General features: G+C 27.9%; 6 protein-coding genes and 1 long non-coding RNA gene across 15 annotated transcripts in view; 5 read left to right on the plus strand and 2 right to left on the minus strand.

The window, feature by feature from the left end:
- Positions 1–4979, plus strand: part of LOC122716796 (myb protein) — a 26352-nt gene extending 21373 nt beyond the window's left edge. For all 3 annotated transcript variants that reach the window (XM_043940193.1, XM_043940194.1, XM_043940195.1), the window contains 5 exons: positions 72–481; positions 599–915; positions 1009–1098; positions 3254–3379; positions 3878–4979. In XM_043940193.1, the coding sequence (XP_043796128.1) occupies positions 72–481; positions 599–915; positions 1009–1098; positions 3254–3379; positions 3878–4012 (1078 nt within the window). In that variant the 3' untranslated portion in view covers positions 4013–4979. The remainder of the gene's footprint in view (positions 1–71; positions 482–598; positions 916–1008; positions 1099–3253; positions 3380–3877) is intronic.
- A 1999-nt stretch (positions 4980–6978) lies between these two features.
- LOC122716759 (RING finger and CHY zinc finger domain-containing protein 1) lies at positions 6979–11981 on the minus strand. 5 transcript variants are annotated; one of them, XM_043940125.1, is made up of 5 exons: positions 11391–11981; positions 8328–8645; positions 7833–8111; positions 7646–7736; positions 6979–7552 (listed from the first exon to the last, which is right to left on the minus strand). In XM_043940125.1, the coding sequence occupies exons 1-5, from the start codon at positions 11514–11516 to the stop codon at positions 7533–7535; spliced, it is 834 nt and encodes a 277-aa protein (XP_043796060.1). In that variant the 5' UTR covers positions 11517–11981; the 3' UTR covers positions 6979–7532. The 5 variants fall into 5 exon arrangements, with proteins under 5 accessions (XP_043796060.1, XP_043796059.1, XP_043796062.1 ...); XM_043940124.1 differs by having other exon boundaries at positions 6979–7555; XM_043940127.1 differs by having other exon boundaries at positions 7632–7736.
- Positions 11982–12835: 854 nt separating this feature from the next.
- On the plus strand, positions 12836–16357 carry LOC122716785 (PX domain-containing protein kinase-like protein). 3 transcript variants are annotated; one of them, XM_043940166.1, is made up of 8 exons: positions 12836–13193; positions 13617–13805; positions 13899–13995; positions 14175–14599; positions 14668–14844; positions 14925–15335; positions 15419–15575; positions 15933–16357. In XM_043940166.1, exons 1-8 carry the CDS (start codon positions 13092–13094, stop codon positions 16124–16126), a joined length of 1752 nt encoding a protein of 583 aa, XP_043796101.1. In that variant the 5' UTR covers positions 12836–13091; the 3' UTR covers positions 16127–16357. The 3 variants fall into 3 exon arrangements, with proteins under 3 accessions (XP_043796101.1, XP_043796102.1, XP_043796103.1); XM_043940167.1 differs by having other exon boundaries at positions 15942–16357; XM_043940168.1 differs by lacking the exon at positions 15933–16357 and adding an exon at positions 15651–15867.
- Positions 16358–17516: 1159 nt separating this feature from the next.
- On the minus strand, positions 17517–23086 carry LOC122716927 (tafazzin). Its single transcript, XM_043940446.1, has 5 exons — positions 22857–23086; positions 20132–20260; positions 19135–19378; positions 18742–18996; positions 17517–18660 (listed from the first exon to the last, which is right to left on the minus strand). Exons 1-5 carry the CDS (start codon positions 22969–22971, stop codon positions 18621–18623), a joined length of 783 nt encoding a protein of 260 aa, XP_043796381.1. The 5' UTR covers positions 22972–23086; the 3' UTR covers positions 17517–18620.
- Positions 23087–24980: 1894 nt separating this feature from the next.
- On the plus strand, positions 24981–53164 carry LOC122716925. Its single transcript, XM_043940442.1, has 4 exons — positions 24981–25275; positions 28888–29010; positions 51999–52251; positions 53023–53164. The coding sequence occupies exons 2-4, from the start codon at positions 28935–28937 to the stop codon at positions 53162–53164; spliced, it is 471 nt and encodes a 156-aa protein (XP_043796377.1). The 5' UTR covers positions 24981–25275; positions 28888–28934.
- A 7824-nt stretch (positions 53165–60988) lies between these two features.
- Positions 60989–66193, plus strand: LOC122716824. The gene is made up of 3 exons (XR_006347100.1): positions 60989–61069; positions 64296–64772; positions 65462–66193. It is a non-coding gene; the product is annotated as an uncharacterized LOC122716824 (long non-coding RNA).
- Positions 66194–68365: 2172 nt separating this feature from the next.
- Positions 68366–72089, plus strand: part of LOC122716822 (protein espinas-like) — a 50136-nt gene continuing 46412 nt past the window's right edge. Inside the window, exon 1 of the mRNA XM_043940259.1 lies at positions 68366–68700. The gene's annotated coding sequence lies outside the window, so the exon portion shown is untranslated. The remainder of the gene's footprint in view (positions 68701–72089) is intronic.

Raw genomic sequence — 72089 nt, forward strand, 5'->3', positions numbered from 1 at the left:
ATAAAAAAAAATATAAAATTTTCCAAAGATAATTGAAAAAAATTATTTATTTATTAACGTGTCTATTATAGGTATTTCGACTTGCAAATACAGGGTGAAGCGACTAGTTCAAAAAATTCAGAAATCAGATTAATGCCTATGCCAGATTTGGAAGAGATTCCTGGTGCTGTAACGGAGAAAGAAAGGAGTAGTCCACCCCCAATTCTACGTCGACGTAAAAATACCCAAGTTCTTCAACAGAGGACAGAAACTCCTGATAATGTGAGCCAGTCTGATTATTTAATAATAAATCAACAGGAACAACAGACTGGTGAGACCACCCCATCCACACCCATTAAACAATTGCCATTCAGCCCGTCACAGTTTTTGAACAGTTTGAGTCCCGAGACATCTTCCTGGCCACGAGCGAGCACTCCTAAAGGCAGCAGCCCTGGTCCACTCACCACACCACAACCCACTGGTCTTCGACGAAGTCAAAATGGTATGTTTTATTTATTTTTTGATTTGCAAAATTTTCATTTATAATAATATTTTTATATATTTATTATTATATATTATTACATTATTATTATTATTATTATTATTATTATTATTATAGATGGCAATACGCCGAGGACACCAACACCGTTCAAAAATGCATTAGCAGAATTAGAACGGCGCAGCGGCGCGACTACTCAGTTACCTGCTACCCCCAGTCGTTTAGATGCTCTAACCGAGATCATCAAACAGGAAACCGATCGTGAAAGTTTAGTAGGAACTAGCACTATTCTTCAAGATTCTGGTTACAGTACAATTAGACGACGGGGTAAAGAGAATAGTGCTCCTGGCGGAAAGAGAGCGCGCAAAGCTCTCTCTCAAGCTTGGGCAAATGCTTCTCAAGATAATTCCGAAATGAGTTTCGTTGTAGAAACACCCGTAAGTTGAATATGAATATTTAAAGATATTTTACATTATAAGATTACAAATTATATCATTTAATTTATTTATTTATTTCGTTTTATATTACAGAGTAAAAGTTTGGACACATCGGTATTATTTTCACCAGCATCCATGGCATTAGAAGACAGTTTCCTAACAGCAGGGACTAGTCCCATAAAGGTAGAGAATGTCCATACTCAAACATATATTCAAACTCAACCAGCCCTATCCTGGTATTATTCCCGTACCAATCGCCTCTAGACACGCTAGCCGGCCTTTTCTTAACTTTCTTATTTTAACACTATCTTTTTCTTTTAAATTCTAAAATCTGTTAAGTATATTTTAATCAATATTGTCTGCCTTTCGATTAACGTTAAATATGCCTTGTTCTTTTTCTTTCTTTTTTTTCAATTCCTTTTTCTTTATAATTTATGACTAAATATTAAACGACGCGCGAGAAATTAACCTTGTTTTTATATCTATTAGACTGGTTATTACCGATTCTTTTTATCGATCCGGTATCATTCAATCCAAAGATTATTAGTGACTTTTTTTTCTTTTTTTAGATCCTAAGTATATAATTATAAAATAACACGACTAACATTAATAATGGTGTAGAATCAGTTTAATCTATTTATATAGTTAATTTATTTTTTTTTTTTGTCAACGCGTATGCTTTTCGTGTTAAATTATTTATATCTAATAATTTTTTGCTTGGAGCGAAACTTATGATCATGAATTAAGAAACAAAACGTTTCATATTATTTGTCATTAATTAAATCACTAAAATAAAAAAATATAAAAAATATAAAAGTGATCACAAAAGAGCCAACGTTATGAGGTACTTAAGTTATATTTTTGCGCGTATTATAATATTTATTTCTGGTCGATATTTATTGTCTGTCTTTATATTGAAAATATCCGTACTTTTTGTTATTAAACGTATATATAATTTGATGTGTACAGATGATTATATTTCGTTTTTGTTTGTTTCATTTTTCTTTTTCTACAATTAATTTACAAAAAATTAAATTATGTTTTATTATCATTTTATTTTTTTTTGTTAATATTTAATTATATAAATTATTCGTGTAAATTATTCGTGTACATTTATTTGATATTTTGGAAGCGAAGTGAACTGAAAACATATTTATTCCGGTGAAAAACCAAATTATTATTTATTATTATAAGATTTATTTATTATTATAAGATTTATTTATGATACACGTTTAAAAAAAATAATAGTAATATTGAAATTTTTTAATAATAATTATTAAGAATTCCTGATTTTAAAACATTTGTAAATTATTATAAGAATCCTGTGCACAACAGGTTAAACATGTGTACTTATGTAAATCTGTAATAAAATATTAGTATTTAAGTATCATCGTACGATTATTTAATATTTAATTACAAAATATCATTGATTATATTAAATGTTTGCAGTTTCAATTTCGCCTCCTTAGTCATTTATATGTTTCAATAATAATAAAAATAATAATAATCTAAACGAAAAAAATGGATCACCGGTGATCCATATAGCATGAAACATAATAATACTTATATACCCTAATAATTCCTTTGCCTAATTAAATATCCTTAAATCATAAATATCCCGTTTATAATTATATATAATATATGTATATGGATATATACATATAAAAATAGCGTTTATTTATTATTATATATTAATATATAATATATATTACATATTACATATATATTTTTTTAGTTTCTTCGATAATAATGTTGAGTTGCCGCATGTTTAAAACTAACTCAAACGTAAAACGTCTTTATACAGGCCTGGCCTAGCGTACCAAAGTATCTTCCTTGTCTATCCTGTCCCGAAAATCCAAAGAACTTTTGAACAGTGGTTCCATTGGTCGCGAATGTTCCTCTTCGAAATCGATTCGCAATCATGCAAAGGAAAAAAGAAAGAAAAAAGAAAATACAAAAGGCCTAGTCATTTTATAATGAAACGTGATAGTTTTTTTTTTGCATGTATATGAAACGTGCCCTAGAAAGAAAATATGAACGCATAAAACGGATAAGCTCACAATATAGTTTCGTAATTTTTTGAATAATACTAAAATAAATTCCCATAATCTCTTTATTTCTCTCTAACTATATCCTTTCTATCTCCGTTTCTTCTCTCTTTACAACTCCTCTTTCTCTTTTTCTTAAATCTTTCAATTATGTCTCTGAAAACTGAAATTTTGATCTTATGTTTTTTTCTGATAAAAAGAAAAAAGAAATAATTTTCAAATATTATCAGTATTTTCTATATGCGTTCTTTTTACTCGCCGGCTGTAGCTAGTGTGTCTATCCTTTCCAGACTTCCCACGACTTTGTGTCCGTACAACGGAAGCCTAATGCCAAGAGAGCGATCACATTCGATGCATTCGACAGTCCCTGTTGTATCCTCAGCCCCTTGCCGCTCAGGCCAGTCAAACGTGCTAAGGTGAGTTGTTTTTTTAATTCTAGAATCGGTTCACTGTATCTCCTTAATGGGGTTAGCTGCATTAGAGATTTGATATTTTCGTGTCAAATTTCTTTTCACATCGCTCCAATGCTTAATTTTCGTATACTGGAAAACCATCTGTTGCTATAGATCAAATTTCATTGCAGTATTTGATCTCTTGAAATATTAAGTAGTTTGTGTAAGGATAATAAAATTATTAAATGTATAATTCAAAACTATTAAATATATTTTATAGTTTATTAAATTATTTTATATTTTATAGTTTAAAGTTGTTCAATTAATTTAATCTTATGTATATAAAATCCAAAAGAATTTAGCTTTTAATTTTTTAAATATGAGATAGTTTTAAATATTTCATCTCGTCATATTCAAAATATTGCTAATGTAATCATTTTGTATATGTTATTACTTTATGATATTAATATCATAATTATGCCATTCACGTTGATTTTTATCCTTGATTTGTTCTAATTGCAGGTACATTTAGAAGCACAATGGGCAACAGTGGCATGTGGACGTACACGCGATCAAATCGAAATGACGCGAGCTGCTCGACGATTCCTTAGCAGTCATGGATACTTGCCATTACGTCCTCGTTCTTTGAATTTTTGAGAGTCCTTTTGTAAACATGGGGACTCAGTCGCACTTCGTGGTACAAAAAATGCGACATTAAACTAGTCGTAATTAAAATAATACGGCACTTCCGTTTAAGGAATATAGCCTTTTTCTATCAAATTTATCACACTATATAAAAAAAGAAAAACACAGGAAAGCAAAGAAAAAATAAATCTATTAGGCAATTTTACAGGTTGAATACAAATGGATGCATTAGAATAATCTTTTATGAATCATATAATTGATATAAAATTGAGATATTCTAATGCATAGCATATGTATACAAATAAATGAATTTTCTTTTTATGAAAAAATCCACAGTGCATCTGAAATTATATTTTAAAAAGAGAAGAAATGTCACGCTTTATAAATACTTATATTTATGATTCGTTCTCAGTAGGATATATGTGGACCACAAATAAATCACAAAAACAAAAATAAAGCAAGATATTTCTACCTTTTTTTGATAGGAAGTTGTTATTATATTGGCATATAGATAGTGATGAATATAGAAAAAAGAAATAAAATCTCATTTCTTTGCGTAAACATACTTATTCCTGATAGTACAAATTATAAGTTTATATGCAATTTTTTAAAGAGACATCAGGAATCAATAGTGTTTACATAAAGAAATTTTTGTGTGAATTAATATTGAAAACAATTTATTTTCTATTAAAATATGAAAAAATTTTTGCCATATAAAGTAGCAACTTCTTATCATATTCGTACGAAACGATAAAAGAATAAAATAATAGCTGGTTTATTTGATACAATAGTATATATATTATATAATATAAAACAAAAGCATTATTGCGGCCGTTATGTACAAAGAGCCTTTGTAACTGGTATTTAATTTACAATTGAATAATAAAGACGTGATAATAATCACCAAAAAATAAACAATTGGTAATATTTTTTTAAACCAGCACAATGTTATTTTCAAATTAAAAGAGATCATGATTTGATTTAATATATCATAATTTCTCACATTATGCTTTTAAATCAAATTATGTGTTAATAATTTTTAATAATTTTTTAAATCAAGTTATGTATATAACAATAACAATAATTCAATTTTCGGCGTATATTAACTTCTTTTATAAAACTTGGAATGCCATGAAATGAATAATACAAGTGCTTATACAATAAACAGCCATACACATATTATTCAACAAATAATTGAAAAAGATTCAATAATCAAAAAAATCTCACAATCAGGTGAGGTATATCAAGAGTGCCTACCAACTCGACTTTTATTTGAGCTTGAAACATCGTATCATATTTTAATATTTTAAACATGTCCTTTAGAATGTTATGCACAAATACGCTTTATCTCATATTAGCAATCGAAATATATAGTATCTAAACGTGAATGATGATAAGATTACTCAGTAGTATATGCGTACAAACTGAATACAATATGACAATGTTTATGAGCGATGTAGTAAGCGTCAAACATAATTCTAAAGCTCTTTCTGTACACGCGTTTTCTTAATATGTTTCAATGGTATATAGAATTTGGGACTCTCATTAAAACTGAGATCAAGTTAAAAAAATTTATTATAATATTAAAAATTAATATTAAATTTTAGGAATTATTAATTATATATAAAGTGTTAACATATTCATGGGACACTTTTGATCTAGAGGCTAAAACAAACACAAAAATTCATATATAAAAATATCAGTTGAAGCTTATTTATTATTGTATAAATAATTGAAGTTGCAATCGAAATTTTTAGATAAAGCAATACAGTTATGATAGAGTCTCACTTCATCTAATGTAAATTTCAATTACATATATATAATTTATAACTTAATGAATATGCTTCAACTGAAATTTTTTTATATCAACTTTTCAATTTGATTTTTAAAATCTCTAAAAATATATATTCCACAAATATATTAATACCCTGTATAATATATATTCTTTAGAATTTAACTTTTATTACTAATTATATTATATTTATTTTGTTTTAAAGCTAAAAAAAATTAATAAAGTATATTTTTCTTAATTATTTAAGTAAATTTAATTTAAAAAAAAATACTGCTTCCAATTTATTCATCTGTATTGAATATTTTTTAAAAATTTTTTCAAAAATATAATTGAAATAAAGTAAAATACCGTCATTTCGTTTTATATAATTAGACATTAAAATGTCTAACAACATGAATCACTAATTCATGTAAAACGAGTTAAACGAGTTAAACATGTTTATCGTATTTTACGCATTTTCTTGGAGGAAAAATTAAAAATATTAATTTTTTTATTATGCTAAAATACAATATTTCCTCTATTACGTATGAATTATGCTAAATATTTATTAATTATGATTGATATAACATGAAATTTAATATCAAATTATATAAAATCAAATTTTTTTTTTATCCATAAAAATATATATTTAAACGCGTGCACTAAAAGATGCCTAATTATACGCACAAATTTATAATTATGGTCATTTTAATTTACAATAACATGATGGTAATGCCCGATAAAATTCGATAGATGAATGTCGAAGCTTGAAATCTCACGATTTATTTTGAAGGTTTACGATATAAATTTATTTCGTATATTTTCAAAAAATTATTGTTATTAGATATCAGCTTACGTCACCCAACTATCTGAGATTCCTCCGCGCATTTTTTTTTCTATATATAGAACATTTGTATTAAGAAGTGATTCAAGTGATCTTTGACTAGATGGCGATCTTTTCGAAAATTGCGCGTACAATAATTAATTAAGAAATAAAATGCATCTTATTAGTAATAATCTCATTGATTTCTATCTCTACATGTAACTGTGTAATATAACATCGGGGAACTATATGTATCATAAAGGAACTCTTAGCTGTTGATTATAATAGTAGCTAAAAGAGGGAAATTTTTTGACTAGCACTACCGGTATATGTTGATCAAATAGCATTTACGAAAAGATTGCATCAAAAGAAAGTCACGCATCATGAAATGTTCAAAATTCTATTTTAAATTTTATTTAATAACAGCGCGAGAAGAATTTTAAGAAATGGGTGATACCATGCATATTGTGTCACCAATCGATAACAAAATGAGAATCGCCAATAATATATTATATACTGTTTCATTTAGAATTACTATCATTATGTGTAATAATTAATATATTTTCGTAAAATGAATCTACTATTCTTAATAATTTGAATTAAAATGAATTCACGATTTAAATCGTGATTATTGAATAATTTTCGATGTCTCATGGTTAAAAATATAAGCGCTGATCATTTTCAGTCACTATATTCAGCCTCCTAATAAAATAACATCTATAAAAAGTCTGAAAACAATCAACAAAGATGTATAAATTCACTAAAAACAAATAAAGAGGTATAATGCCAAAGAGGCCATTTTCTAATGTCTTTTTTTTTCTCAATCGCTTAAAAGCAACACTTTCTCACGGGAATTGCATAATTTTCCCGTTGTAATACTCAGAATTTTATGTTCTGCATAATTTTTCTTCATTATTCATAATGTTGATACTAATTATTTAGTCCAATGTATCTGGATCTGCTAAAAATTTTTTAAAATACATAGAAACTAATTGTAAAAATTAAAAATATTACTATTGTAAAAATTAAATAATTACTAATTAATATCAACCTGGAGAAGGAGATCCTTTAACTCTGCAAGTGTTATAACTTCCACAATTCAAACATTTCAAACCTACAATATGGAATTTTACTGTTGATTCCTAAAAAATTGTTTCATTGATTACATTTAATTTTTCATTATTTTTTGATTACATAAATATATAATTTAAATATTTAAAATAAGATGTTTCTTTTACCTCATGACAGTCTTTGCACAGAATATCAACCTTATAATCCCTATATTCTTCTGGCATTGGTGTTGATGATACTTCCATATCCAAAAATCTCCATAAATCAGTCATATCTAGAAGGGATACTTGGCAAGTTGGACACGCATAATGTCCTGAATGTAACAATTCCTCAAAGCATGTGCGATGAAGCAAATGACCACAATTTGGAATGTGACAAGGTATACGACTTGTGTGAATATCCTCAAGACAAACTGGACAATTTGCATGAGAAACATTTTCTACACACTGAAAATATGAAACAAAGTATTGATTTATATGAATTATTTTCTATGATTATAATTCAAAACTGAAATTTTTTTTTATCTACCATTTCATTCTTTATCACGCATATATATTTATTACAATAAATTAATAAACAATTGTTTTAGCTAAATGTAGCTAATATCAAAGAGAATAGAAATACTTTCATTGGCATTTAATTAAAATTTATACATTACATACCGTGTGTCCGTTTTGTAATTGAACTGGTAAACACATGTTGCACTTGGCACAGTGGAAAAATCGGTCGCGACCGCCGACTCTACATATTCCGCAGCCATCGCAATGATACTGATTTTTGTCCTCATCATCAAATAAATTACACTCGAGACATGTATATTTACCGAATCGACAATCACAATTTTGGCAAGTGGCTTGTACTGGCTGACGAGTATCACATAAAACGCATATCAGTTCTGTGACTTCTTTTCTATTTACTGTATGAGTCTCTTCTTTGTCGTGACAGAATCGACATGTATATACCTTGTTGCAACATGGTGTCTAAAAAATAATAAATATTATTGGTTACTTTTAAAAAATGTTACATATATTTTTAAATTCAAATTTTCAATTAAAATGCTAGAAAAATGTCATCGATGTTTCTTGGACACTTTAGAAAACGAAGGTCTTAGATAATAATCCAATTAGCCCCCATATGAATCCATCCTTGATCCCTAACCCTTTCGATGCAGCAGACGCTTATAAGCGTTCGGCAAAACTGTTCGACAACGTACGGTGATCAGCGTGCAAAGAACATGATAACATACCATTATGAAACTCGTTCCGCATGTGATGCTAGTACGTTCAGCGACATCGAAAGAATTAATCACATGAATCAAGTTAAAAAAACACTTATAGTTGTCAATAACAATATATAAATTTTTCCATTATTAAGAAAATCTATAATGATTCATATAAAATTTTTCCATGCTATAATGATTTATTGATTGTCGAAAGGATGGAATATTTTAATATTAACATTTTAATAACCGATTCAACATAATATGTAATTGACTTTTATCATGATTATTGAATTTCTATTAGATGGCGCACATTCACATCTTCCACGTGTTATCGTAACACATGTTATAATTATTTCAATATGAATTTATAGGTATTAATTTTTCATTTGAATTATTATTTTATATAAAAAATTATGAAAAATATTAATTTTTATGAATTGAAATTTCATTAAAATAACTATTATTTATATTGAATTAAATAAAAGTTCCACAAAATCTCATAACAAAATTATGTTAACTTATCGATATGATGTCATAAATTTTAATTATTTTTAAATATTATTATATATATTATAAATATAATATAAAAATAAGATTTTAAACAATTTTTTTCTATACATATAACTATCAGTTTTAGTTTTTACATATATATGGCAACATGTGCGTTAAATGCGATCACTTACGATCGATATTCAAAATGTACTATGAATCAAAAGATAGATATTTCTTCAGAATGTTCAAACATTCAAGTATTAGTAACTATTTTTTGTAAAGTTGTTTGTTTAATCTCGAAAATCAACTAACTAAGCTAAAATCAACCGATAGTTCTATACGATTATATATATAAAAAAAAATTGTTCTAAAATCTTTAATATATTTAAAAATTATTAAAATCCACAAAGCACATATATCAATAATTCATCATAATTTTAATACAAGAAGTACTTAAGTTATAAATTATTTATTAAATTAAAATTTTATATATAAGAGAATTATTTAATACAATTTTTGAATATCAAAAATTTTTGAATTTTTGAAGAAAAATTATTATTTCAAAATATAATTAAAATATATTACTGATTTACTATGTATATATGGTTTGCTTTTTTAGTAAGATATAATAAATGCATGTTTTCTCGATCATAAGATATAGATTATTCACGGTGCTCTCTGAATAATATTTGAATAACAAAAATTTAAGTGTCTTATCTTTATGCGTTCAGGTAAACAAGACAAATCGTGTAAGCAGACAAGTAAATCACAAATCTGATATATTTTATTGCAAAATACGAAATATTTATTGGAAATGAAAAAAAAAGATAAAATCATAATTATACTTTTTTTCAGACAACTTAGAAAAACTAGTCACTGGTAACAGCACATGATATTTGACTTATCGCGGCAATTGGTAAGCAACACTGTGAGAGGGCGTTTCATTATACAACATATGCTGAACTTCATCGATTTGTTTGCTACGTACATACATATGAAATGCATGTCGCGTTTACAATGAATAAGAAAAGCTCGTGTATAAGCGATTTGTGTTAGTTGTTAATTGTAAGATCGCTATGCGCGTCGTTTATTTTAGAAACATTTATCCAAAATTATAAATATTATTGATTATTCAAGTTCAAGAATAATTTTTAAGGTATTGAAATTTTTTATTTTCAACTTTTTATTATAGTGCGTTATAGATATTCAAATAGACTACTCTATAAATGCTTTTCAAATTTTATCTGTTGTTTTAGGCGGCGCTCAAAACGTTTCTTATGAAATGTAAATTCGGTTTATTAGTTGAATGAAGATTCATTGAAATAACCGACTATAAATCTATAATTGTCAACTATTAATTTACCATGCAGATTTTTAAAATATTTTTATTTTTTTAAAATAATCGAATAATCAAATTTTATTCAGTGATTTTAAATAGGATTACAATTATGATATAACGCAAATATATAAACAATAAATCTTTATTGACATTTTATAATATTCGCACACAAAAATCATATTATAAAAAGTTTTACAAAAAGTCTCATTTCAATCTCATAAAATTTTTCGTTTCTACATTGATTAATTTAAAATATATACATATATCTGTAGGATGTTGTTATGTGAATTAATTGAATTAACTGTCAATCGGTGACGTACTTACAACCACTTAACGGCCCAATTAATAATATACATGAAAAAGATCTATAACCGTTCGTTATATTGTTACTAGAAAATTAATCAGAAATCTTAATAAATATATATGTTTACGATGATATAAAACAAAAGGAATTTAAAAATTAATAAAATCAAGATCATCATTCATTATAATAAATTCAAAAAATGATTGATATGAACATAGAGACACGGAAGTATTACAACGGTATCTAAGAAAAATATGTTTTTTTATAATTGAAACGCACGAATTGATCATTGAACATCTGCGTGATCAAAATTGAAAACAGGGGGATTATAAATATATTTGCAAAGAAAAACCGATTGAGGTACTTACAACAAATTTGGATTTTCGTTTATAATGCTCGCAGCCGTAATCATCATCAGCAGTGGCTTCTAAGGGTTCCTCCTTTGACGTCGACGCACGATCAGCCACAGTGCGCGCTTCGTCGTTATTCTCCATATCTTTCGATGATCCTAAATTCCTGCCTCTTTCTCCTCCGTCGCCTCCTTCTTCTCATCGACTCGCACGTCCTTTCCAGATTTTCTTGTGCCGTATCCGATTAACACTATCTCGGCCACAGTTTGTTTGTTTAATTAACACGCTAGCGGCGATTCAAAAACGATAGAAAAAGAACACCGACGTAGAACGTTCGGATCACGCGCCGACAAGCAAGCAAGGGCTGTTTATTCTGTATAAATAAGGCAGCCCTCAACCTGAACCAACGGGAAATATTTCGAGTCTCATATGTCTGGTCATAAGAAAATTGAATCGTGCCATCATTAGCAGTTAATGTATTACAGCATGTCTCTACGTCGCGAATATTTCGAAGAAATTTCACAATCCGTCCCCTAAATTGCAAGATTTTCGTTGCACGTTTGATTGTAAGAGATGATAACTTTTGTTTGTCTGTTACAGAACTATGTTTGGCTGAATAACTATCATTTCTTGGAAATTTTGAAGAAAAACGAATCGACACTCGCCACTTCTGACACTTCTCCACTTCGTTGAACTATCACCACGGTGTAATGATTACAACGGCAGACGATGTTCGGAAAAAAGGATGCAAAATTATGGCCGGAAGTTGTGACGACTCGATGAAGTACTACGTCGCGTTTATACATATCCGACCCGCGAAGATTTAAATACAGTTATAATGCAAACAATTCAATAATATTATTTTGTAGAATCTAAATTGTCAACATGAAATAATAAGTAATAAATAAATGAAAATTCGCTTTTTCTATCAATTTATTATATTCTTAATTGTTATAAAAACAAAAACAAAAGTTATGATATATATAAATATAAATAAAAGAAACATTTAAAATATCCTAATCCAACTAATTTTGTATAATGTATGCTACTCGAATGCAATTTTATTCTGTTATCTATAATTTAGTCAAACTCAGTTTTTATATTTTGTTATTAGATCATGACCACATTTATGATATGGATAAATTTAATTGCATAAATATAATAATCTGGCATCTTTTTAATCGATAAAATGATAAATTCATCAATAATATGAAATCTATGATAAAAATTTATGAAAAATTTAATTGTTTAATAAATTGTTTAATTATTTGATTATTTCATAATATAATTAAATTTATATTAATTATTTTTAAATTTATAATTAATTATTTATAAATAATTTGGAATGAAATTTTTATAATTTACTCAAAATAAACAATGAATATAAAATATAGAAATTTTATGTTTATTGTGTGGTCATCTGATTGTGTGGCATCACTGCGAAAGTGTATATAATAAAATGGTGAAAGATGGGTGTTAAGCTCTAAGAGAAATGTAATTCATTAAATAAGATTTGTGTTGATCATTAAAAAACATTAATCAATATCGGTGCGTCTTTTTGAATCTGTTATTGAATCATTTAAAATAATTGTGTATAATACATTGACCAATGTTACAATGATGCAAAAGTGCATCATGTATGGCGACTTACGAAAAATATGCGCTAGCCATACGCAGTTCGCCCCGCACGGGCTCTGCATTCTGTCGGACTAATGATCAATGGCTTTATTTGAGAAGCGATATACAAATAAAGTGCTGTTAGATGATACAGAAAAGCTGACGAGCGTCATTGAAAATGCAAGAACAATCGACGGACATACGGTACGGTGCACGCTTAATACGTATATTTTGACATTTGGTCGATAAAAGATGATCTTCATATATGTCGGATTTTCGCTCCAATCTCGTATCGTTAAATCAACGACGAGCGTTATTGTTGATGACGTAGACATTCTGGATGCTTCTCTTGCATGTTTTAAAGATAAACAATTTTATAATATATTTTTTTACACATAAAATTTATATAGTCAAAATTAATTTTGTACATATAATATATTAAAAAAAAAATATATATGCTTGAAAAATATAAAAAAAATATAATATTATTATATAAATTATTATATATATTATTATATAAAATTTATAATATATAATTTAATTTATTTTTTAATTGTACATTTATTTAAAAATTGCTATTTATTAATGCAAAAATGATATGAATATATATTTTTATATTATATTTAGGAATATGTGATTAGAACACAAAGAGGTCCACTTTCTGAGAAATTTTGGAGAGTTAGCAGACGCTATAATGACTTTGTTCAGCTTAATGCAGCTTTATCAATATCTGGTATTGATCTGGCATTTCCTCCAAAGAAAATCATTGGTAATATGGAACCAGACTTTATAGCTCAACGTCAAATAGCCCTACAGGTTAATTATATAAATTATATAAAAAACTAATTACATAAAAAAAATCATAATTATTAAGTATTAATTTAATATAATTATTTTATTTATTTTTAGAATTATTTAAACAATATACTAATGAATCCTATATTGGCTTCATCACTTCCTATGAAAAAATTCTTAGATCCAGATAATTATACAGCACCATTACATGGTATGATTTAATTATAATAATGAATATAATAATATAATTAAGTAAAAGTAATATGATATGTGTATATAAATAAATAATATGTAAATAATATTATGTTTAAATACTAAAAAAATCTTATTTTAAATTATCAATTTATATTTAAAATTTAATTCATTTTCATAAATAACTTTTATTTTCAGAAATAGCTTTGCAACAGGTGTCATTAGCTTTACGTAGCGATGCAAATTTTGAAGTTTGTAAAGCCATTCCTGATATGGGATGGCGGTTAAGAAAACATTATTATACTGTAAAAAACCGTCAAAATTCAAAACAAGAATTATTACTTGCATGGGTAGAATTTGGTCCAGATAAACATCTGCAAGATAAAGACATGCAAGGTGTTTTTAAAAGTTTAGGAACATTAAAGCATAATTATATAGAACCAATTGTTTATCAACATGTAACTGAAAATGGAGCATTAATGATAAGAAATTTTTATCCGATGGGTACATTACGTGACATTTTGTGCGTAACTAAACCTAAACAACCATTTATAAAAAAGTATGGAAATCCAAAACAAACCAAATCATTAACAGTGCCTGAAATTGCTATGTATGGTTACCAGGTAAAAATATAATATTTCATATTAAGATAACAATAATAGATTTTGTAGCTAAATAATTCTTATTTTAGATTTTGGAAGCTTTAGGATTTCTTCATGAAAAAGGTTTACCATATGGACATTTACATACAGGAAATATTCTTTTAACACAAAAATGTGCCAAGTTGTTGGATATAGAAAATGGTCTTTTAGGTTTACCAGCATTCTATCGTCCTTATGTTGTACAAAGGCGTAAACTTCATGCCACAGTATATTTCATATTACATTAGAAAAATATCGTATAAATTTCTCAATATAAATATATATTTATTTTTTTTTTTCTTTACAGACTCAAGTAGATATTTATTCTTTTGGACATATATTATATGAAATGGCATTTGGAAGACCATTGTTAGAAGCAACGTGTTCGGAATTACCGTATTGCGATCTAACTTTAAAAAGTCTATTAGAGGTGATACTTTCACCAGAAGCCTTGAAACAGGATTTACCAACAATATCACATTTATTAGAACACCCATTCTTTGAATCAGCAAAACATATTACATTTGCTGTTGGATCCATAGAAAAACCACATTTCAAATTAAGTAGTCATTTGAAAGAAGCTCTACAAGAAGCAGTAAACAAAGCAGAACAAAGACTAAAAGAAGAACAAAAAGTAGCGAGACATCAAAAAAGACTTGTCAAAGTTCAAGAAATGATGAGTTCAGAGGAAGAAATGAAAAAACGAAAACAGAAACTAGTAAAAAATACTATATTTAAATATTGTATTAAAATATTAATATATTTCTTAAAATGAAAACACAAATGTTTCTATTATTCTAGAAGAAGGAACAAAAATTAGCCCAAGAACAACGTTCTGCGAACCAATTAAGTGCAAATGGAATAAAACATGTAAATGGTAAAAGTCCGGAACGTTCGGATAGTCCTACTAGTACTTCTACAGCAACCAGTGTTGGAACTTTAACGCCTCCATCACTGCGTAAGTATCAAATTACTTTTTTCATTAATTTTTATTAAAAATTAACATTAATCAATATTCATGACTTTATATTAGCTGGGCACAAAAGTTGATGGCGCATACTACGCTTATTTCTTTCACGTAGGTCATATGATCACTCAAACACTAATTATTCACGTTCATACATTTTTTCATATAATTATCGCTTGGATACATTTCGAACACATGTAATAATAGATTTAATGAATAGTATATTTATAGTATATAGTATATCTTTATAAAAATAATCTAATTAATAAAAAATTAAATATAATAAAATAATATGTATCCAAACGACATTATAAAAATTATATAAAGTTACAATCTATTTAACTAAAGGTTCTATAGATGTGCGACAAGGTGATGGAGTTCCTGCAAAAAGTACTATACCAGCACCTCCGTCACAGATGCCTGCAACTATTGATGTGGCAAATAATGTCTCAAAATTGACCAACGAACGAGCTGCTCTACTTGGAAGTATTTGTAATTTCAATAAAACTAGTCTTCGTAAAGTTGCCAATGAATATCATTGAGATAAAAGGAAATAATAGACACAAGAATGAAAGAAATAAGAGAAATGAATGATCATATTAATTTATCAAAAGAGGATAATGTATGATCACAATCTATACCAAAAGGATATTATTTTTTTCATTGGATCGTGAGATTTTATTTCGATCGCGATACTTGTGAAATCTATATAAATAAATAAATAAATAAATAAATATATATATATATATATATATATATTTAAATTCTATACAATCTATACAAATATATATATATATATTCTATAGAATCAATTAACATGTATATTATGTAGAAATAGATAGATAAATCGTATAATTACAAGTAAATATAAAATAATTCTATTTATCTATATTAGAAGCATGAATCAAGTTGTTAGAATGAAACAATATTTAAATATTATTTGTTGTTATTTTTTAATTCCTTAAACACCGTCCAATGATGGATTCGAAATTTTATAAAAATATCAAATTATCTTTTTAAAAAGAAAGTTTTTTTAATAATGATGTAATATTATACAATTAATGTCATATATATAATATATAATAATAAAATTAATTTTATTTTTAATCATATTTAAATTTATTGAAAAATTATTAACATTATATTTATCAAATACTATTTTATATTTTAATTATAAATGAAGTTCAATTTAATTATAAATTCAAGTCTCGCGATCGAATTTTTCTCTTTCATATTTAATTCATATTATTATATTTTATATTTAATTTGTATAAAAATATAAGTGATAGAATGAAAGTGATAATACTTACGTTTATAGCATAAACTTTGTCTCGTTAATATTATGTATATCACTCTATCTATTTAAAGTTTATGGTATGAATAATGTATTAATGTACAGATTCCACTTATCTTATAAAAATATTGTGTGTTGCTTTTATTGTATCGCTCTAGAATCAAAATTGTCTTTTTCTATGAAGAGAAAAAACGTGCCAAGACATACCTAATCTTTGAAAAATAGTAATGTCGCAAATGTGTACGACGTAATATATTTCTATGTCATAAAAAGAATATATATGTACAAGATCTATCTGTGAATATTATAACGAAATGATGTAATATAATTGATATTTTCCGTATAAAATATTAATTTAAATATAATTTGTTGAATTATCCATATAAATATTATTCTTCATAGAATAATATAATTTGTAATAAGTAATAATAGTAATAATATTTATTTTTTTGATAATTTTAAAAATATATTAAAACAATTTTTATATTTATTAAAGAAAAATAATATAAATTATAATTTTGAAATAAAGTTTGAATATTCAAACATATCGATATTTTATTGAATATTAATAAAAGTTGATTTAGAGGAATATTTCTCATTATCTGTTAGATAATAATTATAATAATCTACATATTTTTTTAAATAATATAGTATAGCGTGAAAAATAATTTATTAAAATGAAATAATGGCGTAAAACAGTCACATTACACTTTAAATAATACTCGCATATAGTACAACAGATTGCAAAAAATAGATTTCTTTTTGTGAAAATATTTTACTACTTATAAAAAAATTTAATAAATACAAAATATGTATATCTTTATAGTATTTTTATCATTCAATGTTTTTAATATAGTTACTGTAAATTCTTACAATATATCAAAAATATACGTGTGTGCATATATTTAAATGTACAATTGATCACAAACATGGTAATTTCGTCTTATGTTCGATGATTAAGCGTTTTAAAATCCAACAAATTTAAGTTGGGTTTCAATCAAATCTGATTTAGTTATATTATTTCGTCAAATTCATTTTTTTTTCTTTTCTTTGATTAAATTACAATTATATTCGAATCATTTATATAAAAGGTTTTAATATATGCAGAATAAATTCAATGAATTATACAAAGATTGTGTCACGCTTGTATCATCACAAATTACGAACCTCGAAAATATTAAAAAAATCAACGCATAAAAATAAACGATGATATGCATAGTACAGTGGCACAGTTTCAGTGTTATGTTTCATAGAAGCTTTCGTAATTTGCGATTATATTAAAATTTGTTCTATAAACAATAACTGTAAGTTTTTACATAAGTTACGATGATTCCTTTTATGTGTATGCAGGAACGTATATACATTATTATGTATGTGATAATGTAACTGTGAAACGTATATATGGCATTTTTAAGTCAACACGACTCGTATTTAAATTAAAATTCTCTCAAGAATATCATGAATATAATATCCTCTTAAAAAAAATGAAAAAAAATAAAAAAAGAAACAAAACTAAATCACTACTGCCTGATACGTGCATTACATTACACAACTGTATATATATATATTAGTTACATGTCGTACAAATGAATATCTTTGATTAATATCTATTGTCACATTGAAATTAAAATTTTATTTTTTGTATATATATATATTTTTTTGTTTTTTTTTGTTTTTTTTGTTTTTTTTTTGGTATATTAAAGCTAATCGGGATGATGATTAGAATGTCTCCCGTTTGATTATCATGAATTTTTGTGAAGTTCTTCCGTTATCGTTTTCAATCTGAAAATATATTGATTATTATAAAAATATATAGATTATTATGAATTATATCATGAATACTGAGATTTCAAATAACAATACTTTAAAAGTTCTGTTTGAATACGATCTGTAATCGCTTTCCTTGCTTCCTCTTCAGACACTTTTGACACACGCAATTCTTCTATTAATTCGCTAAAATCTATTGGATCACCATAATTCATAGTGACCTTTTTGCGTATTTTCAATCTATATGGTGGTTCATTCGGTAAAACGTCATCCATGCCAAGATGATAGATTGGAACTACTAGCGGCGGAATAGGTGATTCATATATTAATCTTCCAATACCCCATTTTAATCTGAACATGATAAAACAGATCGAATCAAATTTTTATCGAAAAAAATAAATAAACAAAAAAGAAAAGAAAAAAAAAAGGTTAAGAAAAAATAAATAAAATGAAATATGAAATAAATATAAAGAAAAAAAAATCGCGAACCTCATGGTTTCTTTAAACATGTTTACTTTCCCCTCGGGGAAGACGTGAATCCATTCACCAGCGGCCAACTTTTCGATGCAGAAATCCATGGCTTCCTGATACACACCTCCACCTCTGATCACGGGAATGCATTTGCCCAGCATAAAGAAGTATGAATGCCAGGAGTTTGTGAAACAAATGTCGTGGGCCGCAAGCGACCATCTGATCTTACGTCGATCCATCAGATACCTCAGGTCCAGGCTCGCTAAATGAGTTCAGAGATTTTTCTGTCTTAAATTCTTTCATTCGATCGCTTATCGATGGTCATTCTGAGAAAGAAAAGATATGATTCAGGAAAAAGAGAATTCGTGTATATATGAAGGTATGCAAGCGTATGTGCATGTATATGTGTCTAAATAATCAATAATATTAATAATTTATTAGTAAATCAATAAAAAAAATCGAAAATGATTTAATAAACATGAATAATATATGAATATACTTATATAATATTTTATTATCACATTGATTATCGATTTAAAAATTACTATTTTGTTAACAATACTAATAATCAATTTGTGTAAAAATAAATATTTAAATATTATAATATTCTTTTGTTTGTGCAAAGCCAAATATTTGTAAAATAATTTTTATTTTAGCACTCACATGTACTCCGCCATATTGTTCTTCGTATATACAACAAAGAAATATTTTATACATAAAGAAACCACTAGTATATATCATTCATATAAAAAAATGTCGATAAAAAAAGTATTCTCCAATCTACTAATAAAGTATATTCAGTATCAGTATTCAGTATTAACATACAATATCATTGAAATATCCTTTCATCGTTTCGATCATGCCTCATTAATCGATACATACAATAAAATGTTTGCTAACAAAACATAACAATGGAGATTGAAAGCTATATTGATGAAACAGTGTCGAGTGTTTAACTTAATGAATAACAGTCGATACGTAGTCCGATTGTTGAACCAATCTAAAAGAAACTTACCCCATATGCCAGGATCATCGAAGCAACTGTGATGATTTGACACTGTGATTAACGGTACATTTTTCGGCCGTTCGTCTAACGCTCGATTGATGATATGTTTGTTGTACACTGTTGTTCTGTTCAGCCATTCTTAAACAGCACGAACGGAAAAGAAAATGCTCTTCGGTAAATTAATTCGCAAACCAGAAAAAAGACTACAGAATATTGCATGTATTTCGTGAAATTCATTTTCATATACTTGACATAACACACACTTCATCTTGATTTATATAGAATTGGTTTTCTTTCTAAGTATACGTGCAATGAAAAATGAGATTTATATTTATCTAATGCTAGAATTTTAAAGTAAAGCTAAATTATTTATATTTGATTAATGAAATAATTATTAATTTAAAAAAAAATAATTATTAATCTTAAAGAAATATTAAAAGTTTGTTTTTATTGTGACTGTTATAAAAAATGATTACGCATAAGATTGCACGAAATAATTATACATCTCATAATATATAATCAATATCATTATCACAAATCAACTTCGATCGATTTTAAAATGAATAATAAAGATATTGATATAATGATTTATAAAACAATTATAAGTATTTTATAAGATTTTAAAAATTATTTTAATTATTTTTATTATTTTTAAAATCTTATTTTACAATTTTTAAAAATATTTTAAAAATAATTTTATATCTTTTTTAATTTATATTTCATAAAATAATTATTATAGTGATTTCTGTATATGATCATAAATATATAGTAAAATGTTGAAATTATATTTTATTGAAAACATACAAATCCAAAATTCAAATTATCATAATATTTTTGTAACTTATAAATCTAACTAATTATAATAGTTTTTGATTAACATGAATATGACTTCTAAAGCAATTTTTATCTTTATAGATTTTTTGAATTATGAATTATTATTAATCAATCTTTCATATTCAACTTTCAAAAACTATTGTTTTGATTACTTAATTAAGAATTATAGAATGAAATATTATCTAATCAGAATCATAAATATCGCAATGGACAAAAGAAATATTGGTTATGTAAAATTTAATCATATATAATGTAAAGATAAAACTGAATTTGAAGGAATGAATAACGATTATTACACGCGAATAGATTGATAAAACGAACAAAAAGAGAGAAGTAAGAAAGAAAGAAAAGGATTGAATGGAGATGAAGAGATATACGGAGCGCTGAGTTCAACTAATTGAGTAATGCTTAATTTCCGAAGTTTATTGTATCATAGCTAAGTCAACGTCAACATTAAGTCGGGTCTATTGTAAATCAGTGGTACTCACTGAAAGACCAGCGAGGGCTAATGACTGATTTCCTGTGCCCTTTATAGGGCGTTAATGCGTACCTGATATTTCCTGAAATTAGAAATACCAATCTCGCAAAACATAATAATAATAATACAGAATATACCTTGCATATTTGGATAACATATGATTTGAAAGGATTAGCTATTAAAATCAAAATATAATTAATTGAGCATTTTTTAAAAGTCATGCATCATTATATGTATGTATATGCGAATATAAATTGATTTATAATCAATGAAAAAGTGCATATGCTTATAAAATGAATATCCGATAATATATCGCGTGATATTTATAATGACGTCATATGGAATGTCCAATTCTATCGTAATGAAGTGTGTAGGAAATTAAATAATACATATATTTATCGCATTCTTTACTTATATTTGTTTGTTTCATTTTGTTTTATTTTTATATATATAACTTTTTCTTAATTATGTTCATATAAATTTTTTAAATATAAATAATAAAAAAGTATTAAAAGAATTTAAAGAATTGTATTGTAATGATATAAAAAAATTAAATAATAGAATTTAGAATATGTAACAATCATCACATAATTGGTTTCTAACTTGTTTTAATCATATAAATTTAAAAATAATTTAAAAAAAATTACATTTTAATTAATCACATTACATTATATTACATTTTAATTGCATCTAGAATATATGATAAACAGATATATAAAAGATTTAATTATTATACGTTTTTTTATAATATTGAACGAACATTATATTATATTATTATGTAATTTTAATGCATTAAAAACTGTTTATATAACTATTTATAAAATAAATTATTTTTAAATATTTAAATAAATTTATTTCTATTTTATAAGGAAACATTTACTTGCGCGTGTTATTACAATATATTAATATATATAAAATTTAACTATTATTCAACAATTCAAACAAATAATTATATTAATTTAAATTTTCAAATAATTTTAAATAATATTATTATATTATTTATGTAATTTAAATTTGAAACAAATTTTTTAAGTTTATTTTATGATAATCATAGTGATTAAATAAAAAAATTTATAGCACATGACATTATTGTATAATTATATATATTTTATTTAATTAATTATGTATAATTATATATATTTTTTGCATTATTTTGTTATAATCTTTCATGTATTTAATTATAAAAAATGAACTTCTTAATCAAATCAAAGAATTGTAGAATAGTCACGTTTTCTTTTTCTATAAATCATAGACATAAACTATAGAATATATATATATATATTGCGAACTAATAAATAGTTAAATCTGTAATATATCAAGAATAATTTTTTAAATATAAATTCGAACTATCACTAATGATTGAGCATATCAATATTGAATAATATATAATATTAATTTAAATAATTGATTTGTGTAACTCACCTATAATGATTTTAGAGAAAATCCCTACTGCTACAAAGGTTATGCTACTCGCAATGTTCCAAAGACTGCTTGGATTTCGAAGCTTCGGTATGATCCATTTGATATCGTATACCATCGCACTACCGTCCGCTTGCTAGATCAAAGGAAAAAATAGCAATGCGGTACTTTTTCCGGACGACTGGGAAGTGCCTTCCCCGCGAGAAATCGTCTACTCTTTCGTAACTCACAACAACCATCTTCGTACCAACTTCACGCCATATTTCTTGATGAGTGTCACGTGGTTGGTTGAACGTATCCGAACATATCCGAACATTACCGATTATTAAAACATTTAATTTAATATTAAAGATACTTCGAACTCTTATCCTCACCTTATTTAACAATGTGCAGATGTATATCATTATTAAACTAATTTCAATTATTTATTTTTTATTAATTTATTATATATTTAATTATTCTTTTTTTCTGCGATAATTTTATAACTATATATATGATTATAATTTAAATAAAAAATTCTTTTTTTTGTTAATAAATAATCTATATAAATCTACATAATACATATAAAATAAACATATAAAATAAAAATAATTTATGAATTATTATAAAATATATTTTTAAGAATAAAAAAATATAATTAAAATTTGTAGAATAATAGTTAATCGATATTTAATATTTAAAAATCAATAAATTAAATTACAAAAAGAAAGAAAAAAAAGAAAAATATTAATGAAAATCAAAAAATATTCTAATATAATGTTATTCAATACAAAGGAAAATTTCAATGACATAAAAAGAAAATATTAATCTAAATAGATATAAATTCAATCTAGTTTAAATAAATTTATGAATATATTATCTTAATGGTTTTGTTAATGTAACTCAAAAATTACTAATGATATATTATAATAATCATCGTATATTAATATAACAATAAAATATTTGAAAGATCGTAAATAATTATTCATAAACATATATGCAATAAAGCATAGATATCACAAAGTAGCCGGATGCTGCAGTTGAATTGTCAATTGAACATCTATTAAAAATTGATGAAGTAAAAAAGAATGTTAGAAAATTATGAAGAGGCAAAAGTTGGAGAAGGAGATGTATACGATCGAGTACATACATTAGGAGCTTCAAGTTAAGTTCACGCACAGAGAAAGAAAGGACGATGCACAGGAGCATTGAGAAGGTGAAAAAGAAGGGAAAAGATACAATGATGCGAAGCAAAGTCGAAGGCCGCGGGGGAGGGATGAGAGGAGAATGTCCGGTGGCATGTGAAAAGTGGGGGTCTGACGCGGTAGAGAAGCAACCAGTCGAAGGAGTGCGGGAGTGGGGGAAAAGGGCCTCATCTCTACAGCCAGTCTAATTCGAGTCTTTCAACTGCGTGTTGCTGTGTATCGTATATACAAGATTCTCTTCCAGTTTACAACTGTAAAGAGAATATCTTGAAGCACTATATTGAGGCAAATCGAGAATCAATTACAAAGTGTCTTCCTTGCCCTCGCAGAAAACGACGCGTGTTTTACGACAGAACATAGAAGCGATCGAATTTGATCATTGGATAATATAAAAATGCGAACGTCAAAAATCGATTATTTCATTAGAATAAGGCTTTTTTATCTATCTTCATTCATTTCTGTAACCTTGAGATGACAGTTCTGATGATGGAGCTAACGTTACAGCCGACAATGCACTTATCTTACGGCAAGCTTTTCGATCGTTGAACCGCGGATACTGAAGATCCGCGAAGTGAAAATGTCCACTTTCTATGAAATATGAGAAACTTGAAAGTGATACGATAGTAAAAAAAAAAAAAAAAAAGAGAGAAAAGAATAAAACAAAATATTCAGTAAGGTTGAAAAAAAATAGAAAGAGGAAAGAGAGCGAGCCGAGCATTCGGCTTGACTCGAGTGCAGTGTACGGTGATGCCGCGAGGATGCCACCGTCGTCGATTCTCTCAACACGATATACGGCGCGGTGGTATCCCGTGATTTACCGGGGCCTCACGACTCAATGCCACGATATTACACTATTACTCGCATGGTGTGGTGCAAGTGCAAGTGCAGGTGCAGCTGTGAAGTGGTGCCACTTCAATAACGAGAGTATATACGCGGGATATTATGCGACACGAGAAAGGATTCGCATTCGGCTATGCATCAAGTCAAGAATCCTCGTATCTAATGATTCGCGAGTGACGCTTTCGAAGACAAATTGGTTAGTATTTGTGTGTTTGTGTATGTCTATCGTTTCATGTTATGTGAAAAATATTTTTTTTCCAAAGACAAGCAATAAACCTGGCATACGAATAACACTCGTGCGAAAAACGGTGAATTCGTATTACAAGTTCTCGCCAGACTCGAGCTATACCGAGCATCGTAGTTTCAGCATCTTGGCTGTAGCAGAGAGAAAGCAACAGGTATGTGTATAGAGTATACGATCCGTATTCTCGGTAGTTGCACGTTATACGGTCGTGTTGCCTGTTCGTTCGCGCACAGACGTGCGCATGCTCTTGATCGAAGATCTCGCAGTGCACAAGGCAATATACAACACCAGGCATCGGTGACTGTGTGTGTCTTTCATCGCGGAAGAACTCCAGTTCAGTCCAGTAAGGCGAGGTCGTCTTCTTGCATTTGTATCTCTTATATGCAAGTTTTATATTTATCTCTTTGAATAAGATGATCGTGCGAAATAAATATTGTACACAATTCATATATAAGTTTTCTTCAGCGAATTTTATTCGTTTTCGGTAAAAAAAATTCATTTGATATAGTATCCAATTTATTTATTTCGATATCTTGTTCAAAATGTGAAATATAATCATCATTTCTCATACATATGCATACATATTATGTATATGTATTTTTGTATATGTATTTTTTTATACGTATGCATAGTTCTATATATGTACATGATTTGTTAATAAGATGGTTTTGACACTAATTGAACATCATATTTCTGTCGGATAAATTTTATTAAATTGATTCACTTTGATCATTCTGCGACTTTCGGATTGTATTCGTTAAGTAAAATTTATGTCCTCGTTCGCCTGTCTCTTTTCACATTTTGGAAACTATCGAATTCCTTATAATATTTGTAAAGTTAATAACAGATGAATTTATAAAATTCTTTGATTGAATAGTGCATCGATTTTTGTATACATTTTTGTTTTTATTAACATTTTAATGAAAATGATCAATATTGATATTAAAATTCAATCAAAATTTTTCACATGAAATCATGGTGGACTATCTTTTTAGGGAATGTTAATTAGTCGTTTCACAAATTATAAAGGACCAGCAGTAGAGAACTCAACGATCAAGTTGCTATCGCGTCCATTAACATACCTCAGTTCATCCTATTGATGTCGTTATATGCTAGCAATGCTTAACATTAACGATGCAAAAAGAAATTAATTACGGCAACTTGCAACCATTTCTATACATCATGAACTATATTGTAGCCTATTTTCGTTATTTCGTACTTTCGACCAATTATAATTAATTATTATTAATTTATTTTATTTGGTTCTGTGAATTCGGAATTGGTAATGTTCATTTATGAATTTCAACAATATTTTGAAATGGTTCTCGGCAAAATGACTTGTAATACTATATTCATAAAGTGATTATAATTGTATGAACGAAATAAACGAACACAACGTAAATTGGATTTTGGAAATGGTTCTGGCTTGAAAGCAATGAGCGGCCATGGAAATCTTTCTTTAAAAAAATATTCATAATTGAACATATATTTAATATATTATAAAATATGTTTGTTAAAAAATTACAACGTCGGCTCATTTACTTTTATCGAAAGTTTCTCTGGATAAAGTTTGCACTTGCATCGAGCAAAATTATATATTGTTTACGACTTCTCCGTATATAGTTTTATTAAAAATACGTACATAAGTAGTTACAGTGATTAAATAGTCATGCTTATTTCATTTATGGCCTATGAAATTTGATTTTTTGAAATTCTATCGTCAAAATCATACATAAATTATATAAATTATCGCTGAAGAAAAAATCTATTATTTTCTGTACTTACATTCTAACAGTAAATAAGATTATAAATAAATAAGATTTATTAGTAGATAAATATAAAGATAAAATTATCGATTGTGATCGATTTTCTATTTATAATAAAATGATTAGGTTAGGTTAGGCTAGATTAACAAATAAGATTATTCATGTGTTAGTAATAGTTAGGTTAGGTTAGATTAACAAATAAGATTATTCATGTATTAATAATAGTTAGAAATGATTAAAATGTTGATGATTTTAATCCTCTGTTTAATTTCTCTACGTTGAACGTGAAAGTGAAATTATATTAGTTAATAAAATGATATGTATTTTGTGTGCTTCATCATTCGTAATTTTATACATATTGGCACGCGACAATCGCAACTCCATAAGTGATTATGAAATTTCGCATGGTTTAGTTAATTACATGTTAGAAACTGTATAATGATTAGTTACATTTTTTATCTTTTCTTTTTCTTAGTTGATATCATCTATATTCTATATATTTACTGTGCACAATTATTAACCTTTGACATTACCTTCGGTTCGAATACAACTGACTCTCGTTTCTATCCATAGATATTTTTTTTCGTTAGAAATTTTGTTTTCGATTAATTTTATAATCTGTTTCTTTTATAATTTTCAATTTCATTTTATCAAGGTTGTGATCAAGCGATTGAAAAAAAGGATAATTGACAATTACGCTAAATGGCGGGATAACTTATCGACTATCGTTCTCGGTGGTTCTGTTTTATTTCCATGCACAAACAGCTGCGCCATTATTTTTGATCGCATCTCTGAGGAGAAATATTTATAATGTCGATGAAAAAAGTCGAGCACAAGAAGCAAAGCGTTTAAAATACGAAAAAGGAATACAGAATGATGAAACTGTCGGCGTTTCTCGCGTGGTATACAAAGATTTTCGTTGTAATAAAATTTCTAGAAGGTGTAATTACCTGGTGTCGATTAATCGACATGCGATCAAAGTGTTCGAAACATTGGTTACTCGTTAATTACTGGTTTTCATTATTAATTCGAACAGTTCGTAATCACTCTTGTTCCTCTCTATTAGAAAATGCCTTTAATTAATTATTTTTGCGGCACTCTTTGTTGTTGCAAAAAATAATGAAATGTTAAATTAAAAAATATATACAAATTTTAGCGCAGTTAGAGGAAAAATATGATAAAATGAAACAGAGTATTTTTCTAAATTTGATTAATGATCAATGCAGTATCTCATAAAAATTATTCACAATTAATGTTGTTCAAAATCATTGTTTTAAACAACGTTAGTCGTGATAGAATAACGCGAAGTCTGTGTATGTATATGGAATATATGTTAATATCATTCACCGTATTAAAGGAATCATTTGTCTGATTTAATAACGCGTTGGTGAGTTTGGTCACGGTAGAATGTTAATTTACGGTAATTATTGTAATTTATGATAATGGATGGTATCAACTTCTGGACTTGGTCCAGTTTATATTTAAGATCGCGACATTAATGCATCATTTGCATAAAAATGAATGAAATGACAAATTTTTGTCGAAAATTATATATATTTTATAAAATGAGAATTATATTTTGCAAAACGAAATAGAAAGAAATGCTTGAAAATAAAATCGTGCTCGATAATATCATAATATTAAATTTATACACATCAGTATCAGATTGTTTAGGTATTAGATATAAACATCATAATATTAGATTGTTTAATAAGAAATATCACTTTTTATCGACTATTCAGTTTAAAAATATTCGATATTTCCATTTATTTTGTTAGATAGTTTTATCTTTTAATTAAGAAATGTATGCAATTGAAAAAAATATATTAATGATTTTTATTTTAATTAAAATTTATTGTATTAAAGTTAGATATAATTTTTTATATTTAGTATGCAACATGTATTTTATAATAAGTAATGATCAATTATGAAACATCATATAATAATCAAAAAATAATAAAGAAATAATAAATTCGAATAAATCTTACTTTTTATTACAGGATGTTGTCACCTCAAGACGGTCAATCCAACACTTACTCGCACGGTAATGTCGTCCTTCAAGGTGCACCCTGTGGTCAATGTCGAGATTTATGTCCAGCTGGATACGTGCCTCATTTTTGGCGGTAAGTAATCAGATATATTTTATATAAATAATTTATTAAAAAATTTATATTATTATATTAGTTGTTCGATAAATTGATTAAAAAATAAAATTATTTTAATTGACATGTTTTAACGAAATGTACCAAAAACGAATCCTACCCTTTGTTTCTCAATACATTATTTTTTCTTCTTTGTTTTTTTTTTTATTCTCATAAAGAAATAAGAAAATGTTTGATATTCATAATGTATTTGATGAAAGCAAAATGAATAATTTTAGTCAAAATGGTATTGCGAGCGTTTTTACCATCCGAGCAGAGTTATCATTATGCGGCAATACGAAATGATTACAAAAGAAATTATTGATCGCGTGATCAATAATCATACATAAATACTTCTATAACATTAATAAGCGAATAATAATTATGTGATGTTTTGATTTTCTTAAATCAGTGATATTTGGAAAGCAAAAATAAAATACTATAAACAAAACAGATAAAATCTACCATGGTTTGCTATAATAAAAATAGAAAAATAAATAAAAATAGAAAAGTAGATATATATTATCTTAATATAATTAAAATATTTTTAATATTATATAAATAATATTAAGAATCATCTTAGATATCGAGGATGTTATTAGTCAAATGTCGTTCAAAAAATAAATTCAATGACGTATTAATATTATCGTTAAAACTATTACTTTTTTTTTTTTGCTAATATACTATTTTATTAATTATTAGCATTATTTGATGCAAAATTTTAATGTATCATTAAAATGCATAATTCATGAAATTAGAATTTTTAATTTTGCAATATCTCGAATTATTGAGAATTATCTAAAATTTTTCATAATTCTCTTCTAATTACTTTTCGAAAATCTTCTTTGTTCTCTTCGTTCAAAGAATTGACAGCATATGATGCGCGAAATGCGTTCAAATTGGTAGAACGTGTTGTGCAAATAATGGAGGGTCGATTTCTCAGTGGTGGACAGCCAGTCACATGGGATAGAATATCGGTATACTGGTGGTGGTAGTAGTAAATAGGAGGCGGTCGAGGCGCAGAAACATCGTGAAACCGTGTATGCTGGATTTGTAAAGGCAGAGCAAAGGGAAGATCGAAAGAGGGCAAAAGGAAGGTTTCTTCTCGGCTTCGGGTCGTAAGGTCGACTCGTCGGTCTCACGCGAGGCCTGCGTGCAACGAGACCAACGATGGGTTGTTCCAAGACGAATCGGCTGGCAACCAAGCTAACCGATGAGAAAGAACGAGAGAGTATGCACCCCCAGCTTGCCAAACGATCGGACGTCGAGCGAGAGATGGAAGAGAAGAAAGAAAGAGGGATGTATGTCGGTCTGTAATTAACATACCGAGTTCCCTTTCTCTCCCCTTGTATTAAGTTGGTTCGTTCGTTCGCAGATTCACTAAGAACTCGTTGTTCTCTTAAAAAGCCCTCTTTTCTTATTTTATGATTTTTCGATCGATTAAAATTATATCAAAATCTTTGATATGAATAGTTTGATCGAGGATAATATTTATTGCAAGTTATTCCATTTTTCAATGTAAAAAAGTTAAAAGATTATTCGGTAGCATATTATTGATAGCATTAATAAGGATATATAATATGAATAAAGCGATTTATTTTTAACAATTGTCTTTAATAGAATTTGATTAAATTTATAACAAATTGTATTTAAAATTATTGTTTGTTATTTAATGTATACTGTAAAATTTCTTGAGTTTTTATAAATATTGAATATTATACGATTTTGTTTAATTTTAAAAAAAGATTAGCTTCCTTAATATAAAAATTTAACTTAATTTCTAAAACAGTCAGTAATTACGTTATAAAAGCAACACTATTTTATTTAATTCTTAAAATTTTATACCAAGACATCAATAAAAACATAAAAGAAATGTATTATCATCAATATTTTTGCTTCTATCGATTATAATGAATACTAAAATATTGAAAAATATTCGTTCAAGATCGATAAATTTCGAAGATATCCATGAAAGTTTGATAGAATCAAAGAACATGAAGCTTTCCTTCCAGCTTTAGTCTACTGCTGGTTATTTTATCAATGCGATTTTTCAATTAGATTTTAGATAAAAAAAATTTAACAGCAATAGGATAAGCTATCTAACATATGTTTTCTTGATTATACAGGGGTAGATTATATCAATGAAGATTTTGATATAATCAAAAATCGTGTAGCCAATTTAGCAGCTGAGTTAAAACTTTTTAACCAATAAGTGTGATGTATAGAGAATGCATTTACATGAACATTCATCATTATAAAGATGCACAATTATGATAGCATAGCTCACTTTCTATTCTCATTTCATTGTTCAATCAATATATCCTGTATATCTACAGTTTCTACTTTATTAAAATCACTTTAATTAATACTCAACTGATATATATTTTTATAAATCATAAAAGAAGAAGATGCTTTTTGTTAACTATTTTCATGCTAAGTGTTATTTATTCTCATTAGAGTTATAATAAAAATGTTTTTGAGATTAATCAATATACTTAAATAGATGAGACAATTTTAATTGTTCACAGATATATATATTATATTATATTATTCTTAAGATTGTTTTCTTTAAATCTCTCATCATACATATATTCTACTTCTTGATTAACTTTACACGAATTAATACCATGAAAACAATATAATGAATATAATATTATGAAAATCATGTTATTCCATTGTTCGCGGTGCCAAAATACTTCATGGTTTATGATTAACATCATTTGCAAGATTCACCAAGAGGGGAACTCGTTAGGATCATTAAGGTTCTTACGAGCCAACGCGTCAACGCATTTGACAGAACATGTAATCAACAACGACGATGAGGTTATGGGTCTCCTCGTGTTCGAATAGGTAGTACACATATAGTAGATAATATGCGTTCGTTCTTGAAGACAGCCGTCATACTAAAATCCAATGAAATACGATTCATTCCCTTTGGCTGGAAAAAAAAGAACGAAAAAGAAAAAATGAAGAAAAAAGAAACGATAACGTCTCACAGATATAGTTTATTTTTGATCGTTTCGAAATCATCAAACTCGCAGTTTTATTTGTCATTAACAGTTTTAATTTCGCCTCTTTGCTTATCTTTGCCGGTTCTTGGAAGCTTGAAATTATCTTCGATGAAGAAGTGGTATGTGATTCGTTATAGAAATTTATTCTAAAAAGAGAAGCGATCCCATTTGAAGATTGGCGCCAACTGGTAATAAAAGAAAGAAGTAAAGGGAATAAGATAGATAGCATTCTGATATATTTGTCAAAATGAAGGTTTTCTATCGTTCTTGTTTTTCATATCTTCCTTTGTATGAGTCGATAGAGGGAGAAGTCACTGGAAGTCGCGCAGCTTATCTGTGGGGAATCTGGCTGGGCATTTTTATCGAAGTCTTGAACGTTTTACTTCAGGAGATTATAGTCTTTCCATGTTGTTTATTGGATGATAAAAGGAAAGAAAAAAAAATGAAAATAAAAATTAAATATTTTCATGTCCTGATTTCTTTTTTTCTTTTTAAAAAGATGGAGAGTATGGTATAATAATAATTTTTATGAAAATTAATAAAATAATGCAAAAAAATAGAAATATAATTAAGAAAATATATAAATTTAAAAGATTATTAAAAGAACATATTAAGTTACCGTTATGAAATATAAAATGAAGTTTTTAAAATTTCTCTGGGCGAAAAAATTTTAAGAATTATTTCAATAATAATATTCACTCATTAAAATTGTCTAATTAAAATCAAAATAATTGTTGATCTTGGTAGAAGTCGAAGATAAACAGTTTTATTCAGTTCTGAAAAAGTATGCCTCTGAAAGTTCAGTGTCTGTAACGCCGATTTCTTTACGTTCATCGAACCGAGAACAGAAAGAGTTAGAAGAGAAGAATGTCGCTCCGCGTTGCAAGTTTCGTATGTCTCACAAAAACTTGAAGACCTTTGGTTCCTCTTGTCCCGACTCCATCTCCACAACTCGTTCGGCAAACTTGTTGTTCTTCTTTCGATGCATCCCCGAATGCAGGTCGTGCAGTTTCACTTGTCATTGCATCGCTCTTCTCACGAATTTTTTTATCAAAATTTATCCATATGCAATCATTGTTTGTTTTAGTCATATTTCTTTAAGTTTTTTTCATAATTAATTTTTTAAATTCATAAAAAAGAAAAATTAAAAATTTGAAAATTTTTTTTTGAAAACGTAAAATACATGGTTTGATAGAAATGTAATTTTTTAATAATCGAGAAAAAATATAATTTCATCGAAGAACATCAGCATTGAATTTATATACTTGATTCGCATACTTAACTTTTGCATTATAACTTTTCATATTTAACTTGATTTAACTTGATTTAGTTTGATCTATTTTTATTTTTGAATTTATTTGATTTATGTATATTCAGTTCAATTGTTTAATTTAATTTAATTCGGTTGAATTTCAATTTTTATCTGTTTCAATTTATTATTAATATATTATAAACTTTATTTTTCATTCAATATTCAATACATTACGATTTAGTTTCAATTGTTTCGATTCATTTGTATGTTTATTCATAATTTATTTTAAAAATTTTATTAATTATTTGTATGTTTCATATAACGTAATGTTTTTGAAATCAAGAAATATTTTACAAAATTTAAGACGAAGTTATGTGATTTTCAACGAAATGAGATCACAGAATTATTTTTATGGAAGAGAATCTACCCACTTTTTCTGATTCTTTCGGCCTACCTTTCTATATGTGTTCAGAAGCCGCATCATGTTCTGCCTTTTATGGTAAACATTGCCCATCTTGAAAACTGTTAATTAGTTTTACTCACATTCATGTTTGAACATTAATCGGGATCAAATATATTCAAATTCTGTTAAATATTATTCTGCTTTATTGTAAACAAGTACTCTGATTCTATGCTATAAGTAAAAATTTATAAAAAAAAAGAATAGATACACAATAATGCAAGCAATTATATCTATATATTCAGACGGTAAAGTTTATAACCTATTATAACCTAACTTTTATTTAACTTTTAGTTTAATCTGCTTTATTATAAACAAATACTCTAATTCTGTGCTATAAGTAAGAATTTATAGAAAAAAAGAATAGATACACAATAATGCAAGCAATTATATTTATTTATTCAGACGGTAAAGTTTATAACCTAACTTTTATTTAACTTTTAATCTATTTTTCAACAGATCATATTTAATGTTATTTATATCATATTATATTAAATATAGTAATAAGATTAACACAATATAAAAATAAACATCTTTTTTTATCAGGATAATGAACAAGAAATAAATAAAACTCTATAGTACAGATATATCTAAAATGATCAATAAAATTTTTATACATCCGATACTATAAAAACCGTAATAACTTATAGTAATAAATTGACTCATAAAATCAAGTTATTTAACCACTATTATATGAAATATAATTGTGAAACAATCTTCTGTTTCTGTATACAAATTATCAAAATATTATCAAAATATTTCACGATCCTTCGTCATCGATATACATTGTGAACTTTCTCGATTTCAACTAACTTTCTGCGCTTGCGTCGATGAAGAAATGTGAAGAGAGTTCACAGAGAACTCGGTCGATGTTTAAAATCGATGTGTGATCTATCGATACAAGCAAGCGATATATCGAATGTTCGATACTTTCCCTTCGCTCTTATTTTCGTGAAATCTTATTGGTCAAATCGATGAAATTAATTCTTTTAAATATCTTTGTACATAGTTTAAAAAGATAAACTTGTTTATAAAGTTTTAGGTTAGGTTTCGTATAAATTACAAACGAATTTAATTCTTATACTAACAAATCCATTCTATTTTCCCATTTACATATTTTCAATTACCAAAAAGTAATTTAATTTATAATTTTGCTTTCGTATCATGTATTTCTCTTATTAATCGTCAGCTAATAGATAAGACTAAATAGTAAGAACGAGTGGCACGCGCGTTTCAACGGAAATCAATGAAGATAAAGTTAATGATAAAGAAGTCAAGCAGATTCACGGAAGAATCATTAGATCAGAGAGAGAAGAAAAGAAACAATATAGTTTGACGGAGAGATATACAGTTTTTCATAGATGTTCGTTAGTGCAACACGAGGCACGGTAGAAATGCGATGAAAACACAACCCCTAAGAAAAATCGCGCTACCCCCGCGTACTGACCAAGCTTGAACGCGCGTGGAATGCGGCAAAACCCGATTTCTCGTTCTTTTTTTCGCCTCGTTACACGACTGATAATCGGAGAGGACGATTTTGCTGGAATCATGGGCTCGTTGGCGGTCGGTCACGTAGTAGCCGTGACTTCAGAACCCTCCTCCCACCATTTCCTCCCCTTGATTAGACGGTATATTAAATATTTTAACCGCCATTACTTTGGATGTACTCTAAGGGGTAGAAATTCATTCCTGCTGTTATGCGACTGGTTTTTGTTTTTTAACGCATCATATGTGTTAACTTCAAGAGATGAATTCAGAATTGGAAAAAAATTTATATCATACGTAGGTGTCTAAAAAAAAGATGTTTTTTTTTATTTTTATAGATTCATTGTTATTGAATAAAATTTAGAAATATGTATAGATGAATGATATCCGAATTCCTTAATATTTTCTATTTTCTCAGATTGATAAATTGTCATTCATTTTTTTTCTTATTTATTCTTTCTTCATTTTTATTATCCACTAATCATATGTGTTAATTATATCTTTAATTTCTTCTTTCTTTTTTTCATTTCTTCCTCTTTCTTTTATCATTTCTTGTAGTTGTTGTATTACTAAACTACAAAATTCTCACCGACACGTCTGATCACGTGTTCACTGGGATGACGGTTGTGACTTCCCGAAATCGTTAATCGCGTTTAATAGGCAGATTTACGGGTTTTTGCGCGCGCGTGTTTCGCGCTTGTTTACGTGACCGCGTACGTACACGATCGTTTGTCAACCGTTAAACACTGGTCACCCTCGCTCCTCTCCTATTTTCCACCCTTGGTAGGCCACGGGCGATAGCGAGGTTCTCTTGATTAACGAGACACCCCATATATATCCGGAATACCCCCATTCCCCTTCGTTCACTTGTCCACCGCTAGGGGGGAGATCGCATTGTTGCATTCGTGCTTTACTGCATATTGCGCTGCTGGTACTACGATCGCTATGCTGCCCTCTGACGTTTCCCTCATACCGGTTGAAATAGACGATTTATCTGTTCTGTTCATTATGAAGAATGCATTGTGATGTTTCTTGAATAACTAATTGGGTAATTAATTGGATCGAAAAAAAAACTTTTCTTCTAACGTGCCATGACCTATTCTAGCTGGTTTGTTTTGATACATTTCGCATCATTTCATGCCAATTACTTGACTATGTGTTTTATTGAATATTATATATTAAAAATTGCCATGATCTATTCTAATTACTTTGTTGTTTGATCTATTTTGTATTATTTCGTGGCAATCACTTGACTAAACGTTTTATTGAATATTATACATATATTAGAAATTGGTTGATTCGAAAATCAGAATACAAATCGAACATTTATGGAATAATTTATGGCTCGAATTTTTTTTTTTTGTCAAACATAGAAAAAAAAGAAAAATCTAAAGTTAAGTAAATGTTTTCATGAGTGATAAATGGAACTACTTTCAACAATGAAAATGATTATTAAATATATAAACCTTCCTGTCAATTCTCTAATTTTTAATATAAACCATTGATTGATAAAATATTTCTTTTATAATTTATCGTTATAAAAGTTCATATTACCATTGTGAAATATACTTGAATGTGTGCAACTTGAATAATGCGTCTGTTTGGGCTTTAACTTGAATTACTTCGCGTGTATCGTCCCCGCAGACTCGTTGTTTTAATGCCGCGTTAACCATCGATTGCTGATCCAATCAATATCCGATAAGCATGCTAAATGCCTGTCCCAGAGAGAGTTCGAAATTCCAATATTTAGCTCTTTATCAAGATTCGTTTTACATTCATACAGATGCATAATAATTAATATTGATGATCTTGTTTAATTTATGATATAAATATAATCCTTTGTAAAACAAATTAAAATTGACTCAATCAGTTGATTTTTATTCATAAGATAGATTTACTTCCAACCAAGATAAATATTACTTCTTGATTATAATTATAATTTTAATTTTATTGACTTTATTTAATTCCATCTTCCCATAATTCAGTTCATATTAATATACCTATAATTCAGTTATTTCTGCTTATCCTATTCTATTTCACTTTTTTTATTTTAGTTAGTTTTATTTTAGTTTCATTTACCCTGTATAGTTCAAATCTTTTCAATATTTAATTTCATGGTATGAGTGAACTTTATGGCAAACAGATATAAAACCATTCATTACATGGTATTACAGTTCTATGTTATCCTGTCTATAAAAATAATTCTCTTGCACGATAATTCTCAACTTCCTAATAATCTCCTTTACCAAGCTACCCACTATCCTAACTGCGAACCCTCTCCCTACAATCATCATCACTCTTGGCCACTATATCCTATCCAATACACGATTCAAACACGATGATTGCAGTAGAAAAGGAAGTTCTATGTGCTAACGAAAAAAATTCATACATACACACAATCAAATTGAACTGGCATAAGTAATAGTGGGGATGGTATTGATAATGGGTAGTAGACGTACATGAAGAAACAAAGCATAGAGAATCTCTGAAATGATGATGTTAAAAACTAATAATGTTTTTAATATTTATAATTTATATTACTTTTATAATCATAAGAGACATAAAAATAATTGTAATGCTATAATGCTGTACGATAATTTGATATTATTATTCATATAAAAATTTAGTTTTCAAAAATGTTTAAAAAAGATATGATAAGTCTTATGCTGTACCTCGTCTATGAGATACCAAGATGACCACAAAGCAGTAGCGGCGTATGGTTAAGAGAAGATGGCGAGGGTGGGAATTAAATGGGGCGGACTCTTGATTAGTTTGCTCGTCCACCCTTCGGAGCATCCCAGACCACTCTCACGCTTAATCCAGCATTATGAATATTTTCTCCTCGTCTCGCAGATAGACTTGCCAAACAGGAAAAAAGCACAGTGCGTTTTCGACCATTGAATACACAAGTTGACCCGTATGTACTTGTTACATGATATATCTTGGAATGAGTTTTATTATGCCACTGATGGCGCTGCTGCATCTTCCATATGCTTAGAATTGACCAGTCGTGTATAATTGAACTCATAAATTGAGAGAGATAGAAAATTGAAACGAAAATTGAAAATTTACAGAGATTTATATGTAAAGAAATAACATCAAAGTTCAAATGAGAATTTAATTTTTAATTAATAAATTACATTTGCGGCAATCATAGATTAGTGAATTTCTAAATAATAATCATCATAACTTTTATCGATAATTCTGTCATCATAATGCATCCAATATGGCTGCTATTAGAAATTTCGAATTATTGGAATTCCATTTATATTCGCGTGGAATCTTGATAACTTTCATTTAAATAATTTTGCAATTTGTTCCTCGAATCAAAAAATACTTTTATTGCCTTCAATATCCGTAAATCCTAACCCCTGCTTGTGGAAATCGGCACTCGAGATTTCGTGTTATTTCAAATTCCAGGAATTACGAACAAACCGAGATCTCCAAGTCTTTTGCGAGATTCGCGCGTCGCCGAAAAGGGTTTCCACTTCAAAGCGGAGGAAGCCGCGGGCGTTAAATAAGTTTGGCTGAGCGACGGTTTGGAGGGAGGAGAAATCCGGTCGTTTCGGCCCTCTGAAGCGTTAGGACGCATTTTCGGATGCCGGTGCGTTGCGAGAAAATCGCTCCGAGAAAGACAGAGAACAGTCTTCGGTCGTTTAACGACAGAAACCTCACCTCTCGAACCCTTAACCTCTCCCTGTGTACCGGGAGAATGAATCTCTTGCTGGGTAATTAGGCAGATTACTTTCCGGAGTCGTTCTAGTGTCGGTTTCTTACTCGACTCTAGCCCGGTATATATTTCGGTCGCTGGGGCGGAGGACAATTAAAGGAAGAAATTCTTTGGCTTCCGATTGGCGGGGGTCAAAGGGGACCACAAAGAAGGGAGAAGGTTATATTGACGGCCGTGTGTCCTGTGCGCAAGATTCGAGCAGAGCTTAAATTTACCGCAAGGCTAATCGAGTAAAAAGCACGTTTCTAGCGGAAGTAATGTCGCACTTAAAGAGCTCCGTAGCAGTACCATGATTACCGAAAATATCGCGCTCCTTGTGGAAAGAGGGCACTGTGCGCGTTCGTCGAAGGAACGAAGGAACACGATTATACCCGATGGTCGGTAGATAGTAGTGGGGATACGATCGAGCGATGGTAGGGGTAAGATATTTGGAAAAAGATGGAATGCTAGCGCGTGGATGGAAGATAGAGAGAGAAGGAATGACCGGCACGACTGGGCAAGAATATACTGTTTTTATTTACGAGCTATGGAAGATCCAGGTCTCAACTGCGGCGGTCTCCTCCCGTTAATTAAATAATATTTCTCGAGAGAGAAGCCCACGGGAGTAGCGGCGTAAAGCTACGATAAATGCCTGAAGAGGGGAGGGGAAACATCTCGCGTCGACAAAAAAAAAACATGGTCCTGCTAAGAGCACTTATTGCAGTATTGAGATCGTAATTCAGAGCCGAGGCCTCGTAAACGTTTCCTTTAGTCGGACTTTTGGCCGATCTTTTCTTTCCCCACCGCTATTTTTTTCTTTCCTATATTCTTTTATAGTTTGTGTTTTTTTTCGAATGAACCACTTCTTAGAATGTTAGAGCGTAGAGAGGGAGATGATTCTAGGCTGTCGATGTCGTTAACGACTCAAGCTTGTGATCGTTCCGATGGATGATGCGAAAATTGGAACTACTTGAGTTTGGACCAAACCGAGATGAATCAAAGATGGGCTGGACATTTAAACTGAACAGATTTATTATGTCGAGTTTGGTTACTTGTGACTTTGGTTTTATTGCTTGAGATTTTTGATGGTCCATTGAATGGAAAGATTTTTGAAGATTTTTTTGTTTTCTTTTATTAATTGTAAGATGATTTTTATTTCTTGTTATTAATTTTATGATTAGAATAAAATAAAGATAAATCTACTGTTAAATCTACTGTTCCTTCTCATTGATTTTAATGAGATATTTTACGAAAAACATCATTTAAAACAATTTTTTCTTTTACATGTAACTGACAGTAGGCTTTAGTTTTTCATAGTATTTTTTGATAATAATTTGAAAATTAAAGCTGATCACTGATTATATATAAATAAAAATATTATTTGAAATAATATCTTTATATTTAATAAATATATTTCAATTAAAATCAGCAGATTGATCGAGATAAAAATTTAATTTTAAAAATATTCAATATTTTATAAATATTTAAGATTAAAATTTAGATTTAAATTCGTGAAATTTTATAAAATTTGCGTTGATCATAAATTCTGTAAAAACTCGATCTGTTAGATTATCTCGATCCTTTAGAAGCATGTGCAAGCAAGAACAGGATCGAGTATCGAGAGCAATACAATTACAGATATCTGGAATCAAAAAACTATTATTTTTAATCATTTTCTTTATCTCATATGTTACATATTTAAATTTACGCATTCAGTTTTAAGTCTTATTACTAAAAAATATTTATAAATACCCAAAAGCTATTAAATCGTAATTTATATTAATGGAATTTTTATAACAACGATAAGTAGGTATATATTTATTCGGTTCAAAGATATGTTATCTTTCAAGTTCATTAACATTTAAAAAGTTTTGGACCTTCGTTTTTAATGAATATTTTGGTTTTTTTCGTTGTTTTAGAATGATTTCTAAATTAAAATTTTATCATAAAGGATCCATCGTTTATAGAATCAAGTTTGCGGATTATTATTTTGCTTACAAAAACCTTTTTTTTATAACCAAAATAAATCTTAAATTGCTTTTTACATATACATAACACAGCATAGAAATTTTAAATTTAATTAAAAATTATAAACAAAATCACAATAAGAAAATACACATATAAAATCACACAAATAAAATCATAATTTTAATTTAAATTATTTAATGCATTTGTTATTATTTTTTTTATTATATTTTTAAAAGCATTTTTTATATATGATTTAATAAAATTTACGAAGAAACAAAATATGTATATTTAGATCATAATATGTTTATATTATAATAGATATTAGATATTAACCATCTCACTAAACATAATAAATATCTCGTCATGCTTCACTGCATTTGAAGTATCTTAACCTATTACATATCATTAATACCATTTAATCAATACATCAGTATACTAAACTTATCGCTTTCTTAACAATATTATATTATTTATGGTTTTACCATTTGCTCACACATATTTGTTTCTTATTGATGGGATAAATTCCAAATTTAAAATGTTTTTCAATCAAGTTAAGCAAACCACTTATTCTGATCAACAAATATATTATCATCTTGTTTTATATGTCTTTACCTTGCTTAAGTTAAAATAAATAAATTTCCACCATATTTTATATATCAACTTTTCTGTTTGCTTTGATCTTAAGAATCGACAAAATCTTTAGAATCTTTCAAAGATGTTCCACGAATATATCAACATCCTGCACTGCGAAAACTTTCTGCAAAGCTCTTCTTTTTATTCATCTATTTGCACACACCATGCCATCTGCACTTTCGAATTTAAAATAAAGGTGGCGTATTAATCTTGCTTATGGTTGTTCACGTTTCATTCTTCTTTTATTTTTCTCTCCTTTTCGCTCTCTCATCCTTTCTGCCTGATTCTTCTCAACTACGCATTACTTACCACCGTGGTATTTTCTCCCTCTTTTCCCTGTATTTTACCGACTCGAGCATATTTCGCCCTCCTTTTTCAAACAGTTTCGTTGGGACACGAAGCGTCGTCGTGTTCCTTTTTCTGGCATTTCGCTCGACAAACATCACGGTCGTTGTCCCGTCGCGAGTCTAGGACATGCGGCGCCCGGCATCCGCCGGCGTCTGGCGTCTCGGCGCCCATTCACCTCCTCCCCACCCCTCTTCTGACCACTCGCCAATCTCTCTCTCTCTCTCTCTCTCTCTCTCTCTCTCTCTCTCTCTCTCTCTCTCTCTCTCTCTCTCTTTCTATCGACCAATAAATAGGCTAGACAAATTGATAACGCTCCTACAACTTGTATAATAAGTATAGTGCAGTACTTTGATATTGATGGTTCCTCATCTTTCTTATTTCAAGATATGAGTAATTAAACACGAATAGATTGTTTTTTGGTTTAGATGATCGGAGAGGTTTCTTTCGTTAGAAACGGAATGATTACGAAGATGTAAAAGTAATTGCAAGTTTATTTGTTAATTAAATGAATTATTCATAACCATTTGAATAATTATTTTTGATCCGATTGAACTTGAAAATTAAAGATGATGTTTAATCAGATAATAAAAGCTACATATGTGAATTATTTTTTTATCCAAGAGTACTTTGAAGATATAATATAAATTAACAAAATCGACATAGTTAAATTTAATAATCTTGTACTCTATTTTGATTGATTAAGAAATATTTCAATTTTTACTTTCGTATACAAACTACACTCATTCTCCATCCATCTTAATTATATCTTAATAGCAAATATAGAACGAAATTAAACTTTCATTTTCTAAAGATTTATTTTCCATAGCGTTCAACCGCATCTTCTCTAAATCATTCACTCGTCTTCAGCTCGCGAATTATATAGTTGGTCATTCAAATTACCTATGAAACCATCGCTTGCGATGTTGCACGCGATGCAATCTCTTTTGTCCGTGAGAAAAGTTGCGTTTGCAACGCGAATCAGAAAAAGGCTCGCGGCCAGGCCCATCATCACGCCCACATTCTCTCGGATACCTGCCGAAACTGATCGCTATTTAGATATTTTTTGTATAACCAATTCTTTAATAAAATCGAGACAAAATGAGATATGATCATCGATGTGTTTCGGTGCTTCATTCTGCTTACGTACACGCAATCTGATACGTTATATGAAAGGAGGATAAAGATGGAAAATACGTTTGTTCGTGGCTAGCTATCGGAATTTAAGGGTACACCGGCTGGTTCCAGTAGGTAAGGGATCGGTCAGTAAATTAATTATGGCTTAAAGCATCGTTAGGATATGCCACAACCAACCCAGTGGGTTCGGTTATTAGCGCAGTACATCATACTCGTTGTTGAGAGCTACCCTTCTCCCCTCCATTTTTAGTTTCTTTTTTTTTTTATTCGAAATTTGGTATTATATATTATTATATTATACATTGCAGTAGAATTTAGTAGTTTGATGAAATAATTTCGAAAAGAATTTTAATAAGATGTAAGTAAGTAAATACATCTATATGTTTCTTTTATCATCGTGATTAATATCAATCTGGTTGAATACTTTTTCAGGATTTAGCAGGATTTTTTTCTCCATCGAATTTGCCATTGCCAACTTTATTACTTCGCTTCTTTCATGTCGTACATATCGCGGAATAAAGCTATAGCGTTATTGGGTTTCTTCTTTTCGACATTTTCACAAATAATAAACGTGAAAAATATTTTTAAAAAATCAGTTTCATTCTTTTTTCGATCCATAATGAACAATTTAATCTATCGATACATGCAATTATATTTTTAAATAATGTTCATAGCTTAGTTATTTTTTAAAAAATAAATAATTCAAGATACTCAAAGAATTCGATAATTATAAATGAAACATTTTTAATCCTAAATTATTGAATCATCATTAATTTAACAAATATATGAAAGTTATGTAATTCAAAATTTTTATTCGTCTATATTTATCGATAACTGTGTTCCTAATTTTTCTATCTCTATATTTCTTGTGTAACATAGTACAATATCGGTAGAACAATCGCAAATATCGGTAAGCTACGGTGTAAAGTGAAGAAATATAGCGGTCGAGTGCTTAAGGTGATTAAGATGAACGCAATTGAGGATTAGCGTTAACCAAACGACTTTTGATAGCTGAACCCTCCGGTTTTAGGCCGGTTCCATCGCTAAAATCCCACGATTTTAAAGTGCTATAGAATGGAAAAGATGAAACTCGAAACGTTTGGCGAGCTTATCCAATTATATCAACGTATCGTCGCTTGTTATAGGTTACAGCTCTCTCTCGAGCCCATGTTGTTGGATCGAAGATACGCAAGAAACGTATCCTCAATATATCCTGGTATTGATCACAGTCTCAGGTGTCGCTATGAATTAACCGTTATTGGATAAGAATTTCAATTTGTATCTTTATAAAAATAAAATAATAATATCACTAAAGTTTTTTATTCTAAGTTTCATGTTTCAAAGACTGAAATTCATTATTTATATATGTATTTTTGGTTATCTTAAAAATTTGAAATTGAAATTCAGAATTACACTTCAGACATGTGTGTGTGTGTGTCAAAAGTAAAAATATCAATATTCGATCTTATAAAAGTTTATATAGTCAATTTCATAATCTTAATTAAACTTTAGAGATATTTTAAAATTATAATTTTAATTAATGTTTTTTTTATTGGATTTTTCATTAGATATTAGAAGATATTCTAACTGTAAACGCTTTCTATTTCGATATTATTATTTCGATTTTGACACACACATCAAACGAATAGAAAAATTGTTCCATTTTCAGACAATTTTTGTTGTTCGCATTTCCTTAATCTGGAAACGATGTCGTGGGTATGTAAAACCGGGACGTACACCGGAGAACAGGTCGTACGAGTAATCGTTGGTAGAACGCATCGGTGTACCAACGGCAAACAGGTCGGCTTTCACTTTAAGCTCGATTCACATTAAATGCGCTCGCTCAACTTCTTATATTTCATGGGAAACACGAATCTCTGACAATTAATATCTCAAGAATGTAATATCTCTTTTAATCCTCGATTTTCAAGGTTTAAAAATATTTGAATAAATAAATATTTATTCCTTACGCATATTCGAGTTAATGTTAAAATGATTATTTATATGATATTTGAAAAAGTTATTCTGAAAATGAGATCGTATGATATATATTTTCAATTGATTGAAAATTTATGCGTTGGAAATACGGCTTAATATTTCTTTTCATCATATCATAAATATTATGAATATTAAGTATATAGTCTCTAAATATATGATTTTTCAAGGATATATAATTATTACATCTCTACATGATAATTTATTTAATCGAACCTAACCTAAAAATAAAATAAACCTAACCTAGAAATAAGGTAAAAATAAATAAGACAAGTATCGAAAAATAAATTCGAGTTGTCATTGATATATAATATGCGCAACCGAAGGGAGCAATAATGATCGAACGTTTTTTTTTATCTTAAACACGGTTGCTTACCCTTTCACGCGTTCTCCTGTACGCGAAAGTTATCGAATTTCATATATACATATACCTTCCTAGGAATGCAAGCCGCGTAACTCTATACGTTAGTCACGCACGGAGGATTCGCGGGAGCGACGTATATGCGTGGTATTATGTATACGCATCTGCCAAGTCAATCGAAAAATTTCTATGTGGACCAATCATTCATTTTCATCATATATACCAATCAATCATTGTCTTCATATATATATTATTGGATTAAAAGGTCAATATTAATTATATTATTTTTATAATTTATAATTTATATTTATAATTATACTGTATATAAAATAATTATATATATTAAAATAAAATTTTCAATGATAATATTTTTTGAAATGATATATTTTATATTGTGATCAATTTGGAAAAAAATTTGGAAGTAAAATATAATTTTAAATAAATAAATGTTTGAAATATAATAAGATTGAGAGTTTGCTAGATGTGATGTGTGTGATTTGATTTGTAAGTTAGTTGATTACATTGAAATGATAATTGTAATAGGAACTGATTGATTATTAATATTATTAAAGAATAGTTTAAGTGGTTCAATTTACAAACTTTTGGATAGAAATAGGAATATTTTATTAATAATTTTTTAAAAATATGTAAATAATAAGAATAGATTAGCATTTAGACAATCTAATTAACCATACTATTTAAACAATTTTTTTGCAAGTTATAAAATGTTGCAGAAAAATTACAATTGTATAGACATAATTAATTTACAATAATTATAAGAGAATATTTTCTATTATTTGATAACTTAGAATTATATAAATCATTATAGAGTATTGATTTTTTCAAATTATAATTTTGTTTTTACTCGAAAAAGAGACAGCCATCATTTACGTTTCTTATTTCTTTCACATCGCATTATTTTTGATTCGTTATCTCGCCATTTATTCTCTTGTTTCTTGCATCTTTCCCTCTGTTCTCTAATCACCTTGCATATTAACAGAATAGTATTCGGTGTGGTCTTCGGCGTGCAGAATTACATCGCGTTGAATGAGAAAATCCCGCAGACTACATTATCCTTCATCATCATTAAGAGGATGATCTTAATCTCTCATAAATGATTGTGTCAATAGAGAATCGTTATCTTGACTCAAAATGTAACACTTTTTTTTAAATATAATCTAAATTACAAATAAAAATTAATAAATAATGTTTTTATAGGTTAGGTTATGTTCTATAGGTTATGTTTAAGAAAGAAAAATTTATTTTGTTTAATTTTGAGCACAAATGGCGAGTTTATATTGACATTTGATTATAATTAATACAAGAAATTGTTTTTTTTTTAAATTATATCGAATAAAAAATATTAATTATATGATATAAAATTTATTGCGTAAGAAAGCGTAATGTAGTGATATAAAATTATCTGGAGGCGTTGTGGTATTTATGGAGATGGTCGTAACCCTGTGCACGTTGTTCTAAATAAAATTATCAGCTGGAAAACAGGAATCCATAGAACCGGAGGAGATATCACACTAGAAAACTACTAGTATTACAAGTTTTATAATTTTATGAAGTGACTCCTATGCTTGTAGCATCGGCGATCAAGTGTACCTGTGTGAGTACACATAATGTAACACAAGAATCCGTGACATACCATATACGTACTAGTCGCTTTATATACCCTATTCGAGATTCAGTTCAAAGGAAAATTTTAATGATTCCAATGATTGTTGAACTTATATGTGTCTATATAATATTTATTTTTTATAAAATAAATAATATAAATATATATAAAATTAATGAATAATATATTATATATTAAAATATTAGATTATAAAATATTATAAAATATATATAAAATATTAGATGAATAATATATTATATATTAAAATATTAAAATATTATAATATAATATATTAAAGATTTGTTTTAATCTAATATTTTTGTTCTTCTTTCTCTAATTCTATTTAAACAAATAGAATGCAATTTTTAAAATAATTTTGAAAAATTGGCTATTAAAATTAATCTGAATCCAAAATTTTAGAATCTAATGTTTCTTTTTCTTGAAGATTCTAGAGTATAGATACAATTCTTCTCTTTCTTGCTAATTGAAAGTTTACCCTCTCATCATTCACCGTTCTCCCTTCTTATCACAAAACGTATATATTCGTGCACACAATTGCTATTTAGTCACACTGGCGCACAAACGCATTCCTACGATTCTTATTTCTAAACACATGGTCACAATTCGCCCTCGAAAAACTCGTAGCATTATATTGCAGGGTGGACGTCACGAAACTTATATACAGCCTATTCAACATCTCAGAAATGAGGAAAGTATTGCAATACATATGATCGACGAATCATTCGTTTCTTAGATATATATATATATATTTTTATGAAAGCTCTGTTCCATAATAATAGCATTTTTTAACAAATGACTTTTATTATATTTATAAAATATATTGAATTACATTATAATTGATGATTTTTCTTTAATTAATTTATTTTTTAACAATTGGAATGCTTTGAAGAGAAAAATTTCCAATCTCAAATTCAAATGAATATCTGATAAAATATTTATCTTTTTTTCACCCATTGTCTACTCGATAACCAGATAAATTTTATTTATACATACTTTATTTTATTTATACATTAAGAAATCACAATTATTTTTCAATTTCAATAAATATAATAAACCGATACAATAATAAAAAAAAAATATCCAAATATCCTAAATTGAAAGATTGAGATCGAAAATAAGAGAATTTCTTCAATAATATAAAATAACGTTATCGCGCAATGGACTTGTCTGTTGCACAAGCGATTTTACGATCGCTCGGTCCGGTTTGAAGTCCCTCCAGAAGCAGGTCGTGCCCTCCAATCGTCACGAGGTCCTCGAACGCGTTTCGATAGAAGAACCCTCGTAGCTGCCCCTCACCCGTTCGAAGCTCGTTTTTTACTCGAAGTAATTTTTAGGGTGGCGAGCGAACTGTGACCATCGGGAGGACGGGCAAAACTCGAGTTGGGGAGGGGTGGTAAGAAGTTTTCTCGAAGAAAGATCGGGGTACCGATTCGAGTGTCGTGCCACTTTCGCGCCCCCATCTCTTCCCCCGCGGCTATACACCTTTCTCTTCTTTTCCAACCCCTCGAGATGTGAAACTCGAACGGAATACCCTATTAGGAAACGGTGCACGATTTTTGGAGATAATGATCCTCGAACTTTTCCAATGGCCTCTCTACCCGACGTATAGCCTTTTAACTTGCCGCGGATTACGGGGAACTTTTCTTCGTCAAATATTTGAATCAGGAGGGAGGTGTACCGCGTTAATAAGCGGGGTTGGATTTGATTACCGGGTATTTGGTTAATGGGTGAGTTGATTCGAAGCTGATTCGAAGCATTGATTGGAAGAATTATTGATCATTTTTATTTAAATGTGCGAATAATTGGAGACAGTTGAAGGATAATTATGAGATTATTTTTGAGTGAATGTAGTTTTTTAGGATAGTATGGAATAAATTTTATTCTTTGGAATTTTTTGATAATTATTTTTTTTTTTTTAAAAGCCTTTGAATTTTAAGATAAATTTTATAATTATTGTTAAATTAAAGAAATATTTAAATTATTCAAGCAATGACAGAATAGATTAATATAATATACAGCATGAAAAAAAAATTTTTAAAGTTTCTTTGAAGACGTTTTGATTCTTAGAAACAAAAATTAATATGCAAAAATATTTATATTATTAATTCAATATATCTAAAAAGCTTATTTGTCAAATTTTAATTCAGTTTTACAATAGATGAAACTAGAACTCTTCTTCTACCTCATTTTTATTTAATCTGCAAATTAAATTATTTATAACATTTGTATTTGTTTGTATTTTATTCTTTACAATTATTCTTTAAATTTTCTATCAACTTCATTCGAATAATCTATATAAATCTTATATGAAATTAATAATTTAACTCCTATAAAAAACTTATTATTGTATTATAAACCTAATGTTATATATTGGTATTAATTACAAACAATATATTAAGATATAAACATTAATAATAAATATATGCGAATGATATGCGTGTTACATAACTGTGGTAAGTAATAGATTAAAAGCGCTGAAACGGAAAGTCGTTTGCCGTAAAAAAATATGTCGACCGCAATTATCCCCTTGTCGACATATGCAACTTACTGTATTAATCCTAGTTGCGTGATGGATACGACGTTTCTTGTGGTCAGAAAACGATTCATAACCGCAAAATACCTTAATACGTCTTGAAAGGTTGTTATCATTTCTTCGCCTCCCATATTCTCTCCAATCGATTCATTTTTCTTTTATGAAGGAAAAATCACTTTTCCGCCCCTTCCCTCATAATTTCAAATCAAACGTGACATCCGTTTCTTTTTCGTAATTCTATTACGATTCATTGATGAATAGTCGAAAAAATTATTCAATAATAGCAATAACTAGAAAATTTAATTATTTTATTATTTAATTATTTTTCCTATTAATTATTTAATTATTCCTATTAATTTTTCCTATTAATTATTTAATTATTTAAGTATTAATATTTCCTACTAATTATTTAATTATTTTTCCTATTTTTAAAATTTCGTATATAATATGTTATTTTGTTATTGAAATTAAAAAGAAAAAGAGAAGTAAAAAGATTCGAAGGTTTTGATTTGAATATTTTTCGATGAAAGTAAATTGAATTGACGATATCGATTTTCAGAAATTCACCTTGTTTCCTATATTCTCACTCTTGGGACCTGGTTTTTGTTCAGCTCTCCGTGTTTCGGCTGCTTATAAACCGAAAGGGGAGAGGAAGAAGGGGGGGCAGAGACGCGTGGCCGAAGGGTTGGACGGACCGTGGTGGAAAGTGAGTTTTCCACCACCCTTCCGCTTTTTCTTCGTTTTCTATCCGCCACGTTTCCGCGCACGCGTTATTTCGTGTGAATGTTACACAATGATATACACAGGGTGACACAAAAATTTCTTTGAACTTCTTTTGTTTATTCTATAAAGAAATAAATTTTATAATAAAAAAAAAACATATATAAGAAAAAAGATAATAATAAAATAAAGAATGTTTAATAAGATGTAAATGTATAATAAAAATAAAAAACAATTTGTTAATATTCTGCATAATATTATGGAACTAAATGTTAAATATCTAACTTTATATGTTAAGGAGGTTGTTTAAAATGTTTTTCATATATAATAATAAGATGATTATAAGTAATATATTTTTACTCACACTTTTACTAAAAAAATTGTTCTTCAAGGTATGCTAATAATATTAATGATAGTAATGATAATGGTAATGACAGTTATAATAAGAATAGAAAACAATAGTAATAATAATAAGAACAACAATATATCATATTTATTATGCGAAAACAAGATGCTGTGTAGATGTAATATAAATGAGATTCTAAAAAAAAAAAAAAAAACATGATATTCTTCCTTATGCTATAAAAGATACTATTCAGTTTTATTTTAATGTGTTTCAAAAAGAAAAGAGACTGAGAAAAGTAAAATATAAACTGGTTCTGCAATATATAACAAACGAGAGGAAAGTCATTTAATATCTGTTTTATATCTATAAGGAACTTGAAAGTCGCGTTGTCTATTAATAATTATTATTTTATTCTAGATAGTTGATCTATGTGTGTAGAGATGGAAAGAATATTTTTCTTCTAAACGATATCTCATTGAGGATGATATTATAGAGAGTAACGTATTATCAAGAGACTTTTGACGAGTTCATATCTATTATATTAGATAATAAAATGTACAGTTATAATATATAGTATATATACAAGATAAAATCTTTATGATATCGCCTGATTGTAAAGATTAGTTCATCCTTGAATACATCTTTGATAGAGGATGTATTCAAAAATTTGAATATATAATTTTACATAGAAATTATGTAAAGCATATTTTAATTTTGCCTTAATTCTTACAAATGAAGATGAAATCTAATATTTGAAGCATTGCATCTGCATTGTTATTGTATCAATCCTTATTATTTTGATTTATTATTTGATGCTTTTATTTAAAATCACGTTACATCTTACATAGAGGCTATGCAGGCTAACCGAATGCACATCTTGAATACACAAAGAATGAGTAAGTGGGGATGAAATACTTCCTCCACTTTCATCCTTTATTTCTTATTGTTAGTTCCTTAGAAGTAGTGCGTGAGAATAATTTGAGTTTAAACGTAGGATTATTTTTTAATTGATCATCAAGTTGAATCTTCTACTTCATACTTCTTTCATAAAATTCAACATAAGTTAAACATGAAATATTTATTGATACAACTAAAGATAATAGCATATTAACATATAATAATGCATTTCACTATGGAAACTGAATTAAAGCCAAGATATAGTTCATGCTCCCCAGACAGAGATGCCACAATCATTTTTCAGTTGTGTTAGAGATTTAGATATTATTAGATCACAATAGAAAGACATTAATAATGAACATGATAATAGTAAGTCAATTAAGAACGATTTATTTTGTTTTTTTTTTTTTAACTTTTTTTTTTCCTAACAAACCAGTTATTTTATGACAATAATTATACTCCACCCTGTATAGACATTGGTGAAGCGAAGAGGAATTCTCGTATATCTTCGGCTCGCCGGAGGCAGCACTCAGCCTTCGGGATAAGTTCGTTAGAGTGCCCTGCTGTCTTCTGCTCCAAGACACTCCCGAAGGACGAGGAGGGTCCTTCGGTATTACCTTCACCTTGCTCTTCAGAGGCTTCCCGCCCCTTCAACTGTCTTCTAATTTCCAACGTTTCGACGATCGTTCAATTTTCACAATTTACGGAGCCGTTTAACCCCTATAGGTATTTCTCTTTTTTTCTTTTATTTGGCAAATGATGATTTAGCACCGCTGACGATTAATAGATTTGATTTTATGTGGTGTTCATTTCAGACGTGTAATCTTAAAATGTTTTTTCACTGATCTGCAATAAGAAATGATAAATTCAGATATAACTTGATTGATATAAATGTACTTTTAACTTTTAAAAGTCTAGTGAAAGTTGAATTATTTATTTTAAATTGTAATGGTTTTGGATTTGTGAAAGTCAATGTTGAGAAAAATTAACCTGCATTAGATTCGATATTAGAACGATTTTGAACTTGTAAAATAAGATACAAATCAGTTTGCTTTATATACTCAAGGTTGGCAATTCAGGACTCACAAGTAATTCGATACTCAACATCTTCAGAGTCGTGAAACTCGATATTAGTAATACAGGACTCATGAAATTGGATACTGTGGATATCGAACGTTGAGAATACGATAGAGAATATTGGAATTGTTTATAATATAGAATATAGGCCACGTTTAGAAAGTCAATTTTAAAATTAACAAAATTCTGGGAAGAATCAGCAATTTCAGAAACAATGAAAAATTCCAAAAGAGATTCCATAAATCAGCTACAATATTATGAAATCAAAAACATATAGTGTCATTTAAAAAAATTAATAATAAAAATGAAAAATGAAAATGATTATTAAAAAAACCATTTTCAAAAAAAATACTTCTTATTTTCTTTTTATTACAATTTATAACCAACAAAAAATTTTTATTTCAAACATTTTTTTTTCAGATTATTGGAAATACCTCATAGTGATATACTCTATATGCTTATTTTCTTCAATCTATTGAAACCAACTATTGGTCAAATCAATTTCCTATATATTTTTATCTTCAACCATTCAACTCAGAAATTCTTTTCTTTCTTGAAATAAAAAAAAAAAAAAAAAAAAAAAAAAAGAACGGAAAGAAAAAAAAATCTTCGATCAGTCCATTCGAAAAATACCGTTCCAGCTAAATTGACTCGACGACAAATTGGTATTGCACGGTTACCGCCATAGGAAGGCATAAATGTTATTCGAGCATGATGATGATGATCGATGCGGCGCGCTGGATTCAAGCTTGAATCACTCGCGTTTCAGACGCGTCGTATCCTGGCTAGTGTGCAGGGACGACGGGTGGCCAGACAAAAAACGTGTTCGCTACGAAGAATGGACCTTGATGCAGAGAAACTCGCTTCTGGCGAATCGAGAAACGACCTCGAGAATCTCCTGATTCTCGGGAAACTGTTTCTCTGGGAAATTGTTTTCCATGAATCTTGTTGATTGTGATAGGATATATCTTTGTGGAAAATTGGTTAGAAACGTTTCATGAATGTTCTAATTTTTTTTTTTTTGCTAATTTAAACTAATAAGATAATTTCGAAAAGATTTTTTTTTGTTTGAATCGAGGTAAAGTGATTTTTTTTAAGAATTTTTAATAGTTTTCATTCTTCAGTGTGAAAAATAAATAATCTTTTATAGAGGTATCTTTTTTTTTAGTTTTTAGTTTGAGATGAAGTTTTTTTTTTTGGTTTTCATTATCTAATTTTTGGTGGAAATTTCTTTCTTTTTAATTTAATGTAATAATAATAACATTGTAGAAGATTATGAAAATTTTTTTATAAAATTTGTCATATTTTAGAATAAATATATTTACTGAATTACATCAAGACAAAGAACATCAAAATAGAGTTTAATTTAAAAAAAAAAAGATTAATTTCTTGAAACATAATTTTTTTCTCTTAAAAATCAAGAAACTTACTGTATAAATTTTTATATATTAGAAAGATTTCTGTAATAAAAATTGTATATTATTTAAAGATTAATATATCATTTATGAGAAGCCAAAATATTATTATCCATCAATCAATATCACATACAAATTTGAACATTATTAAGAATGCAAATAATTCCAGACTAAAAAAGTCCATGATTTACTGATTTTTATGTTTTATAATCATATATACTCTGATATCCAAGAATATTATCTTATGCAAAAGAGAATTCTCAGAATATGAATCAAGACTGTGGAGATAATATTTATTGCAACAGAATCCATTTAAGAATCCATTAATGAGTATTATATTATTTAAATCATATGAAATTTTATTTTATCTCTTAAATGTGAATTTTCTTTGAAAATCAACTAAATATAATTATTAGAATATTAATAAAATTTAATAAAATTTAATTAAATATATATATATATATATATATAACATATACATTTTATTTCTTTCTTTAATTGTCATTACAAGAAAATTTTGTGATTTTTGTTTAAAAATTATGAAATGCATATAATTTTTTACTTAATTTTAAAATTAATTACTGCATTTATTTATAATTATTTTCTTAAACTTTTTTTTAGAAAGATTTAAATATTTTCAATTTCTATTAAAAAGCTTTACAATTTTGAAATTAAAAAATGAAAATTTGAACTTTAAAATTTATATTTTTTTTTTGATGTGAAATTTAAAAAAAATCAAAAATAAAAAATTTAAAGATTTTAAAATAAAAAATAAAAGATTTTAAAATAAAATAAAAAATGTATAAATTTTCAAATTTTTAAAATAAAAAGAACAAAAATCAAATTGTACCTCCCTAGGATTCATACCTTTATCTGTCAGCGATAACGAATCGCATCTCTGCTATATTTATCCTAATCGTCCCCTTCCTTTCGACTTCCTTCACGCATTTCCAGCTGGTGTTATTCTCGAGGAACCTTCTGCAGAAACTTCTCCTCGTTTTCGGATCGATTGCGCGAGCCAATCGTCGAGGACACGGACGAGCGCGATTTACGAGCAGTCGGCTTAAAGCTCACGATCCTCCTCTTTCGAGTTGCTGCTTTACTTACGCAACCATGCGAATTCTACTTCTCTCTTTCACTCTTTCCTCTTTTTCCTTCTTTGTCTTTGAATCTCAGCTAGAGACTGTCGACGACGACGGGCCCCTCTGACGATAAACCCTCTCATCGACGAGGGGCTTATCGCTTCGAATTATCCGCGCTCAGGAAGAAGAGACGAAAAGGAAGAAGGTAGATGAGAGGGGGAAGGTAGAAAGGGAAGATTGTCGTTTGTTTGAAAATTCGATGAAATCGTCTTAGCGAAATCGAATGGAAATTGTGTTTAAATATTTTGGATATTGTGTTGAAATATTTTAATTGGATTTTTAAAATTAAATTATTTTTAGAATTAATAGATATTTCTATTAATAGAATTAATAGATAAATAAAATCATTTATTTAATGATTAATTATTAGAAATTTTAGGAGTTTGTTAGATAACATTTCAGAAATAATATTCCATATTATTAGAATTATGATTATCGATATTTATCGATATCGTTATCGATAAATAGAATATTGATATATTATTGATAATTCGATATATCGATAATACATCGATAATATATTGATCAATAACAAATGAAAGTAATTTAAATTCCTATTTTTTCATATTAATCTATTATTAAAAATATTATTTGTAATATATATATATATTTTTATAAAATAATAAAATATCTTTAAAATATTAATGCGAATAAAATTTAAATGTTTAAATGAAGTACAGTTTAAATGAAGTACAATTTTTCAATATTTTTATTGAAACTTACTACAAATAATATTTTTACATCTTAATAATAATTTTAAAAAAAAAATAAAAATTTTATTTAATTACTTCTATTCATTAATAATATTTTATATTATATCGATATTTTAATATTATATCGATATTATCGATATTGTTATCGATTGAAGACTATCAAAAAATATTAATAAAATATCGATAATCAATAATCATAATTCTAATTTTAAAGAATAATGCAATTTTGAATTCAAACTTTATTGTAGAATTTATATATATATTTCTTTAAATTTAAATATTTTAGTTTATTTTTATAAATATATTAATCTTTAATATATAATCTTATCTTAACCTATACTTTCATATTTATGTTATACTTTTTTGCAACTTTAGATTTATTAACATTTCAATATATAAAATAAAAATAATAATAAAAAATTTTAGATTCATTAATATTTCATATTTTAACACACAAAGAAAAATAATAAAAATATTCTATACAAGCTTTTCTGTAATGATTAATATAACCACAAATTTCATCGAAATTAATTTCTTTTACGAATTTCTTTCTGTTTCACAACCAATGAAAAAAAAAACAGAACTTGTATTCAAACCATACCATTAATTTTCCCACGATTATCTTGGAATAATCGTCGATGAATTTTTCAGGCAATAATAGTAGAGTGAGAAAAGATCCAAGCGGCACGTAACTCGTAAATCGAGCGGATCGACGTAATTCGAAGCAACTTGCATGCGCATGCGCATTGGCGAACTTTACACCCAGATCAGTGTTGGCCCCTCTGGTTACTGCAAAGCCAGGATAATTTATCGGCAATAATAACGCAGGCAACAGTCGGTCGCTCGTCAAAACTTTCTTGCCCGATGGCCGCACATACATATATCACACCCTCTCTTAGTTCCGTCTTCGTTCTACTATGGCAAAGTTTTCCGTTTAATAAGTTTCAGCAATTTTTCACTTTTCCAACAACGTGTTATTCGGAGAAACAGAGAGTAGAAAAAGGAAAGATCGTTGATTTTTCGTAGGGTGAAAACGACTTTCGCTTTCAAACTCGCGTTAAAGTTGTCTGTAACATTCATCGAGGATTTGGAATGGTGATACATAATGGATTTTTTGATAAAGAAGATCATAAAGTGATTCTGTGAAGATGGTGTTAGGTTAAAAATCGATTGTTTTATTTAACTGGTAATAATAGTAAAATACCGTTAGATTTAGGTTAGAATTTTTTTAATATTTAAATAATGAATTATATGCGTTAAAAATTGATAATTTTTAGTTTTGTTTTCAAAAAATAGAAAATATTAAAATAATAAATTTATAGCAATTTTAATTAAAATAATAAAAATTTTTCTTGTAATATTAATATTAATATTATTAAGAATATGTGAAAAAAATGTGTTCTGAAAAAATGTTCTTAAAATTTTCACAAAGTATTAATTTTGTCTAAATTAGAAAAGTCTGAAACAAATGACTGTCATAAAACTGTCTTTAATCTTCAAACCTGTCGAAAAAAGAAAAATAGTACATGGAAAATTTGTTTCTCGTCTACTTCGTATTTGACGCAACTAAAATGAATAGCATTTAGTATTTCAATATATTTTCATGTTCCACATATGTAACAATTTATAAAATAACTGAAATAAATTTTTAAGTACGGGAATATATTTATCGACGTATGTGAGCATATTACGTGAAAATTATCCAAATTTATGTTGTAATAATATTTCCCAAAGACATATTAAGTTACATTAAAATCACATTTACATAAATAAATTTTTTATATAAATTTTTTATATAAGATTCATATCGATAATCGAACAGTTTGATGAAAATATAAAAATATGAAAAAATATTAAAGTTAAATACGTATATGTTTAAGTGAAAATTGATTATATTTAGAATATTAAAATTAAAATTCCTAGGTAAGAAAGGAAGTTAAATGAAAGAATGAAGAAAGTATAATTGTTCTATTGTAAATAGAACTATTGTTCCAAACTTAATTATGTGATTGAGGTTATGAACATGAATAAGGTTATGGACATGAATGAACAGAACTATAATTCTTTATTTGATTGTTAAGTTGATCTACTTCTTTAAATATAGATTTCTATGAATTTCAGTGAAATATGTAAGTGTTTATTTATTTAAACGAAATTATATCAAATTATATTAAAATTCCAAAAATATTTTTTAAATGTTCTTTTTTAATTTTTAGATTATTAAATATTTAAAAAAACTAATTAAAAAAAGATATAGAAACAGTTGAATTTATCAAAAAGATAAAAAAAATAGATCAAAAGAAAAAACTTCAAACAAAAAACAATGATCGATATAACTGGAAGAACCACACAAGTAAAAATTAGACAGTCAGCAAATAGGAAACGCACGAAAGGGAAAGCAAAAGAGCGAAAGCATCGCATCGATGGAAAGTGAAGGGGGGTGAGAGGAGGTTGGCGGAAAAATGTGGAAAGAGACTGAGCTAAATTAAAGGGCGTCGCGAACAAAGGCGAATGTGCTTCGAGAGCAAAACAGGCTGCGAGTAGTATAGGTGTACGCTACATAGGTGGCCATGGGGGTGTCTACGTTTGCCTCTTCGTGTCAGATCTAAGCGCGTGGCTGTAGTGCTGTTGTTGGCTGACGAGAATAGAGATGGAAAGCGAAGATACGCAGTGAATTTCAATGTGTTCTGTGATTCGTGCCCAGAAAACTATTTTCCTCAACGTAGTTGAAGAGAAAGAAAAAAAATGAATGATATAGAGACAAAAAAAAAAGAAAATCGAAGGATATACACAAGGAAATAATGAAACTTGTTGAAAAAAGGATTAATCATGAGAAAATTAAATCAAAAATTAAATTTAAAAAAACGAATGAAATCAAAGGAGCAAAAATTTGCGATTTAGAAGTAAATTTAAATTTGATTTAGAAGTAATATAATATATCATGAATTGATTTAGGTATATATGGAAAATGTAACTATACTGCATGTTGATGAGAAAATTGAAATTTATGCAAATATTAAAAAGAAATATAAGCATAACCTTCGTTTATTACATTGTTACTTTCTTGTTTTTTAATAATATTATGTATGATGTATGTGAAAATCATTTATGATTTCATTTAATTAATTATTTAATGTTTTTGTTATATTTGTAGATACATTTTGCCACTATTAAATCAATTATATGATAATTAATATGATAATTAATATGATAATAATAATTATGAACTGCAATTGATTTTAACAATTTAAATATTTCTTTTTTACATGATTGATATATAATAGCAAGTTTCATAAATTTAAATAGATTCTCTTTGGTTTTATATAAAATTTCTTTGAAATCATATAAAAATGTTTCTTTAAATTTTCGTTTCATGCAAAACTATAAATTAGATGTAAGTTAAGTATTGCATGTTCTCCAATCAAGAAATGATATTAAAGTTTCTTTTTCTTATGAAATCATATATGAAGCAATTCACGAATGATCAACAATGCATATATATACACATACATAAATAACGTAAAAAACGATATCCAGAACGATTCGTAGACACGTAGAAAGTGGTGTAGCTTTACCAGGAGAAGTGAAGACCGAATCACAGGCAGGCACCCCCCCCTGGTTTACCATAAGAATGGTCCCCATTATCCCGTAGATCCGCGCCGGGAGATATTGCAAGTCGAGAATAGCCGAAGCCAGCTAAGGGGCTGGTGACAGATGCTCTGTATGCAAATTCCCGAGCACCCGTGAAAACCCCATAACACGCCATCCTCTCGCTGATTCTCCTCTCTACCCCATTCCTCATTCTATCTCACCCCCTCCTCTTTCCACCTGCTTCCTCTCTTTACCACTCCCTCAACATTACCGTTCTCGAAGCCAAGACGTTCACCGTGATAAAGACTTTCCTTTATTTCTGTCTTTCTCGTTTCATCATCTTCGTTCACGTCTTGCTTTTTCCTTCCTTTCCTATGGTGTGAGTTTCTTCTCCCTTCGATTCATCGTCCTTGTTCAGTGATAACAACTAGATTAGTCTGTCTCATTCTCGCTATTACGAAGTTGTTCTTTGTCCTAGATACTTGTCGGGAACAAAGAAAAGGGGAGAGGCGTATCTCGAATACGGGAAAGGCGTTAATTGAAAGAAGGTAATGCACGACTCAATAAGATTTTTTCATTTCTATATAAAAAGATTTTTCAGCATCAATTTTCTGATCTTCGAGCTGAAGAAGAGGTGTCTTGTACTGATTTCTCTGGATATATTTCTTTGAGAAATTCATTTATACCTGGAATTTTTTATGTAGTTTATTAAATAAATTAGAAATGTTTTTTGAATAAAATAGAATTTAAAAAAAAAAATCTTATAAGTTTCTTTTAACATTAAATTCTCAATTTTTTTTGGTCAACAAATTAAATAAGAATATTTGTTGTAAAAGAGCTACTGGTAACGCCCTTTTGATTGGTCACAACCTTGTATCTTGTAATTATTTTCTCGAAGGATCCTTGAAGAAATTAATTAAATAATCATATTAATGCTGCTATTCGAGGTCGAATTCCCCTAGTCATTCTTCGACCGTCTTTTCTCCCCACCTACTGATCGTTACTGGATTCGTGACTGGCAGTTTAGATGTGGGCGACAGCAACAGAACGGAGCGTATCTTGAAATTAATTTAATTAGTGGTCGGCGTAGACCCAAGGTTCAGTCAAATGCTCATTAATCGCACCTGTCGTTCCAATCACCCAGTATCGTCTTAACTGTGTAGCTCCTTGTCACATAACCTGTTCCAAATGGTTTTTATTATTCCTATAAGAAATGTAGAAAAATTATTGATTTAAATATTATTGAACTTTCTGTTTTTAATATTTTCTTATATAAAAAGTATATCATTAAAATAAATATAATTAAAATAAAAATTTATCAAATAGACTTTTCATCCTTTATAATCACATTAATCAAATATAATTGAATTATTTACTAACAATAATGCATACTCGCAAATAACAGATGGCGCTCCATGTATGCAATCACTATTAGAACGCACAATATCGATAGACAAACAATTTCGATTTCTGTCGTTTAACTATGAAGTAGTCCCTGTTCGAGATATCGAAGTTCAGAATTCTTCCCATTTCACTATTGTTCGCATAATTGTCGTTTGTGCCACTTCGATGTAAAAAATATTGAGTTTAATATGCGTCGTAGAAGGTATATGTAAAATGCTTTGAAAATCAAGCATATAACAAAAGAAAATTACGGGAAATGAAATCGTAAGTGTGGTGAATGAGTGTTGAGAGAAGAGTCGAAAGTAAAAAGAGAAAACATGGCCGTAAAAACGGTCTTTTTTAAAACGAGAGCTAAAGAGAAAGAGAAATAGACGAGACTTCGGACCATTGGATGAAATTTCATCGCAGGAATTCAATTAAAAGTAATATAGAAGAGGATTAGATTTCGGGACAAAAACAAAGTTGCTCACTGATAGATAGATAAGTAAATATATAAATAGATAAAAAAATTTATTATCTTTGTTTAATGTCTTTATTTAGTATAATAAATAAATGAAATGATAATTTATTTCGGTGAATTGTATATTATTTTGATTCTTGAATATATTTTGATTCTTATTAATAATTTTGATTTAAATATTGATTTGAGTACTTTAAATATCCTCCTTAATAAATTAACTTATGGAATAAATTATATAAATTATATAAATGAGAAAACGTCATGAATATTATGTAAATATTGTTAAAGCTCTCATATCATATGCATTAAAGAAGTTGTGAAGTTTAAAACTACAGTGTGTTCAATTAAATAAAATTTGAAATATTAACGAAATATTAATTCCATATAAAATAACTATATACTAATCTAATCAATCGGATTGCCGTATTGTAAGTATTATATTATTATCTTATATATGCAGATATTAAATAATATTTAGTGGATGATTAATCAACAATTAGGATTCGTAGAAACAATATTACTAAAATTTAGATTTAATAGAATGAAAACGAAGCTTAAAGGCAACAACAATGTTTTCGTATTATATTTGTTAAAATCATAAATTAAATGTAATTCGTAATTACTTTCAGTGAATTAATTAAATATAATTTAGCTGCATAAGAAAGATAAAAATTAAATTTAAATGAAAACAGTTTACAAAGTTCGTTCAAATGTCATAGTGACTTTTATTTCGCGAGTTTTTTTTGTAATTATTTCCAGTCAAGTTTCTCAAGTTTAGGTTAAGAATAGTGAAACGGATTCATAAAAAAAAATGAGATCGAATTAAGAATGGAAATATCTTAATACTTCAGAGGATAAAAGAGAGAGAAAGAAAAAGAAAAAACAACGACCATCATCAGCAGAAAATTGGAGATGGAAAAAAAGTTTTTACGACTTCTTATTGTTTCAATGACAATTAAAAGAAGGCTAAAACGGTTGAGAGAGGAATTTTCGCCAGGAAAAAAGATAGTATTTGAAAGACAAGGGGCGATGGTAAACTTTCTTGCCATGTACCGGAGGAAAATTCGTTCAAAATGGTTTGAATTCTTGTCTCGGAAGACGAACGATCGACGCGATTTCGGAATACTGATGCGTCACGCGAAATATCGAAGGGGATCACTTGTTTCTCTATTCCTAACCTCTTCGGTTCCCTCTTACTTTCGCCTTTCTTCAATAGGGTAGAAAAACGAATGTGGTTTGAAAAACATTGTATAACTCATGTAAGAAATATCACAGAAATAATAATAGCAAATGAAGTTGTTATGGGTAATACATTTTTATTATTTTTAATGTAAATTTTTTAAGAATATATTATAATATTATATATATGTTATAATATATATATATATATATATATTGTTTAACTTGATTATATTTGATTATGATGCAATATTTAAGAAAAAATTGATTAGATATAATAAAAATTATTTTCATGGAAATTCAAATAATTTAAATAAAAAATCTTAATTTAATGTTAACATAAAATTTCAAAAGATGGAAAATATTTTTATTAGGTATAAATTAATTGGGTAAAATATTTTTTATTGATATTGTTTTAATTAGTGATTATATTTTAATAAGATTTTAATAATTTTCATCTAAAATAAAATTTAGTGTTAATATTACATAATTATGCACATTCAATCATAATTACATGCATGTTTTTCATTTACAATATTCATTTATTATTAACTTTATTGCATATACAAATTATTGCTATTCAAATTACTGCTAATTAAATTTTTTATAATTAAAAGATAAAAAAGGATATTGGAAATAGCATTTTTAAAATACCTTAGTCTTTATAGAATTAATAAATAAATAATTTCTTGGAGATTATATCCATAATTCTTTTTGAACTACAAAAGGATGCATAATAAATTCCTGCGAGTGATATACCATAGATACTTTCATATCTTCTAAATCGATTCCATATTCATAATGTTAGAAAGTGAAGTTAGGAAGATTATTTTTTATTCAGATTTTTCTATAATAATTTAATTCTTCTCATAAATATTTATAGTGACTTATTTTAGTTTCAGTTATTTTTTGTTATATTTTAATTTGTTTGTCATTCATTAAAATTATCTCATTATCATTTGGTGATAAGAAATTATTTTTTTTATTGAATTTATTAAAATTCAAGGATAGAAAATGAGAAATTTGGTCGAAATTGTGGCAAAAAAATAAAAAATAATGAGCACTGGTTTAAAGGAAGACCGATAAACAACGGGAAATGAAACATCCTTTTTTTTTCCCTCCAGTTTAACGTCTAGTCGCGGAAATGCGCTCTTGAAAGTTTAACTCTCCTCGTTTACCCGTTTATCACGGCAACAAACACTCTCCGGATTCTTGGCAGCCATTCGATTTTTAGCGGATAAACGGTCCCTTTGGACGAATATCCCTTAAGACTTATCTAAATAGAAAAGCTTTGAAACATTGAAAAGATTATTTTGTGATTATTTGAACATTTATTGATTTTTTTCATCAAATATCAATTTGAATAATAATGTAAAATAATAATTAATGAATTAAATGTTTAATGATAAATAACTTTTTTTTTTCAAGGAATAAATTTTTATGGAAATATAACTATACAAAGAAAACGATAAAATAAATTTTATTTTATCGAGAAATGTATTAGATTGAGATAATATAAATTAATCAAATGATGGACAGATAGACAGATAGAGAAACCATACGGTGTATGTTATTGGATTACTAGATTAGAGTCACGTGTCAACTGTACATAATTTTCTCTGAATATTTTTCTAGGGGAAATACAATTACAAATCATTTTCCATTATCTCATATTTCATTTGATCATATTAACTTTTATGACGCAATAATCATAGAAATTTCAATGTATCTTTTATTCATTTATAATACAATTTTCATTATTTAACCATTTTTATTTTATTAAATTCAGATATTTAAAAAAGAGAAATATTGCAAGAAAAGCAGAATATAATTGAAAGCAAGTGAAACTTTCTGGAAATAAGAGATGAAATTTCTACAAAAGGAAGAGACAGAGAGGGAGAGAAACATTTGGAGTGGTTCCGCGGTGGTGAACGGCGACGACGACCGCAAATTCTATTTGGCCCAATGGAAAACGCACACCGTATGTCGCGAGGGGTTGCAACTCACTGCTTTCATCCTGTAACCTTCCTTATTTCCTTGGTTGCGCACTAGTCGCTGGATTCTAATGGATTCCCGGCCCGTAAATCCTACCGCTAGGAAACCATCTCTCCCTCCTGCATCGATTACCATCGGAAATATTTTTGGAAATAACAGTTTGAAGATAAACAGATCAATGAAAATGTCCATGTTTTTTTTAAGAGAATTATAATTGCAAATTTCGAAAGAAATTTAAATATGACTTGAATTTTATTGTGCGGATATTCAGGTAAATTTTGAGAAATGAAATTTATTTTAGTTTTTTTAAGATTATTTTTTGTTTTGTTTTATTAAGTTATATACGATGTATATTTTTGTTTTATTAAGTTTTGATACGATAAATAGCAAGTTTACATCATATAAAAAAATTGTAAAGAAATTCATCGATATGAACTTTAAAATATTTATTTTTAAATTATGTAATGTTCGGATACATGGGTACATTCCACATGAAAAAATTAATTTCTGAAAAAAATGAATTTTAAAAGCGTAAATGATTTAAAAAATTTTCAAATTTTTTTTTTTTTGAAAATAAAGCTTCGGATGAAAAATATTTTTTTACCATAGTCATTATTTATTATAAATTTAAATAATATTTTATTTATTTATTATTATTTTAATCGCACAAATCTCAATAATTTGATTAAAACCATCTTGTAAATATAATAGAAAAGAATATAAAAAGTTATATTTGTTTATTCCGGTTGTAATTCATTACTATTTAAATTATATTAAATTGATATGAATTATATCATTAGATAACGCCGAAGTCTATCTCAAGCTATTAGTTCCAGGAATTAATAAGGATAATTTGTATATAAGCGAGCAAATTCGTAATCATGTATCCAGAGCTTACTATAATTACATTATTTAATAAAAAGTTAAACGTATACTTACATTATATTTATTTTGTTCTAGAAAGAAAATAGAAATCTTCAATACGACTATAAATTTAAATAATATTTCATTATCGAAATAAAATCAATTTTCAAGTGTCATGTGTAATCTAAAAACAGGATATTTCTTGAGAAGATTCTTGAAAATTCTATCTCATTCGTGGCTAATTCACAGTAAAGCACTCCGCAAAATTTTGTCCATTTCTCCTGAAAATCCTGTCCACGTTTCGACGAGTTCCGGCCAATAGTCCCCGAAATTTCATCTTGCCTCGACCAAATTCCATGTGTACGTCTCTATGTACAGAGATTGTCGCAACAATCGGAAGAAAGAGGCCGGTAGCAGGTGGTTCGCCCTCGGTTTTATGAGCGGTCGCCAAAGGGCAGTATACCGGATGTCGTTTACATGCGAATCGCTCATCGGGGAGAAACTCTAGCTTGGATAAACTCTGGATTTAAATGGGCCCGCAATTTATGCTAACTCACCGATTCGACGTCCTTCGTTGAACGTCGATGACGAGAAACGAATAGAGGTTGGTGGAGAGCTCCGATTCGAATCTCCTGCCCCATTTCTTTTTATTTTTCTTCGTTTCTTTGTTCGGTTTCAGAGATTCATTTAGGGAGATTTTTTGTACATATGATATTGATATATAATTCAGTTTGTTTTTGATAAGAAAATTATAGAGATTGATTTTATTAATCCAAATTGAATAAGTTTGATTCTAATGGCATGGATCAGTTTTGATCTATTAAATGATTAATGATTTAATTTATTAAATGGTTGTAAAATCATTCAGAAAAAGGGGTTAAATGTATTGTTAAATAATATTTGTTACATATCAATTGAAAGTTTATAGTTGAGTGAATTATTTTATTAATTTTATTATAAAGAAATAAATTTATATGTAATGAATATTTTAATATCAAATCCGAGTATTTTCTTATATAGATTTGAAATTCAATGTAATGTGTAAAGAATTATTAACATTATAGAATTATTAACATATTATTAACATAATAGAATTCTTGAAAAAAATATTAATCTTCCATTGAAATCACAATTGAAAAATATAATTGACAATTGATAAATGATTCTAAAAAATGAAGGAATTATTAATATTAATTAATTAAATTAATCAAATCAATTAATTGTAATAATTTTAATCTTGTTTTTTAATAGATAAAATATTTTTTTTATATAAAACTGTTTGATATAATTCATTTGTTTGATTCAAATTCATAAATGAATTAAAATACAAATATTGAAATTTAATATTTCAAATGTATCAATTAAAATTTAAACTCATTTACAAATCTATCTTTTAATTCATCTTTTTACAAATTTAAATTCCAAAGTTCTTTTAATTTAAAATTCAAATTTTTAAATTTTAATTGATAATTGATAATTTTAATTGATAATAAACTCTTCATCATTATTGATTATGATATCATAAATCTATTATAAATATAATAATATCATAAATCATTCGAAAATTACATGCAGGGAAATTGCTTTTCATTGTCACTCTTCATGATCAACGAATTTCGTATTCAAACCCCTGAATATTTCCTTTTGGACAAACTCGTTCTATTCCCTCAGGAATTCGCAAGACACTCGCCATTCATCATCACGAGAATACTTTCTATGCAAGACGGATCATCGACCATCCCAACGATCTCGTTATTGACGAATATTTTTTCTTCACGATCATGTTTTTATAGAAGAAGAACTCTTTTTTATGGAACATTCAAATTTCAAAGTCTTTCCCTTAATCAGAAGACGCCTCGGTGTCGCGACGCTTCTACAGCAGCTAGAGTCAATACTGTAGACGCGAGCTCATCAGCAGAACAAGTATCTATCGTGAATACTGATGCGATTCTAGAGGGTGGGTTTCGTTTGTGGTATAGTCAAGTTTCCCCCTCAATTCGTCCACGTTTAAGTAAACATGACAACAATTCTTTTCGTTTTCCACGAAAGATAAGTTCAACTATCGAGTTGTATTCTAATGTCAAAACAGTCTTTACGATCCTTATCCGAAAATAGAAGACACGAATAATAATGATGGTTGGTGGAAAAGGAATTTTCTTCTGAAGTTTGCGTGATACAATTGGGATCACTAGGGATAAAATATGAATATGAGATAAGATTGTATTTATGCGTGGAATTTTCTTGTGAATATTGTATTTTATAAATTAATGGAATCGTTGATATTTGATATTTCCAAGCTAATGTTATAAGATAGATTTTTTTTATATTGATATTTATATTGTCAAGTGAAATTTATATAAATTATTAGTATTTATATGAGAAATAAATTTAATATATCATAATAAAAATAATTTACAAAATTATAATTATTAATTACTTTTTTGATTTTATAAAATAATAAAAAGATATAAATTTATAATTACAACTTCTGTTTTTGCATTAAGTTTTTATTATTATAATATAATATATAAATATCATATATATTTTAAAATAAATTTTATAATCTATATATTAATATTAATTAATATTAATTAATATTAATTATACTAGTATTAATTATGAAATTTGAATGTTCCATAAAAAAGAGTTTCTTCTATTAGAAGTAAAGGTCTGGCAACAAATTTAGATTTTAAAATTAAATAAAATAATTTTCTATAGTATCCAAATAAATTAAATCAAAAATATTTATGTAAATTAGAGAGACAGAAATATGAATATGATAGGTAAAAAGTCGAAAAACAATTATTGTGGTGGGATAAACGAAACGGAGAGGCAGCGTGGTCGCACGATAGTCACCACGTGCTTTGAGTCGAGTAGTAACGAACAATTCCGAAAATGACCGAGCGCGAGATTTCATGTTAGAATCCGGTGTCGGAATGCTTTGCTCTCAGTCGTAGGCGCGTGCCACGTACTGTCGAGTCGGTGTGAGTTCGGTTTTGTTTTCGCTTTGACATTTATCTTTATCGTATCTTATTCTATTTAATAAATTATCGATAACTATCAATATAATTTTATATTTTTTAATCTATCTGAATTATTTGTGTTATTATTAAATTAAATAGAAACTTTTTGTAACATATAAAAATGTCTAGGATTTGTCACACTGTTTTGGTGAAACAGTGATTAAGTGATCAAATAACAAATCAGTGACAGATACGCAAGAATTTAATGATCGAATAAAAAATTTGAATATTTATGTGACGTGAGTGTCAATTAAAACGAAATGAAGAATTGTTCAAGAATATACCGGTGGCAACATCATATCAAATAAAGAGGTAGGCGAAAAAAGAACTGATATTTTCTGTTGATACTTGTTTATGCGTATCACCAAGAGATCTCGTTTTTGAAATATACGGTGATGCGCATTTGATTTATCGCAAGAATGATTGCTATAAGAAATGCGGCGGAATGGAACAGTGGTGGAAAGGTTGACAGTCTTTGAAGATGCGCCAATTAGCAGACAAGTTTCCACGTCTGTTCACGCGAAACATGAGGATTAAGGACCGTTACTTAGTGGTACAGCCCTTTTCAACACATCCACATCATGATTTTTAATTAGCTCACGGCTAACACTAGAGATTAAAGTATGTTTCCATATACACAGTTAACTTCTTCGTGTTTTGTGCGCCGGTTATTTGCGACAAGATATTTTGAGGTTATGATATATTCCTTTTTTCGTGTAAAAAGAATAAAAAGTTTAAAGTCGAAGAAATCAAAAAAGAAATTTTTTCAAGTTATAATATATCATTTTGCGATACTTATAATATCCATATATAATTATGGATCAAGTAAACATGAATTAAATAAAACTTGTCCAATTTTGAAGTGAACGAAATGTTACATTAAAAAAAATTTCATTTTTTTTATTAATATAATATTAGTAGTGCTCATACATTACTATTATAAATTATTATTACATTTTTTTCTAATGAATTTTATAAAACATATATATTAATCTATACAATATCCTACAATTCCACCGATCGTTACTTTTCTTAATCCTGTTAGAACTGGTTCGGAAGATTCTAAAGATGTCCAACAGTTTCTGTTGAAGACAAATTCCGAGCGAGCTTTACGAAAAGAGGGATCCTTATCGTGAACCTGATCTCGAAGAACTTCAACCAAGTTGCCGAGAGCATGCAATTCGAATCTCCTTGGATCTCTTGCGCCCAGTCTCTTTATCTCTCCCAACATTTTCCCAAAAGGGATTACTTTCCCATTAGGATCTTGTCTTTCGAGGACAAATAGTCGAAACTCAGCTACCGTTCAAACCGCCATGGTGATTTTTCTGCAAGAGCTGGATCCTCTTATCAGAGACCCAACAGAGATTTTTCTTTTTTCTTCGATTTTTACCCTGGGATTTCTTGATATCTAAAAATAACGCTTATTCTTCTTTTATCGTAAAGTGTTTTAAAAGTCAATTTCTTATTTTTTGTTATATTTCTATAATTTATTTTGTTTTTTTTTATAATACAGTTTTTTTATAGTAGTTTTTTATGAATTAGAAATATATTAATTTTTCTTTAAACATTCTTTTGTTTCATGTCATATCATTTTTATAATCATTTTTATAATAAAATTACATCTTTTTTTTCTTTTATACTGTATTCTCCCTATCTATTACTATAATGTTGAGAATAATAGCCATCTCATCAGTTGGAAATGAATGCTTTAGATTATTCCGATAAGCTACTAAGCGTGAAGTGTGCTCTTAGCTATAATGCCAACCTCCTGCTGGTGGGGCCCTCTGTACGGTTGACGACTTTGTAACCTGAAGATTCGTCAACGTCAGACCCCATTAGCAGCAGCCCTTCGTCTACTGTTGATTGTTAATTCTCTCTTATAGTAAATATATGATATAAGTTTCATCATATGTATTATTATACATAGAAAAAATGGCAATAAATGGTAAATACAAATTCGATTGGATCCAATCTACAATTCAAATTCTAGAAATTGAAATTATGAAAATTATTAATATTATAGACATATTTATTCTTACTAGATATTTACATTATTCTTACTCTATCTTTATATCTTATATTTAATAATATTATATATATTTATTATATATATTAAAAATTTAGATGATATTATTACATAAAATTAAGAAATATTCATATAGTTGATTTTTATTTCTCTCGTAAAATATTTTATAGCATTCTTAAAAAATATTTTATATCTCACCAATCAAAACGTGCTATTATGTTAAACATAGGAACGAAATGGAACGGAACGGACCAGTATGTAACGTACTTCACTTATAATGTGATAATTTGCAAAATTATAACTATGATTAATATCAAAATATAAGTAACATGTAAGTAAAATGAAACAATAATTTAGAAATTTATTTGAATAAGAATAATAGTTTTGATTAATATACAAAATGGGAAACAACAGTGTACTGCTCGCAACCATCGCTTGTCACTCGGTGAGATAAAGGTTAATTTAACATTACGGCGTACTAGAGCTATAGTATATAACGATGCGAATGTTAAACACGCGTTGTAAGTTCATTTTCACGCGAAATCGTAAAGTCATAGTGAAAGCACCGTCGACATCACATTTTCGACCGTTTTTTACGACTGCATACAATGTATTACAAAGATAAGAGACTCCTCGATTAAAGCTGAATTCCGAGCTATCACGCTTCGACGATTTGCGCGCTGCTCGAAAATTTACATGCTGGGGAATAGCCGGCTTGCTTATCGCATTAAGTAAATCGTTTTATTGTTGCCTTTCGTTTTACGTTCATCTTCATAAGTTTTAATACCCTTGGTGAATCGAAAAAAATATAATTAATGGTATGTTAATAATAATATTAATAGAATCAATTATCAATATTTTCTATGACGAAACTGAATGACAAAAAAATGAAAGTATAATTAATTCAACAATTTTTTTTCTTCTTTTGATAAATGATTAAAATAATTTTCACATTTTGAAATATTATCAGAATTCATTATTTTTGATAATGGAATTTATTTATAATTAGTGTACGATTTCATATTTATTATCAAATTACGCAAAATTTAACGAATGGTAAATCCAATATTATTATCAAAAGTACTTTAAAGGAATGTAAAAAATTAAGATATATAATAATATGTATATACAAAAAATTTAAAATAATCATTATAGAAAATTTTTACTTATGATTTAATATTGGCGCATTTTCAATATAATGGTTTAAAATTCATGACATACATTCATTTATCAATAAAAATTAACTATATCTTTTTCATGCGTTTTTCATTGCCATGTTTAATGATCAATATTGTATCTTAAAACTGGCATTCAAATAATAAAACTTTCTATATTATGTATTTTTCTTTTTCAAATTTTTAATTAAATATATTATGTAATTTTATCACTTTATATTTTAAGATCTTGTTTGATCAAATTTTCAATTTTTGAAAATGCAATTTTGTAAATTGATATATATTATTGTAACTGAGATTATGATCTTTTTTAATTTTTGTCTTATCTTTGAGAATCTAAGAAATGATATCATTTTTAAAATATGATAAACATGACATTACATTAAATATTTATAAAATAAGAATATTAAATTTTAATTTTAGGATTAGGATTAAAAAATATAAAATATAAACACTCAAATGTATAAATCAGATGAAATTTTTTTACCATCATCAAATAT

This window comes from Apis laboriosa, unplaced genomic scaffold (genome assembly GCF_014066325.1).
Source record: "Apis laboriosa isolate Shangri-la unplaced genomic scaffold, ASM1406632v1 scaffold49_cov149, whole genome shotgun sequence".
Classification (NCBI taxonomy): Eukaryota; Metazoa; Arthropoda; class Insecta; order Hymenoptera; family Apidae; genus Apis; species Apis laboriosa.

Excerpts from the sequence above, each read along its gene's own strand:
- LOC122716759 (XM_043940124.1), bottom strand. The coding sequence starts at position 11,516 with ATGGAGAATAACGACGAAGCGCGCACTGTGGCTGATCGTGCGTCGACG. Across the intron at positions 8,646-11,390 it reads AACGAAAATCCAAATTTGTT|ACACCATGTTGCAACAAGGT; the intron begins GTAAGTACCTCA and ends ATTATTTTTTAG. Across the intron at positions 7,737-7,832 it reads TGTGCAAAGACTGTCATGAG|GAATCAACAGTAAAATTCCA; the intron begins GTAAAAGAAACA and ends ACAATTTTTTAG.
- LOC122716785 (XM_043940166.1), top strand. The coding sequence starts at position 13,092 with ATGGCTTTATTTGAGAAGCGATATACAAATAAAGTGCTGTTAGATGAT. Across the intron at positions 13,996-14,174 it reads TTATACAGCACCATTACATG|AAATAGCTTTGCAACAGGTG; the intron begins GTATGATTTAAT and ends TTTTATTTTCAG. Across the intron at positions 15,576-15,932 it reads TTTAACGCCTCCATCACTGC|GTTCTATAGATGTGCGACAA; the intron begins GTAAGTATCAAA and ends ATTTAACTAAAG.
- LOC122716927 (XM_043940446.1), bottom strand. The coding sequence starts at position 22,971 with ATGGTATACGATATCAAATGGATCATACCGAAGCTTCGAAATCCAAGC. Across the intron at positions 19,379-20,131 it reads CGATGATCCTGGCATATGGG|CGAGCCTGGACCTGAGGTAT; the intron begins GTAAGTTTCTTT and ends GAACTCATTTAG. Across the intron at positions 18,997-19,134 it reads ATGTTTAAAGAAACCATGAG|ATTAAAATGGGGTATTGGAA; the intron begins GTTCGCGATTTT and ends TATCATGTTCAG.
- LOC122716925 (XM_043940442.1), top strand. The coding sequence starts at position 28,935 with ATGTCGTCCTTCAAGGTGCACCCTGTGGTCAATGTCGAGATTTATGTC. Across the intron at positions 29,011-51,998 it reads TACGTGCCTCATTTTTGGCG|ACATTGGTGAAGCGAAGAGG; the intron begins GTAAGTAATCAG and ends CACCCTGTATAG. Across the intron at positions 52,252-53,022 it reads GAGCCGTTTAACCCCTATAG|ATTATTGGAAATACCTCATA; the intron begins GTATTTCTCTTT and ends TTTTTTTTTCAG.